This window comes from Nicotiana sylvestris, chromosome 2 (genome assembly GCF_000393655.2).
Source record: "Nicotiana sylvestris chromosome 2, ASM39365v2, whole genome shotgun sequence".
Lineage (NCBI taxonomy): Eukaryota > Viridiplantae > Streptophyta > Magnoliopsida > Solanales > Solanaceae > Nicotiana > Nicotiana sylvestris.
The window spans coordinates 215,344,964-215,400,238 of NC_091058.1; the positions used below are offsets into that span (position 1 = coordinate 215,344,964).

At 37.1% G+C, this 55,275-nt stretch overlaps 3 protein-coding genes and 1 non-coding gene across 11 annotated transcripts; 1 reads left to right on the forward strand and 3 right to left on the reverse strand.

Annotated features, from left to right (window-relative positions):
- Positions 1-17,657: 17,657 nt before the first annotated feature.
- On the reverse strand, positions 17,658-17,728 carry TRNAG-CCC (transfer RNA glycine (anticodon CCC)). Its single transcript has one exon. It is a non-coding gene; the product is annotated as a tRNA-Gly (tRNA).
- Positions 17,729-18,789: 1,061 nt separating this feature from the next.
- Positions 18,790-25,736, reverse strand: LOC104245539 (uncharacterized protein OsI_027940). The gene is made up of 6 exons (XM_009801161.2): positions 25,545-25,736; positions 21,878-22,064; positions 20,392-20,551; positions 20,139-20,179; positions 19,983-20,058; positions 18,790-19,091 (listed from the first exon to the last, which is right to left on the reverse strand). Exons 1-6 carry the CDS (start codon positions 25,547-25,549, stop codon positions 18,976-18,978), a joined length of 585 nt encoding a protein of 194 aa, XP_009799463.1. The 5' UTR covers positions 25,550-25,736; the 3' UTR covers positions 18,790-18,975.
- Positions 25,737-28,786: 3,050 nt separating this feature from the next.
- LOC104245538 (universal stress protein A-like protein) lies at positions 28,787-31,963 on the forward strand. Its single transcript, XM_009801159.2, has 4 exons — positions 28,787-29,060; positions 30,268-30,362; positions 30,497-30,618; positions 31,643-31,963. Exons 1-4 carry the CDS (start codon positions 28,883-28,885, stop codon positions 31,728-31,730), a joined length of 483 nt encoding a protein of 160 aa, XP_009799461.1. The 5' UTR covers positions 28,787-28,882; the 3' UTR covers positions 31,731-31,963.
- A 3,282-nt stretch (positions 31,964-35,245) lies between these two features.
- Positions 35,246-45,776, reverse strand: LOC104245536 (serine/arginine-rich-splicing factor SR34-like). Of its 8 annotated transcripts, none has more exons than XM_009801156.2 (14): positions 45,683-45,776; positions 44,815-44,903; positions 44,648-44,713; positions 44,474-44,548; positions 43,981-44,092; positions 43,848-43,894; positions 43,677-43,734; positions 38,453-38,502; positions 38,287-38,343; positions 38,095-38,195; positions 37,906-38,004; positions 36,157-36,190; positions 35,804-35,988; positions 35,246-35,583 (listed from the first exon to the last, which is right to left on the reverse strand). In XM_009801156.2, the coding sequence occupies exons 2-14, from the start codon at positions 44,896-44,898 to the stop codon at positions 35,580-35,582; spliced, it is 972 nt and encodes a 323-aa protein (XP_009799458.1). In that variant the 5' UTR covers positions 44,899-44,903; positions 45,683-45,776; the 3' UTR covers positions 35,246-35,579. The 8 variants fall into 8 exon arrangements, 7 of the variants coding, with proteins under 7 accessions (XP_009799458.1, XP_070024594.1, XP_070024598.1 ...); XM_070168493.1 differs by having other exon boundaries at positions 45,657-45,742; XR_011405604.1 differs by lacking the exons at positions 35,246-35,583; positions 35,804-35,988 and adding exons at positions 36,449-36,726; positions 37,198-37,349 and having other exon boundaries at positions 36,157-36,372.
- Positions 45,777-55,275: the final 9,499 nt, after the last annotated feature.

Genomic DNA, 55,275 nt, shown 5'->3' on the forward strand with positions numbered 1-55,275 from the left:
TTAGCGAATTTTTCGGCCTTACCCAAAACAACAATACGCTAGTTGCTTTAGGCACGTCTTAATAATTTATTCTCCTTAATTCGGGTGCACATTTATGTGACCCAAATCCAAATCTCAACCGAGTCGAAATATGTCAACAACCACGGGTGCATTGATGTAACGTGGTTCGAGATATGTTTTCACGACGTTGCAAGTCCTATAAAAATAACGGTGAATGATAAAAGCGGTTAAAAGATAAAATTGGCACATAAGTTCTCACTTGTATAAAATTAGATAATCAAGCCGAATATAACAGTTGAGCGACCGTACTAGAACCACGGAACTCGGGAATGCCTAACACCTTCTCCCGGGTTAACAGAATTCCTTATCCGGATTTCTGGTACGCAGACCATAATATAGAGTCATTCTTTTCCGCGATTCGGGATTAAAATTGGTGACTTGGGACACCCTAAATCTCCCAAGTGGCGACTCTGAAATAATTAAACCAATCCCGTTTCGATTGTCCTTTAATTGGAGAAAACTCACTTGCGCCCACTCGGGTGCGGAAAAAGGAGGTGTGACAATTCCAGGAAAATTTCGGTATAGAAGATAATTATGATGACCCAAAGGGTCATCACCGGCCTCTAATTGAATTTTGTGTCTCTGAGGATTTGAAAACCTCATTTAGGGTTGTCTCGATCTGCGTGCGCAGTCCGGGCGCGTAGCTGGAAAGCTTAAACATGAAATTCTGTGAAAAATGTTAGGTTTCTATATTACAATGAATAAATGTGACTTCGGTCAACATTTTGGGTAAACGAACCCGGAACCGTGATTTGACGGTCTCGCAAGGTTCGTAGGAAAATATGGGACTTGGTCATATGCCCGGAATCGGATTCCGAGGTCCCAAGCCCGAGAAATGAATTTTTGAGTGAAATTGTTTTCTTGAAATAATTAAGGAAATTGGAAATGAAATTTTATTAGAAGACTATGGTATCGGGCCCGTATTTTGGTTTCGGCGCCCGATACAAGTCTTAGATATGTTTTGAATCACTCTTGTAAAGTTTGGTTAAAAACGGACATCGTTTGACGTGATCCGGACCCTAATCGGGAAATTAATGTTTAAAAGGAAATCTGAGAAAACTTCATTGATCTTGAGGCTTAATTCGATGTTCATGATGTTATATTGATGATTTGATCACACGAATATGTTCGTAGAGTGTTTTTGAGGTAGTGTGCATACTTGGGTTAGAGCTTCGAGGGCTCGGATGAGTTCCGAGTATGTTCCGGGACGCTGTAGGCTTAAAAGACCAGATGTTGCAGGTTTAGGAAAATATTGCAGGCCTATGAACCCTCTAGCGCAGCCCGCGAGAAATCGCGTGCGGCTGCGGAGGAGACAGCGCGGCCGCGGTCGCCTTTGCGCGGTCCGCGGTGGGTGCTGTGCGACCGCGGTCAGCTTTGCGTGGTCCGCGCGGGGCAAAGATCCGTAGGTCTTCAGGAGGGGCCAGCGCGTTCGCGATCAGCTTAGCGCGGTCCGCAGTGGGGGCTTCACAGGGGTATAAGTTCACGTGAATTTCAGTTATTTTTACACCTTTCAATACCCCAAAACATAAGAGGCGATTTTCTAAGTAACTTTTCTTCTCCAAAACGATTGGTAAGTGATTTCTAACTCATTTTCTTCACTCCTTAACATCTTTTAACATGATTTCAACTTAAAATCAAAGATTTTCATGGGGGGAAACGGGTGTTTAGGGAAGAACCTAGGTTTTTCTAAAAATTGGGGATTTAGACCTCAATTTGGGGTCCGATTTCAAAATAAATTATACATTTGGATTCGTGGAGGATGAGTAAACGGGTTTTGGTCTGAACCTCGGGTTTCGACCACGTGGGCCCGGGGGTGATTTTGACTTTTTGAGAAAAACTTTGGGAAAACTCATTTTCATGCATTGGGATTGATTCATTTAGTACTTATTGATGTAATTAAGTAACTTGTGACTAGATTCGAGCGGATTGGTGGTGGAATCAAGGGGTAAGGCTATAATTGAGGCTTGAGTGGTGTTCATAGCTTCGAGGTAAGTGTTTGGTCTAACCTTAGCTTGAGGGATTAGGAGTTGAGTCTTATTTGCTACGTGTTAATTGTCGAGTACGACGTATAGGCATGGTGACGAGTATCTATACGTTGGTATCTAGTATGACCGTGAGTCCTTATATTACGGATATTCTGATTTTGTTGTATCTTCCATGCCTTAATGATGATTTTCTATATAGCGTAACAAGCATTTGAAAGAAATTTTGATCCCTACACTTCGAGAAGTGTTGGCTCGAGTCATAATATGAATTGTGAAAGTGTACGAGATGATTGAACCCCTATGGAGCGTTGGCTCAGGTGGTAAAGTGAGATGAGAAGTGAAAGTGAAAGAAAGAGAAAGAATTATTAAATTGTTCCCTTGCCGGGATTTAACTGCTTAATTGTGTTCCCTTGCCGGGATTCCTACCATTATTTGTCTACTCCCTTGCCCCTTTGTTTGTGATTATTGTTTGGGTGAGGAAGAGTGTTAAAGTACGAAGGGTGATGACGTTCATTGTTTGCTATTATGAGGAAAGAGTGTAAAGCACGAAGGGTGATGCCGTGCCGCACGATGTACCATTCCGTGCTGATTTTATTGATTATATGGTGAGGAAAGAGAGTAAAAGCACGAAGGGTGATGTCGTGCATATTTTTATTACATGATTGTTTTGGTGAGGACGAGAGTAAAAGCACGAAGGGTGATGTCGTGCATTTGTTGATTCCTGATTCCTTGTTGATATACGAGTTATGTTGTTTCTTTCATTACTTGTTGTTGTTTGATTTACTTCGAGGTTATAGATTCCCTTACCCTATTTGCCTTGTGATTGTGTTTGGGTGAGGAAGAGCGTAAGGCACGAAGGGTGATGTCGTGTATTGATTTGGTGAGGATGAGAGTAAAAGCACGAAGGGTGATGCCGTGCAAATTGTTGACTTCTGATTCTTGTTGATATTCTGGCTTTGTTGTTTCTTTCTTTTATTGAGGTTTTCTATTTGGGACTGTTACCTCCTCACAGCATGTTTCCCTTCCCACATTGACTGATTATTTCATGTATTTCTTTTCCGTTGTACATATAGATATTTGAACTGCACAGGTTATTTGGAGTCTGGTCCTAGCCTCGTCACTACTTCGTCGAGGTTAGGCTGGACACTCACCAGCACATGTGGTCGGTTTTGCTGATACTACCCTCTGTGCTCTTTTGCACAGATCCAGGTCTTGGACAACAGCAGTAGCGCGGGGGCCAGCCTTCAGTCTAATGAGACACTGAGGTAGCCTTGCAGGCGTCCGCAGGCTCGACATCTTCTCTATCTTTTATTCCAGTCTGTTATCTCCTGTATTTCGAGACAAACAGCTTATATTTTTTTTTCTTTCAAACGGTTGTATTTAGTACTCTTAGAAATTCGTGAGTAAGGTGACACCAATTCTTGGCTAAAGGCATATGTTGATTCTCGCATTATTGTTTCGTGTTCTTTAATTCAAGTCTTCCGCATAATTAATTAAATTCTGTTGCTTTCATATAGTCACTGATAATTGTTAAAAGAAGAAACTGTTAATGAAGTAAGTAGTTAAGGATTGGCTTGCCTAGCTAGCATTAGTAGGCGTCATCACGACTCCCGAGGGTGGGAAATCCGGGTCGTGACAAGTTGGTATCAAAGCCCTAGGTTGCATAGGTCTCACAACTCACAAACAAGCTTAGTAGAGTCTGAGGGATCGATATGGAGACGTCTGTATTTATCCGCCAGAGGCTACAGAGTTAGGAAAATCTCACATTTGTTCTTTCTTGTCGTGCGGATTTGTTCCCCAAATGCTAATTGAACTTCTACTTTGTTCTTCGCAGATGGCGAGAACACGCGTTTCCTCATCTACCGCTTAGCAGCCCAAGCCCCCTGTAGCAGCTCCTACTAGGGGCAAAGGGCGAGGCCGAGGCCGTGCTGGAGGCCGAGGTAGGGGCAGAGCTCAGCCCCGAGTAGCAGCACCAGTGGCGGAGCCTCAGGTTGATTTTAAGGAGGAGGTTCCGGCCCCAGCAGTTCCAGTGGCCCAACTCAGGTCCTAGAGGGGTTCATTGCCACCCCAGTTCTTCAGGATGCTCTAGTCCGATTGGTGGGCCTCATGGAGAGTGTCACCCGAGCAGGTTTGATTCTAGTAGCACCAGCCACTTCTCAGGCTAGAGGAGGGGCTCAGACTCCTTCTACGTGCACTCCAGAGCAGGTAGCTCCCCAGGTTCAGATTCCAGCGGTTCAACCAGCTGTGGCGGTCCAGCCGGGTGTAGTAGCTAAGACGAGTAATGGAGCGGCTATGTCCGCCGATATTTTGTGGAGGCTGGATAGGTTCACCAAGCTCTTCACGTCTACATTTAGCGGTGCATCTACTGAGGATCCCCATGATTTTTTAGATAGTTGTCACGAGGTTCTTCGGAACATGGGGATCGTTGAGATCAATGGAGTTGATTTTGCTACCTTTCGTCTGTCTGGATACGCCAAGACTTGGTAGAGGGATTATTGCTTAGCTAGACCAGCCGGTTCGCCATCTTTCACTTGGGAGCAGTTCACAGCATTGTTTTTGGAGAAGTTTCTCCCCGTGACTCAGAGAGAGGACTTTCGAAGGCAGTTTGAGCGCCTCCAGCAGGGTTCCATGACGGTCACCCAGTATGAGACCAGGTTCATCGATCTAGCTCGTCATGCTCTTGTCATACTTCCCACCGAGAGAGAGAGAGAGGGTGAGGAGGTTTATTGATGGTCTTATTCAGCCAATTCGTCTTCAGATGGCCAAGGAGGCCGGGAGTGAGATCACTTTCCAAGAAGCAACCAATGTGGACCGCAAGGTTGAGATGGTTATGTCATAGGGAGGTGGTCATGGGTCGGATAAGAGGCCCCGTCATTTAGGCAGATTCAGTGGTACCTCGTCTGGAGGTAGAGATTCATATGGTAGAGGCCATCCTCCTAGGCCCTTTCAGTCAGATCTCCAGGCCTCTCATGGTACTTCAGGTGGTCGTGGTTCTCAGACGCATTATTCTGATTAGCAGTCTTACAGTGCACCACCAGCTCCCATCAGTGCACCACTGCTTCAGAGTTTCCGAGGTGGTCATTCAGGTCGACAAGGCCAATAGTTTCAGTAGCCGAGGGCTTGTTACACTTGTGGTGATCTGGGTCACATTGCCAAGTTTTGCCCTCGAGCACCGGGTAGCTCTCAGCATCAAGGTTCTCGTGCGATGGTACAGGCACCAGGTGTTCCACAGCCCGCTCAGCCAGTTAGGGGTGGGGGTAGAGGTGCTAGAGGTGGAGGTAGAGGTCCTAGAGGTGGAGCTCAGGCCGCCATAGATGGAGGCCAGCCAACAGCAGGCCTTCCCAGAGAGGTAGTTTAGGGTGGTGGGGCCTAGCCCCGATGCTACGCCCTTCAGCTAGGCCCGAGGCTGAGGCTTCGGATGCAGTTATTACAGGTACTATTCTGGTTTGTGATAGAGATGCTTCAGTGTTGTTTGATACAGGGTCTACGTATTCGTATGTATCCTCTTATTTTGCACTGTACCTGGTCGTGCCTAGTGATTCATTGAGTGTCCCTGTTTACATATCTACACCGGTGGGTGATTTTATCGTGGTCGATCGAGTCCATCGCTCTTGTATTGTGGTGATTGGGGGTCTTGAGACCCGTGTTGATTTATTGCTTTTAGACATGGTCGACTTCGACGTTATTTTGGGAATGGATTGGTTATCACCTTACCATGCTATTTTAGACTTTCATGCCAAGATTGTGACCTTAGCTTTACCGGGTATGCCTCGTTTAGAGTGGAGAGGGACTCCTGGTCATTCTACCCGAAGTGTTATTTCGTATGTGAAGGCTCGACGTATGGTCGAGAAGGGGTGCTTGGCCTATTTGGCTTATGTTCAGGATTCTAGTACGGAGGTCCTTTCTATTGATTTTGTGCCCATTGTTCGGGAGTTTCCTGAGGTTTTTCCCTCAGACCTGTCGGGTATGCCACCCTACAGGGATATCGACTTTTGCATTGATTTGGCTCCGGGCACCCAGCCCATTTCTATCCCACCATACCGTATGGCCCCACCTGAGTTGAAAGAATTGAAGGAGCAGTTATAGGACTTGCTTGAGAAGGGTTTCATTAGACCCAGTGTTTCGCCTTGGGGTGCGCCAGTGTTGTTTGTTAAGAAAAAGGATGGTTCGATGAGGATGTGCATTGATTACCGGCAGTTGAACAAGGTCACGATCAAGAATAAGTATCCACTTCCGAGGATTGATAATTTGTTCGATCAGCTTCAGGGTGCCAAGGTATTTTCAAAGATTGACTTGAGATATGGCTACCATCAGTTGAGGATTAGGGCATCCGATGTCCCTAAGATAGCATTCCGCACTCAGTACGGTCATTATGAGTTCTTGGTCATGTCATTCGGGTTGACAAATGCCCCAGCAGCTTTTATGGATTTGATGAACCGAGTGTTCAGGCCTTATTTGGATTGGTTCGTGATCGTCTTCATTGATGATATTTTGATATATTCCCGCAGCCGAGAGGAGCACGAGTAGCAGCTCAGAGTGGTTCTTCAGACTCTGAAGGATAGTCAATTATATGCTAAGTTTTCAAAGTGTGAGCTCTGGTTGAGTTTGGTTGCATTTCTGGGTCATATTGTATCCGCAAAGGGTATTCAGGTTGATCCAAACAAGATTGAGGCGGTCAAGGACTGGCCTAGACCAGTATCAGCTACAGAGATTCGGAGTTTCTTGGGATTGGCAGGCTATTATCGTCGGTTCGTTGAGAGGTTTTCATCCATTGCAGCCCTGATGACCAGGTTGACTCAGAAGAGTGCCCAGTTCAGATGGTCAGACGAGTGTGAGGCGAGCTTTCAGAGGCTTAAGACAGCTCTGACTACGGTACCGGTGTTAGTCCTGCCCACAGGTTCAGGGCCTTACACTGTTTATTGTGATGCATCTCGCATTGGGCTTGGTGCAGTATTGATGCAGGAGGGCAAGGTCATTGTCTATGCTTCGAGGCAGTTGAAGATTTATAAGAAGAACTACCTAGTGCATGATTTAGAGTTGGCGGCCATTGTTCCCGCATTGAAGATTTGGAGGCATTATCTGTATGGCGTGGTATGTGAGGTGTTCATCAATTACAAAAGTCTTCAGTATTTGTTCAAACAAAAGGAATTAAATTTGAGGCAGAGGAGGTGGTTGAAGTTATTGAAGGATTATGATATCACTATCTTATATCACCCGGGAAAGGCCAACGTGGTGGCCGATGCTTTGAGTAGAAAGTCAGCCGGTATGGGCAGTCTTGCTTATATTCCAGTAGGTGAGAGGCCGCTTGCTTTGGATGTTCAGGATTTGGCCAATCGATTTGTGAGTTTGGATATTTCTGAGCCTAGCCGAGTATTAGCTTGCACGGTTGCTTATTCTTCGTTATTGGAGCGTATCCGTGATCGGCAGTTTGATGATCCCCATTTGTGTGTCCTTAGAGATACGGTGTAGCGTGGAGGTGCCAAGCAGGTTACCTTAGGTGATGATGGAGTTCTGAGATTGCAGGATCGAGTTTGTGTGCCTAATGTGGATGGGCTTCGAGAGTTGATTTTAGAGGAGGCCCATAGTTCCCGATACTCTATCCATCCGGACGCCGCGAAGATGTATCAAGATTTGCGGGAGCATTATTGGTGGCGTAGAATGAAGAAAGATATTGTGGCATATGTGGCACGGTGTTTGAATTGTCAGCAAGTTAAGTACGAGCATCAGAGGCCTGGTGGTTTATTTCAGAGGATTGAGCTTCCCGAGTGGAAATGGGAGCGGATCACTATGGATTTCGTTGTTGGGTTCCCGCTGACTCGGAGGAAGTTCGACGCAGTTTGGGTCATTGTTGATAGGCTGACCAAGTCAGCGCATTTCATTCCTGTGGCAGTCTCTTATTCGTCCGAGAGGTTAGCTGAGATCTATATCCAGGAGATTGTTCGCCTTCATGGTGTGCCGGTATCTATCATTTCGGACTGAGGTATGCAGTTCACCTCGCACTTCTGGAGAGTAGTTCAGCGAGAGTTAGGCACCCAGGTTGAGTTGAGTACAGCATTTCATCCTCAAACAGATGGACAGTCCGAGCGGACTATTCAGATATTGGAGGATATGCTCTGGGCTTGTGTTATTGACTTCGGAGGTTCGTGGGATCAGTTTTTGCCTTTAGCAGAGTTTGCCTACAACAACAGCTACCAGTCGAGTATCCAGATGGCTCCTTACGTGGCTTTATATGGTAGGCGGTGTCGATCTCCGGTTGGATGGTTTGAGCTGGGAGAGGCTCGGTTGTTAGGTACGGATCTGGTGCAGGAGGCCTTGGACAAGGTCAGGATCATTCAGGATAGGCTTCGTACAGCTCAGTCCAGGCAAAAGAGCTATGCAGATTGCAAGGTTCGAGATGTGGCTTTCATGGTTGGTGAGCGGGTATTGCTCCGAGTATCGCCTATGAAAGGCATGATGAGATTTGGGAATAAAGGCAAGCTTAGCCCTAGGTTTATCGGTCCTTTTGAGATTCTTGACAGAATGGGAGAGGTGGCTTATAGACTTGCATTGCCGCCTAGCTTATCAGCCGTGCATCTAGTTTTTCATGTATCTATGCTCCGGAAATATCACGGCGATCCATCCCACATGTTAGATTTCAGTACTGTCCAGTTGGACAAGGACTTGTCCTATGAGGAGGAGCCGATATCTATTCTAGACCAGCAGATTCGTTAGTTGAGATCCAAGAATCTCCCTTCTATTCGTGTGCATTGGAAAGGTCAGCCCCCTAAGGCTTCGACCTGGGAGTCCGAGTCCGACATGCGGAGCCGTTATCCTCATCTATTTTCCGACTCAGGCACTTCCTTCTTATGTCCGTTCAAGGACGAACGATTGTTTTAGAGGTGGAGAATGTGACGACCCAAAGGGTCATCACCGGCCTCTAATTGAATTTTGTGTCTCTGAGGCCTTGAAAACCTCATTAGGGTTGCCTCGATTTGCATGCGCAGTCCGGGCGTGAAGCCGGAAAGCTTAAACATGAAATTCTATGAAAATGCTAAGTTTTGATATTAAAATGAATAAATCTGTCTTCGGTCAATATTTTGGATAAACGGACCCGGACCCGTGATTTGATGGTCTCGGAAGGTCCATAGGAAAATATGGGACTTGGGCGTATGCCCGGAATCGGAATCCGAAGTCCCAATCCCGAGAAATGAATTTTTGAGTGAAATTGTTTTCTTGAAATAATTAAGGAAATTGGAAATAAAATTTGATTAGAAGACTATGGTATCAGGCCCGTATTTTGGTTTCGGCGCCAGATGTAAGTCTTAGATATGTTTTGAATCACTCCTGTAAAGTTTGGTTAAAAATGGACGTCGTTTGACGTGATCCAGACCCTAATCGGGAAATTGATGTTTAAAAGGAAATCTGAGAAAAATTCATTGATCTTGAGGCTTAATTCGATGTTCATGATGTTATATTGATGATTTGATCACACGAATATGTTTGTAGAGTGTTTTTGAGGTAGTGTGCATACTTGGGTTAGAGCTTCGAGGGTTCGGATGAGTTCTGAGCAGGTTCCGGGACGCTGTAGGGTTAAAAGAACAGATGTTGCAGGTTCAAGAAAATATTGCAGGCCTCTGAACCCTTTAGCGCGGCCCGCGAGGAATCGCGTGCGGCTGCGGAGGGAACAGCGCGGCCGCGGTCGCCTTTGCGTGGTCTGCGGTGGGTGCTGTGCTACCGCGGTCAGCTTTGCGCGGTCTGTGCGAGGCAATTATCCGCAGGTCTTCAGGAGGGGTCGGCGCGGCCGCGATCGGCTTAGCGCAGTCCGCGGTGGGGGCTTCAGAGGGGTATAAGTTCACATGAATTTCAGTTATTTTTACATCTTTCAAAACCCCAAAACATAAGAGGCAATTTTCTAAATAACTTTTCTTCTCCAAAACGATTGGTAAGTGATTTCTAACTCATTTTCTTCACTCCTTAACATCTTTTAACATGATTTCAACTTAAAATTAAAGATTTTCATGGGGGAAAACGGGTTTTTAGGGAAGAACCTAGGTTTTTCTAAAAAATGGGGATTTAGACCTCAATTTAGGGTCCGATTTCAAAATAAATTATACATTTGGATTCGTGGGGGAATGGGTAACCGGGTTTTGGTCCGAACCTAGGGTTTCGACCATGTGGGCCCGGGGGTGATTTTGACTTTTTGAGTAAAACTTTGGGAAAACTTATTTTCATGCATTGGGATGTATTCATTTAGCACTTATTGATGTAATTAAGTAACTTGTGACTAGATTCGAGCGGATTGGTGGTGGAATCAAGGGGTAAGGCTATAATTAAGGCTTGAGTGGTGTTCAAAGCTTTGAGGTAAGTGTTTGGTCTAACCTTAGCTTGAGGGATTAGGAGTTGAGTTTTATTTGCTACGTGTTAATTGTCGAGTACGACGTATAGGCATGGTGACGAGTATCTATACGTTGGTATCTAGTATTACCGTGAGTCCTTATATTACGGATATTCTGATTTTGTTGTATCTTCCATGCCTTAATGATGATTTTCTATATAGTGTAACAAGCATGTGAAAGAAATTTTGATCCGAACACTTCGAGGAGTGTTGGCTCGAGTTATAATACGAATTATGAAAGTGTACGAGATGATTGAAACCCTATGGAGCGTTGGCTCAGGTGGTAAAGTGAGATGAGAAGTGAAAGTGAAAGAAAGAGAAAGAATTATTAAATTGTTCCCTTGCCGGGATTTAACTGCTTAATTGTGTTCCCTTGTCGGGATTCCTACCATTATTTATCTACTCCCTTGCCCCTTTGTTTGTGATTGTTGTTTGGGTGAGGAAGACTGTTAAAGCACGAAGGGTGATGTCGTGCATTGTTTGCTATTGTGAGGAAAGAGTGTAAAGCACGAAGGGTGATGTCGTGCCGCACGATGTACCATTCTGTGCCGATTTTATTAATTATATGGTGAGGAAAGAGAGTAAAAGCACGAAGGGTGATGTCGTGCATATTTTTATTACATGATTGTTTTGGTGAGGACGAGAGTAAAAGCACGAAGGGTGATGTCGTGCATTTGTTGATTCCTGATTCCTTGTTGATATCCGAGTTATGTTGTTTCTTTCATTACTTGTTGTTGTTTGATTTACTTCGAGGTTATAGATTCCCTTACCCTATTTGCCTTGTGATTGTTGTTTGGGTGGGAAGAGCGTAAAGCACGAAGGGTGATGTCGTGTATTGATTTGGTGAGGATGAGAGTAAAAGCACGAAGGGTGATGTCGTGCAAATTGTGGACTTCTGATTCTTGTTGATATTCTGGCTTTGTTGTTTCTTTCTTTTATTGAGGTTTTCTATTTGGAATTGTTACCTCCCCACAACATGTTTCCCCTTCCCACATTGACTAATTATTTCCTGTATTTCTTTTCCGTTGTACATATAGATATTTGAACTGCACAGGTTATTTGGAGTCTGGTCCTAGCCTCGACACTACTTCGCCGAGGTTAGGCTGGACACTCACCAGCACATGGGGTCGGTTGTGCTGATACTACACTCTGTGCTCTTTTGCATAGATCCAGGTCTTGGACAGTAGCAGTAGCGCGGGGGCCAACCTTCAGTCAAGTGAGACACTGAGGTAGCCTTGTAGGTGTCCGCAGGCTCGGCGTCTTCTCTATCTTTTATTCCAGTCTGTTAGCTCCTCTATTTCGAGACAAATAGCTTATTTTTTTTTTCTTTCAAACGGTTGTATTTAATACTCTTAGAAGTTCATGAGTAAGGTTACACCAGTTCTTGGGTAAATGCATATGTTGATTCTCGCATTATTGTTTCGTGTTCTTTAATTCAAGTCTTCCGCATAATTAATTAAATTATGGTGCTTTCATGTTGTCACCGATAATTGTTAAAAGGAGAAACTGTTAATGAAGTAAGCAGTTAAGGATTGACTTGCCTAGCTAGCATTAGTAGGCGCCATCACGACTCCCGAGGGTGGAAAATCCGGGTCGTGACAATAATAAATTAGAAATGGAAGATGAGATACCACTTGCACCTAGTAGTGTTGGAGCTGGTAGTAGGGGTGGTGGTCGTGGTGCTAGTAGTATACCACATGTGGCCCCGACTAGTAATCGGAGAAAAAGAAGTAAGGTTTGGAAATTTTATAACGAAATAGAAGGTATTGATAGAGTTAAATGCAATCTTTATAATGATACTTTTAAACATAAGACTGGAGGACAATTAGGGGGGACTGGAACACTTAGCAAACATATGAGAATTGAGCATCCTATAGAATGGGGCTCTGATGGATATGGAAATCAAGCAACTCTAAACCCTACTACTGGAGGTCTTATGAAATATGATAAAATGAAGGATCGTAAGGAGTTAGCAAAAATGATTGCTTTGGGTTGTCTACCTTTTTCTTTTGCTTCTTCATCATATCTTATTATGTATATTCAAAGGATTTACAATCCTTTATTTAAAGGTATCCTTAGAAGTACTTGTAGATCTGATATCTTTAGACTTCATGGACAATATCAAACATACATACGTTATTTGTTTAGCCACCTTCCTTGTAGAGTTTCTCTAACTTCTTATATTGGCCATGTTGTTAATGAAAATAATTATTTGACAATTACATGTCATTAGATAGATGATAATTATTATATGCAAAAACGTATTATCACTTTTAAATATGATAAAGATCAGAGTCATACTGATGTGTTTATAAGTACTACTATTTGCGAAGTTGTTGAATTTTATAATCTCAAACAAAAGGTATTGTGTATGTCTTTTGATAATGCCTCTAACAACAATGCCGCAATTTTAATATTAAAACTGCATTTGCAACCACCACTTGACGAAATTTTTCATGTTATGTGTGCATGTCATGTTTATAATTTAATTGTTAAAAGTGGCCTTGATTTATTTAACTGACATTACTCATGTTAGAAGAGCAATTGGTGTTATTCAAGGAAATAATAGACAATGTAGAATTAAGGAATTTAAGAATAAGTATAACGAGCATAACCTTAAGCCCAGATTCATGCTATACGAAATTGTAACTAGATGGAATTATACATATATATTTTTAAAATGTTGATAGCAAATATAGATTCCCAATAACTGAAGTTGCTAATGCGCATTGTACTGATCCAAACCGTATGTTAACAACTACTACTTGGGAGGCCATTAATGATGTTGTTAAATTTCTACATAAATTTTATACAACTACTATTGAGTTTTCTGGAGCATATTGCCCTACTGTTACTATGGTTTTAGTACATATAGTTGAAATTTCTATTCTACCCTTTGAATTTAAGAAGAAAGAAAAATATAGGGATGTTGTTGAAAAATTGCAAGCAAAATTCAAAAAATATTTCTTTCCAATTCCTCCGATTTACTTAATTGGTGCTTGTTTAAATCTTTTCTAATTGTCACCAATTAATCAATGCTTTATATACTTATATGGAGATTGGACCAACTGAAACTCCAGTATATATATATATATATATATATATATATATATATATATATATATATATATATATATATATATATATATATGTTTGTATGAACAAGCTAAATGATTCTTTACGACTAGGAGTGGCAAACGGGCGGGTCGGGTCGGATATAGTTCGAGTCAAAAACGGGTAATGAAAAAATTGATAAATTATCCGACGCGACCCATATTTAATACGAATAAAAAATAGGTTAACCAACGGATAATATGGGTAACCATATTATCCATGAGTTCTTGCATATGATCACTTTTGGGAGCATTCTTGGTCTCTCTAATCTGAGGAACCCCCAATTTAAGGCTTTACAAACGTAAAAATTAGACTCATTGGTTATCCATTTTATAAATGGATAATATGATTTTTATCCATATTTGACCCATTTTTAAAAAGTTCATTATCCAGCCTATTTTTTAGTGAATAATATGGGTGGTTAACTATTTTCTTTGAACCATTTTTCCACCCCTATTTACAACAATTATATAACTATTATGCAAATATAATTGATGATGTTGCTCTTAATGTAGCCAATGTTAATCCCACTATGCATTGTACCACTTCTACTATTGTGGATGATGATGAAGGCCTTGATAGTTTTAATATTTTTTTACATTTTCTAACACTCAAACCAATAGCAGGAACATTAATGAACTTCAATTCTACTTGCAGAAGTAAAAAGAGCCTCGCACAAAGGAATTTTCACCGTTGGGATGGTGACATGAGAATGGAAAGTAATTTTCTGTTCTTTTCGCTATGGCTCGAGATGTGCTGAATGTGCCAATTTCAACTGTTGCATCAGAGAGTGCATTTAACCAAGCAAGACAATAACTTGGAGACACTTGTCACTCATTGGGAAGCAATGCTTTGGAAGTTTTAATATGTTTCAGAGATTGTATTAGATCGGAACGAAGAAATCAAGGATGTGAATATGTTGATAGCCTAGAAGACGAGGAACTTGGAGATATATTAATACATGGTAATCCATCCGAATTTAATACTCCAACAGAAGGCCACTCAGTTCATATTGATTATGACGAACTTACTAAGGCAATGAAAAACCTTTGAATTTACTCTTTTTTGGTTAATTTACTTGTTGTTAAATGTAAACCTTTCAATTTGTAAGTTTGAATTTTGAAATAAATGTAGCACTTGCAATTTATAAGTGTAATTTTTTCTCATTTTCATGTATTCTTTATATTTACTCTTTATATTAATATAACTTACAATAGTTATACAAAATACAAAAAAAAAATTAAAAATTACACTAACTCGGCCCGGCCCTTTGTACCCGTAACCCTTACAGTTCATTTTTTACCTGGATGAACCCAAACTCGTTAAACCCGATAAGCCCCAACCCGTAACCGGACCGTACCCCAACCCGTACGGTTACTAATTTTTCCTATCCAGCTCGGCCTGGCCCATCCGTTAGACACCCTTAGTGTACGCAGACTTTACCCCTAACCCGATGAAGAAAGAGGTTATTTTCGAAAGACCCTCGGCTCAAGAAAACAAAAAGACAAAAGGAGACAATATTAGTATCACCACAAAAATCATAGGAAAAATATAGACAACATGAAATCCAAAAGAAAGATGCAAAGCTAAAGCGATAGCTAGTAAATAGGTCCTGCACTGAAAGGGAAATAGTAAGATACAATATTGTCACTAGCTATCTTAGACAAAAACCCTACCAGATTAGTCTCGCAAAGGTACGAAGTAAGGCAAGGTTTAACTACCTCCTAACCAACAACTTTAATATTCGACCTCCGCATCTTCCTATCAAGTGTCATGTCCTCGGAAATCTGAAGCATCGCCATATCTTGTCTGATCACCTCTCCCCAATACTTCTTAGGTCGCCCTCTACCTCTTCTCGTGCCCTCCACAACCAGCCGTTCGCACCTCTTTACCGGAGCATCTGGGCTTCTCCTCTGAATATGACCAAACCATCTGAGCCTCGCTTCCCGCATCTTGTCATCAATGGGGGCCATGTGCACCTTCTCCCCAATATCATCATTCCTAATCTTATCGATCCTAGTGTGCTCGCACATCCACCTCAACATCCTCATTTATGTTACCTTCATTTTCTGGATATGTGAGTTCTTAACAGGCCAACACTCCGCCCCATACATCATGGCCGACCACCGCTTTACAGAACTTACCTTTGAGTATCGGTGGCACTCTCTTGCCACACAAGACTCCAGATGCTAACCTCCACTTTATCCATCCTACCACAATACGGTATGTGACATTTTCGTCGATCTCCCCTCCCCCATGGATAACCGACCCAAGGTGCTTGAAGCTGCCTCTACTTGGGATGACCTGTGATTCAAGCCTCACATACACGCCCACTTTTCCCGGTTCAGCGCTGAACTTATACTCTAGGTATTCCGTCTTCGTCCTGCTCAGCTTGAAACTCTTAGACTCAAGAGCATGTATCCAAACTTCCAATCTCTTGTTAACACCGGCTTGCGACTCATCAATCAGAACTATGTCATCGGCGAATAGCATGCACCATAGCGCCTCCCCTTGAATATGGTATGGTAACGCGTCCATCACTAGGGCGAATAAGAACGAACTAAGCGCAGAGCTTTGGTGTAACCCTATTACAACCGGAAAATGCTCAGAGGCACCTCCTACTATCCTAACCTGAGTCACTTTAATTTGTTCATTGAAAATATAACAAATACGCCGAGACTCTTACTCCAATGGAAACTTTAGTAAAAAAAAATTGCTTTCTTATTAATATCTTGAAAAAAAAATATTGTGGACCGCACAAAAAAATTAAAAAAACAATTAAAATGGACCAAAAAGAGTATAAAATCCTAGCTGTGACTTGTTTATTCCAGAGTAAAGTGGTCTGAAATTTTGATAGAACTTGTTGTTGAAGTCTATTACCAACCTCATATATAAAATTTAGCAAATGAAGGTAGTTGTCGCAACCTTATTGAGGAAGTTAGAGATTAACATCATGTCATGTTCATTCAATTATTTTGACAAAATAAACAATCCTTAAAGAAAGAATCAATACATTATGTTGGCCCCAATCAACATTTGCACCACTCAATAACATGACATAAGCCTTTCTTAGCTTACTTTATCCCTTCGTAATTAATTTTTATAATACACGTACTATACTCCAATAAAATAGCCAAACAATTTCTCAATGTTCGATGTTAATAATAGCAATGAGAAGCTCCGGTAACGTTAACTAAGAGGATATTTGGGTTGGCTTTTAAGCGGGGAAAATTAGCTTTTAAGTTTATTTTATTTTTTCAGTATTATATAAAATTAAAAAGTGCTTAAAATAAGTTAAAAACTACTTAATACAAGTCAAAAGCAATAAGTTGGGCAACCCCAACTTATTGTTCTTTGGCTTAAAGTTATTTCTGCTGAAAAATTACTTTTTTAAGTCAATCCAAACGGGCTCTAAAACACTAAATAATGCTTAACTGAAGAGTAAACTAGCAGCTTACAACAACCATAACAAACCCGGTAAAATTTCATATGTGGAGTTTGAGGAAGATAGTGTATACACAGTCCTTACACCTGCCTAGAGAAAGTAGAGAGATTGTTTTCAGTAGACCTCGGCTCACAAAAGAGTAAACTAGCAGCCTAAATGGCAGGGGCGGATTTATTCCTGCCGAAGCGGTGTCACGCGACACCGCTTCGTCCGAAAATTTTACTAAATATATATATTAATACTGTACGAAAACGGATAAGTAGGAAAAATGACACCACTTGACATAAATTGTGTCTTGTTGTGTTGGTAATGTGCTTGTTTTTTCTCTAAGAGGTCAAAGGTTCAAATCTCAACTAGGACATTTTTCTTTTCCAAAAATTTGAGAGGGCCTTTGTAGTAAATATTGTGATGAAGTAGAATTGAACACCTTTTCTAACTTAAACTCAACAAAATCAATAGACTAAGATTATTTTTTGTCTAAAAGTATGATAATCAAAGTTATACTGTCCATCTTTTATAAATGTCGACACCGCTTACAAAATTTCCTGCGTACGACCCTGCTAAATGGATAAATCGATTTGTAGCCAAAAAAATATTAACCATCTATTTAACCCTCAACAAGATCAGAAATGTACGTTTCACCACAAAGAATAGTTTTGAGCTGCCAAAAAATACACAATGCGCATCCGGGGAATCGAACCCCGGTCAGTACCGTGGGAGGGTACTATGATACCACTACACCAGATGCGCTACTTGATAGCCACTGCAACGTCATTTTTATAAGAAAGTATGTATTCCAAACGTCCTATTTTTTAAATTTTTTTTTGCTACAGAAATTAATAATAATTACTTATTCGACTTATTGGCTCCCCACTTTTGGAATTTTCATTATCAGTAACATCAAAATGGAAATGTAAAGAATAAGCCAAAATCAAGAGAGATTTTAAGCCTCAAAGTCCTAGATTCTACAAAGCAAAGTAGGCATCTTTTCGTCTGAAAATCAGAGACTATTTTCTTGATAAATGAACATCTTATTCACAAAAGTAATGGCACCATGAAAAGAGTTTCCCAAGATGAGCATAAAATATCGTTGTCATAAAATGTTGTGACCTTTCGACTCTGAATGCGTGACTCTATCGGCTACTTCCAATATCGAACCCATATGCGAGTGTTTTTTTTTACCTTTGATTGACTAATACAACCTCTCAAGGAACGACGCTTTGATTGACTAATACAACCTCTCAAGGAACCCTTCGTCGTTCCTTGGATCGAACCTGGATTAAACCGATAAACTTGGGTCGTCGGGACCCTTACTTCGAGTTGAATAAAAGTAACACTTCGAGCCTAGAACCGTGATAAGGACTACCTACATTTGGCATCAAAGTGCCTGCATTATGATTTGTATACCTCTTGCTATCTGTACAAGAAGTTCTCTTTTTCCCACTACCACAAAATGTGAAGAAGAAAAAGTTTTATTTGCCTAGATTATTCTCTATACGAGTTAATTACATCTATGGCAATATACTGTTCTCTATTCTTCCAATTCCACATTTTAAACAGAGCATCAAGTAGGGAAACCAGGCCAGAGTTGATGCAAGCATTTGATCCAAGTCATTCAAATAGCATTTCAGTAACTTCATTAACTAGTACAAGCACCCACATCTTGAGCACAGAAACATAGTTCCTGACTCAACAACAACAATAACAAACCCGGTAGTTTCCTACAAGTGGGGTCTGGGGAGGGTAAGATGTACGCAGTCTTACCCCTACTCTTGAAAGGTCAGAGAGGCTGTTTCCGATAGACCCTTGGCTAGAGAATGAATAGTTCCTGACTCAAGTGGATAAAAATAATATATGTCCGCTCACGTGAAACTTTAATGCTCAATAACCCTATCTACTTTCAGAAAAATGAAAGTACAAACTTATAATAGTGCAAATATTTAGCGCGTTGACAAAAGCAAGCTAACAGATAATTGCAATTAGCACTACTTATGCACTCATGAGCTAGGCGCTGCTTCTGCTTTTCCCTCTGCAGCTTCACCTCCTACCTTACTGTTGTTTTGTTCTTTAGGTTCTCCCTCCGCCGTCTCTGAAGGTTTTGTGACTTCTTCCTCTGATAAAAGAGAAAAGAGATCACATTATAAGCACAGTGAAGAAGGAAATCTCAAAACTAGGATGAGCAATCCTTTTCTCTATCCCAGGACAAGGCAGGGAAAAGCAGGGCAGAGTCTTCTGGTTCTCACAATTCAACAACTTCAGGAAAAACAAATATTGCCTTTTCGTTACTGAATAATATACTTAATCGATGACTGTAACTCTAATATCATTAAAAAAAATCGGTGGGGTTGGAAGAGTGGTGTGGCATTACCTAAACAGGTGAACAAACAATTTGGTTCAACGACTCTAAGCCTAGTGGAAAATAATAAGTGGTCGCATATCATTATGGCATTGTAAGATCAACCAAGTATTCCCCATTGAACTAAAGCATATCCACAAGCAAGAGGAGGAAAATCATCATTATTTTCGCATAATAAAATATAAAAGTATAGAAATTCTTATAAAATCATATCAAAGGTGGTAAAAAGATTTCTTAAAAGTTATATCTATGTGACAAATCCAATAACTTCAAGCAAGGCAGTGGCGCACTACCATCCAAAGCAAAATTGCAAGTGTAAGCATTGGCTGTCATTCTTGGTACGAGGATTATTCATGCAAAACATGAACAGTCCTATAAGTGTTTCTACATTTTTAAACATTGATAAACTTAAAGCTACATGCTTGAATAGGTATACAATCTACTTCCACCCACCCCACATTCTAAAAGGGGCAAGGAACAAAAATTGGAAGAAACGGGAATAGAGAAGGAAAAAAGAAAACGGAGCAAATAATCTATACTTTGAGAAGAGTTATCAGCAATTCAATGAAAAAAGCCTATAATTTAATCACTGTGCATGAAAACATACAGAGTCTATCCATGCCAAAGAGATGCCATGAAATTCATTACCTTCATCGTCACTGTCATCGAGATCATCCCCCATTGCATCATCTCCAAGTCCCATGCCACCCATGTCCCCGAATTTCTACAAATTATCAAAGTGGAATCCTCAGAAGACATCAAATTAAATGCAGAACAGCAGATTATAACCGAGCAGATTCTTACCGAGAAATCCATCGAATTCATGTCAAAATCACCAGGAGCAGCTTAAAAAGTATGAGGCAACAACAAAGTTAGATTTCTGCTTTAGTGTATGTTGCTCAGACTCTTCAATAATGTTGCCCGTGTGTGTCTTATCCTCCAAAAATAGTGCAGTTTTGGAGGACCCGACATGGGCGGTGGCATTTTTGGAGAGTTCGAGCAACACAAATAAATATGGTTGAGGAGAGATTTAGAAAAAACATGAGATAAGTTGTACCAGTTTCATTGTCATCATCTTCGTCCACCCACTTATCCCAATCTACTTTCACGTAATGTGGTGCTTTCTCATCTCCACGCAACAATTTATTCCACCATTTCTTCTCTGATTTTTCCAAAACGCAGAAGATATTTCTCACGCCAATATTTATTTTGCTCTCCTTCAATATAAAATTGCAAATTACAGAGCAGTGCTAAATAATACGGGAGAATAGCATAGCAATTATACTAAGAAAACGCGTAAAACTAGCAAGTAAATCCTCCCACTTCCTACATGTTACTCTCTTAATAACAGCTAAATTGTCGAAACTGTTGTTTTGGTTGGTTATATTTTTTCTTTTCATTCGACTTCTATGAGTAAAAATCAAATATCACTTTCCATGAGTTATCCTTTTAATCCAACTTCACCATCAAGATTACTCGAGAAAGTGCCTTATCCAAAAGAAACCATTTTTCTTGAAAGTACGAGGACCCTCAGTCCTTTGATCAATAAAGAGGGACATCATGAAAACTTTACAGGCAACACATCTCACAAATAAATCAGTCCATGAAATTGTTTTGACAAAGGAGCTGTTCAAACAGGCAAGATGTAAAGGTTGCTCTTTGGTAAGAGAGCTCAACCAAGACGTTAGGACTCAAGTCGCGCCAAGGGAGCAAAGTGGAAAAGGGCTACTGTTAACCCCTGGGGTAAGGAAATTCAGGGGGTAGCATTCGCCATATTAAAAAAAAGGTACTCAATCCAGCTTTGACTATCTACAAATTACAGAACTCAAACCACGCAAATACACTTCTCTTTTTACCTCTGTTATATTGATGTGTAGGCAGGCACAGGTTTCAAGATATTTTGGATATGCGGAATACCTTTTTAACATTGCAACTAATGATCACATTTTTTTATGGGTGGAATATTGCTTTGTAAAGCATCAACAGCAGGCTCTCACTTTATCTCAGATTTCAATCTACCAATCTCTTTAACCAAGAAAATAATAACAGAATGAACATCATTATGCAGTTCAGCTTATCAAGCCTCCAGACTAACTTTGATTTGCCTAATAAGTAAGCTATTAACTCATTAGCCGTTGAAATTTCTTCTGCTTCTTTGAGCTAATTTTTGCAGTTAATACTTACTTCGTCTATCGATTTTGGTACTTTCATAGTTTCATGGGTTGAGCACTGAAGAATGGCTGACACCCAAGAAAGGCCACTCCCAACTATCTAATAGAATAGATGCAACTACGGAACTAATGGAACCTAAGTTATAAATCCTCTTTGTTGGAAATTTAGGTTCAAGAAGAAATTAATCTACACCAGTTTTACTAGATAAACTCACACTAAACATGATTTGCTACATTTCTGTCATAAGATTATCTAAACATGCCTCATTTTTAAAAAGAAAATATCATGCCTAAGAATAGATTAGGTACCCATAAAATTCAAACCACATTAATATACAATATCCAGCAGCCATACCGGAAAAAATCTCTTACCTCAACGTTAACTTTATCAAAAAGCTCAAGTTTCAACTCGTATGCATAGCTTTCCGGTCCAGCTGTAGCAGAGAAGGTAAAAATTCCTTCAGGGTCCAGATTTACCTTTGGATTTTTAGCATCAGGTAATTGCACAGTGAGATACACCACATCTGGCCTCTGGGCCCACTTCACTTGTGGATGGCGGCTATGAATTCATAAAGAAGGGGAAAAGAAGAAGCAATTTTTAGCCAATAGCTCATCCCAGAAGTGAAAAATAAAGTGAAACAAAAATGTCTGTTGTGTCAATGAATGTCCCTTGCAAGAGGTAGTGTTAGATGCACTCAACAATCCTATTGAGTGAACAATGATATAAATGAGCAGATACAAAAATGCAAAGGCATTTGTGCACATTATACAATTAACAAAATATTTCCGATCATGCAGAGGTTACAAGGAAAATAAAGATGCAGAAAAGTGGCATTACCGAAGTCATGCGAGTATTACGAGGGAACCCTTATGGGATTTTTGCATTCGTCAAAGGGATTTTATGATTCTTTATATTGAGGAGATAGAAAACATAGTTATAATTCCAGAGCAGTTTAAAATTCACTGTAACAGGTCAATTTCCTGTCAACTTCAATGTACATCTTTGGAAGTTACAAGGGAAGAGACACCTGACCCAAGTGCCTTGAGTTATGTTACTCAGAATTACCTGCTAAACAAGAACCGATCACTAAAACCACATAAAAGCATCTCTACTAAAAAAAAAATCAGAGGTAGCTGCTTAGACTAATCCCTCAGTGTATTATCACGCCTTGCTGGAAGCAAGAATAGAGAATCTTCATTCAGCTAGGGTTGGAGTGCTAGAATACACCAGCCTCATTAGTGCTACTCCCTCCATCTAAATTTATGTGGCAGTGTTTGACTGGGCATGGAGTTTAAGAAAGAAAGCAAGAGTTTTGAAACTTGTAGTTTAGCAATCCATAAGCATATGTGTGGCAAATCATATCATCTCATTAAGGGTAAAATAAGAAGTTTAAAGTTAATTTATTTCTAAATAAGAAAGTGTAACATTCTCTTTGGGATAGACAAAAGGAAAGTATGACACATAAACTAGGACAGAAGGAGTAATAGTTAATGACTTGCAAAAACAGCAACCACCAATAGAGGTAAATCCAGAACTCTAAGTTCAGTGGGAGCAGAATACTGGTGCACACACTATTAATTATAAGCATGCAGATATACATCTAGTGTTCAAGTACTAGCAGCAAAAAAAGCTAAGGTGATTTCTTCCTACCTTCCTAAGCATTGGTAAGTAAACTTACCAAATACATGTACTAGTGGGATGATGTAGGTAATCCACTAAAATAGGCGAGACGCACAAATTGATGCGCACACAAAATTATTCTGTATATTTAGTTTAAGCAAATGTCAGCGGGTGCATTTCTGCCCCTGACTACCAAAAACACTCAATTTCATTCATTTCGTCCTGCTTCCCCTAGGGAAGGGGGTGCTCAGAGGAATAGCTCATAGACAAGCACATGGTTAAGTACAAATGGGATGATAAATAAGGAAACTCACATCTGCAGTCAAAACTCCTTTTAAGCAAAGACAAGAAAAGTTAAGTGATTTCTTTCTAACTAATCCTCAGTAAGCAAAATTATCCGTAATCGAAGATTTAAATTTGAAAGGTTTAGCATTTAGGTTTTTATTACTAAACCCATTACACTTTTAAAAGTATGGGCTCTGTAATGTCTTTTGAAAATTTTAGTGATTTTTCACGTATGAACCCATACTCCGCGTAGAAAATGCTTAGTTCGGTTGAACCTATTAATACATGCTTCATCAACCACTTATTACCCGATATTGGTACTAGTGGGTGAATGCAAGTATCCATTAGAATAGTCAAGGCACGCACAAACTAACCCGGACACCAACATGTTATCATAACAACAACAACAACAACCCAGTATAATCCCACAAGTGGGGTCTAGGTAGGATAGTGTGTATGCAGACATTACCCCTTATAGTCGACCTTATACATAAACATACACACATACACACAAAATTATTCAACTATATATATTGTTTAAGCCAAGGTCAGCTGGTGCATTTCCACCCCTACTACCAAAAGCACTCCTTAACTTCATTTATCTCTTCTAGCTTCTCTCAGGCGAGGCGACCACAGGAACAACAATAATAACAATAATTACGCCTCCATACCAAATAAGTTAGGATTGACTATATAAATCCTCATTGATCATTTTCTCAAGCCAATATAAAGGAACAACTTATACTACAAGCAAATTGTTAAAAGTACAAGCGGGATCGTAAATAAGGAAATGTTGACATATGTGGTCAAAATTCCATATTTTTGTAATTGTACAAGTAACTTTGTCGACCATAGGCTTAAGCAACTGAGGAGAAACAGTCAAACACCTAATTTTTTGTTATAACAATACAAGATAACTCTACGGAGAAGCAGAAATAATTCTAAATTTTCTTCCTAATATTGTATATACCAAAATAACCTTAGTTTAAACTATTAAGTAATATATAATGACTTTCAAGGTGAACTTTCATATTTGTTGAATGTTTTTTTTTTTTATATATTTAAATCATCTTGAAAGAATAAAGTACTTTCGAATTTTATCTTTATATTTTACTAAAATAAAATGATAAAATTCGAAAGTACTTTATTCTTTCAAGATGATTTATTGGAAACAACCACTCTACCCTAAGGTAGGGGTAAGGTCTGCGTACACACTACCCTCCCCAAACCCCAGTTGTGGTATTATACTGGGTTGTTTTTGTTGTTGTATTTTACTAAAATAAAATAAAAATCTTGATTTTGTCCTTCATAATAAATATTGGTAAATATTTATCTACTTATATAATATTAACTATTAAGTAAATCTCTTTATGTCCTTACTCATATTTTGATACTTGAAAACACTTTTTAAAAAGCTTGGCCAAACACAAATCACTACTCAAAAGTACTTTTCAAATCGAGTCAAACATAAACTGCTTTTTCTTCAAAAGTGCTTTTTTGAAAAGCACTTTTGAAAAAAATACTTCTCAAAATATGCTAATTTTTTCAGCTTGGCCGGATACAAGGCAGATGGAAATAAACTTGACAAACGCTTAATTTAATTTTTTATTATGAACGGACAAGGCAGCTCTACTGACCAAGACTTAGGCATAAAGCAACAACAACAACAACAACAACAACCCAGTATAATCCCACTTAGTGGGGTCTGGGGAGGGTAGTGTGTACGCAGACCTTACCCCTACCCTAGGGTAGAGAGACTGTTTCCAAATAGACCCCGGCATCCTTCCCTCCAAGAACTTCCCACCTTGCTCTTGGGGAGACTCGAACTCACAACCTCTCGGTTGGAAGTGAGGGTTGCTTACCATCATAGCAACCCCACCTTGCTATTAGGCATAAAGCATATTGAAAAAACAGTCCAAACTCCTAATATTTCATATGTAACAGATCATTTTTTAGAATTATTCAAATAAATATTTACAGTTTAACAAAATTCTCATCAAAGAAACAAAAACACCTAAATGGATAAACACATTAATGAATTAACAGTCAGACCTAAAAAAAAATACGAACACTCTGTATTAAATCAAATACGCAATTTGAAATTATAATAAAATGCAGTAAAGTATATATTACCTCATCGTTGTAGTTTAAGCGCTGAAGAAGGACAAGTGAAAAACCTAGAAAGGCAGAAACTGTAGAGGCACAACTGGTAGTGATACACTTGTAATTTGCAAAAGTGATGAGTATCTACCAACTGTACCAAAGTCTTCTAGATTTTTCTTAAACCTTCTAAGGTTTTGCTTGCGTGAGAGACTTTAACAGTGTAATGGGCTTAGAAGTCGGCCCAGTAGTCTTTAGGCCCTTAGCCAGTTTTTCGTTAAAATAGCACAGGCTAGTCAGTTTTCGGACAGTTAATTGAAAATAGCCAGCGTTGGCAAAATTATTAAAAAATAGCCACTATTTTGTAGAAACACGAAAATTTCCACATAATATACTGGAGATCAGAGGACCTGTGTATGAACTTCCAGCATATTATGTTGGAACTCCACAACATGGAAAGTTTCAGGATAATATACTGGATATTGGAGAACTTGTGTATGAACTTCCAGCATATTATGTTGGAACTCCAGCACATAAAAAGTTCCAGTATAGTATACTGGAGATTGGAGTACCTGTGCATGAATTTCCGTTATATTATGTTGGAATTCCAGCGCATTATAAAATTCCAGCATGTTATGCTGGAAGTTTACATGTAAAAAATTCGAACTCCAACATATTATGCTGGAATATCTTCAGATCTTCGATTTAAACTTCAAACTATCAGGTCTGAATTTAAGCTCTGCCAAAGTCATAAATAGGGCAAGAATTTGAAGTTATGGGTTGTAGATTCTAGTTTGTTTAAGTTACTCGTTCTAAATTAATAATTTATATATATTCAATAAATTTCTTACGACAAATATAGAATTTGATTAAAGCTATTGGGTCAGGCCGAACTCATATAATGTGTTCTAGCTCTCCCCTGGCCAAAGCTTACTCTTGTATTGATTAGAATTATGCTTACTTAGGACCGTAGGTCTTCTTGATTTTGAGACGGCTAAAATTTAAAAGCTTTGTAAAAAAAATTGACTATTCTTTAAATAGGAGTCTTAAAAGAGGCTAGTAATGCACTTTTCCCATGTTTAAACTTGGAAACTTGTTTAAATATAGTTATTTTTAATTTAAGCGGTTGAATTGAGAGAAATTCAAAAATTCAGATTTACAAGTGGTCATTCAAAAATAGCCACAGTTTTAAAAGTAATTGAAATTTAGTCATTTTTCATGTAAAGATAAATTTGAACGAAAACATTGTTCAAAATCCGAAAAATTATTCCAGTATATTATATTGGAGATCCAGTATGATATACCGATCGAGCATAATATACTGGAGCTTGGAGTGCTCCAATCTCCAGTACATTATACTGGATCTTTCTGCGTGTTGGAGTTCCAGCATAATATGCTGAAAGTTCATACACATGGGCACCGATCTCCAGTATATTATGCTGGAACTTTCTATGTTGCAGCAAAATAGTGGCTATTTTTCAATAACTTTGCAAACGCTGGCTATTTTTGAATGATCAGTCCGAAAATTCGCTAGCCCGTGCTATTTTTACCGGCTATTTGGATTAAGAGATTTTTTCATTCTTATACACTATTTGAAACTTTATTACCATTAATGTCCATGTTTAGTTCATTACCCGGCATAAATAAGTTTTGTTTACAAAATATATACCATTCACCTTAAAAGGCTCTCAATCCATTATTTGTGCCTTCAATCAAGGGACGTAGTTACACCCTTTCCTTTTTTCTTTCTCCTTCTCTCTTTTCTTATGTTTATAAGCTAGAGCAAAAGTAAAAATATCATCAGAGCCTGGTCACCAGAAGTATTTGGTTGCTACAGTGTTGCGGAATTGTGCATCCAATAGCCAGGCAAATTACAACTATAAAGTAGTAATATTCTGGCTATATGAGCAATTTTTTCTAGCCAAGGAATTTCGTCGTTGATGTTAATGCCAATGTTGTTAAGTCAGTGAATTTTCATTTCAGTAGGCTGTTGTTTACCGTGAAAATGGTAATAACAATTAAATTTGATTTAATAGTTCTAAAAATACGTGATCTATTTTTATGCTAGTTGTTAGGCAGTTGATGTTACGTGAAAAACTTATAAACGAGATAAGAGCTTAAAGACGAGAGGTTGATCAAACCGAATTGCTGTCAATCGGGACCTCGAGCTTGCCTATATGAGGGCCTCGGGGTCGAGTCCGAAGCTCGGCTGGGAACTATCAAGGGTAGTCGATGGAGAGTAACAGTTATAAATAAATCAAAGACGACTCTTAATAATAAGCAATAAATGAAGAACAACGAATAGAACACAATAAATACTAGCAATAAATGAAGTAATAAGATCAAAAGAATGTCTACACTGAAGTTCATCAATATCTGTTTAATAAAGGAAAAATCATGAAATTAAAATATCATAAACATTGCAAACATACACCTTGACATGTCAATGGGTAGTAATGGAATATTCAGTTGTCAGTTTGTTAACATATTATGAATTCGTGTATATATATATATATATATATGCACACAATTTATTCATGGGAATTTTTTCGTACACTATCCAGTTAAATACAACTACAATAACATACGACTTAAATATAAATTTTATACAAAATTTATACAATATGTCTTTTGTATATTTTGTATCTGATTTATACATAGTAAAAATAAATTTCATACAACTAATTATATATTATACAATTTATCTACAACATATCTACAACTTTCACACATTATTTCTACCTAGTTAAATACAGCTACAGTAACAAACATAATGGAGTATGCATGTTGTTGATATGCATACATCAAACTACCAACAGCATTTGCGTATGATACCTTTGACATATACTTTTGTTCAGCTTCATCTTTTGGCGACATAGTAGTACTTAGCTTAAAATGAGGAGCAAGTACAGTACTAAAAGTATGTGAGTCTCTGTCCATTTGGTTTTATATCATGAGAATGTGTTTCCTTATATGACTTTAGCATTGGTCATTTGATTATTTCAGTTACATCTGGTCTGATTCCTGTAAAACCAGGGATATATAGGCAGCTCAAAAACCAGAGTGCGGCCTATATTTTTCAAACATCCTATTCGATCAAAATCGGTCATCAAAGTGACAGTACTTTCTGTCATTTTCTGGCATCTTATTCCAGCGAATTCTATTCTCTATAATCTTTAGTAAAGTAACCAAACATTGAATTGGATTCTATTACGATAAGATCCCCAACTTTTCTTTCGTGTTCAAATAGCCATTTGCTTTGCCTTTTTTCAATATATATCTTTTGAGTTTATTCAGAAGGGAAGAAAATATTATTTTTATCAACAACCAAATAAAAAAGAGAGGTTTTTTTTATTTCATTTAATTCAAGAATGGCAACAACAGAAGAGAAATCAATTATGGTTGTGGGAATAGAAGACAATCAACATAGTTTTTATGCATTGGAATGGACTTTGGATCATTTTTTTGGAACTTCACCTTCTCTTTTCAAACTTGTCATTGTTCATGCCAAGCCTTCTCCTGCTTCTGTTATTGGCCTCACTGGTCTAGGTATGTATCGTTAAATCTACCGTTATATTTTATATGATAATGTTTAACTAGACACAAAACTTAAAAAAGTAAGCGCGAACGATTCTCTGACACGTATCAAAACTATTCTTAGAACTAGTGGTTTAAAGATGTCATGACACCTTTATGGTTATAAGAGTATGTCAAACTTGACTCCTTTTATGTTAAGTGCAAAGTAAAATGATTTTTAATTGAAGAGTTTTTTGACGATATAGAAAGATGTCATATTTTACATGATGAAGTTTGATTGGATCGTTTGAGGCATTAATTTGACTGCTGATCAATTTTATGGTTGAATTATAATTAGCTAGATAAACACATATATTCTCTCTAACATTTTAACCTTTTAAAATATAAAAGTTTTACGTGCTTGATTTATGAGCCCGCGTGTGAGGAACATTTGAGACATGATGATGAGATTATCATATAATTCAATTTCACGGCTAATAGAAGAAAACATTATGATGATGGTTGAAAAGTTAATTATTTAGACTGAATTCATACTTTCGACACGAAATATAAATGTAAAAATAGCACGGTATAGCTAGTTTTCGGATTGGTCATTCAAAAATAGTCAGCGTTTACCAAGTCAATAAAAATAGCCACTATTTTGCTGCAACAGTGACCGATCTAGCATAATATACTGGAGTTCGGTGCACCTGTGTATGAACTACAGCATATTATGCTGGACCGGTATACTTGCTGGAACTCCAGTATATTATGTTGGTGTTCTAGTGTACTTATGCTGGAACTCCATCATATTATGTTGGAGTTCCAACATACTTATCCTGGAACTCCGGTATAATATGATGGATTCAAGTATACTTATGTTGGAACTCCAGCATAATATACTAGCTTATTTTCCGGGTTTTGAACAGTATTTTTGCTTAGATTTATCTTTACATGAAAAGTGATTAAATTTCGATTACTTTTGAAACTGAGCTATTTTTGAACGACAAGTTGTAAATTTGGCTATTTTTTAATTTCTCCCAATATAAATTTATATGTATATATTCGCTAAAATTGCAACAAGTAATAGATTTGAACCCATAATTTTCAAAATATAATGGTTCAACGTTAAAAACTTTAAAAGTTGAACTCATTAAGATCTGCCTATGGCGAGGAGTTATTAACTATAGATAAATTGGTCGTCTCGCGATGTCTTGATTTCCTTTTTGATGAATTGTAGGCAGTGTGGAAATTTTGCCATCGATAGAAACAGATTTGAAGAAGATTGCTGCAAGGGTTGTGGAGAAAGCTAAGGAAATCTGTACTGCAAAATCCGTAATTAGACTCTTTTTTCCTTTTATTTAAAGAGTTTAAGTTCTATGCATTGTCATCTATCTGTTGAAAAATATATTTTTACGCGTCATTTATAATAATCCACTAATAGTGGTTGTATTATTAATATTTTGTAGGTGAATGATGTTATAGTTGAGGCAGAGGAAGGTGATGCCAGGAATGTCCTATGTGATGCTGTAGAAAAGCATCATGCCTCTATTTTAGTTGTTGGTAGTCATGGTTATGGAGTTTTAAGGAGGTAAATATTCTTCAGGATCTTTGCACAAATAGCCGCTCGAATTCACTATTTATTTCTTTTTGCCGGTATACATAAATTATATACTAATTATACACGATTATATATGTATATATATTTGCGCGCTATTTCAGTAAAGTAGTTGGGTGGGCTGCTATTTAGGTTAATTTTTCCTGTTTTCTTTCTTTAATAAAATGAAACGATTACTTGTCGTTGCTTTCATTTCGGTTTTCTGATTACAATACTCAATTTTAGTTTTGTATCTTTGTATTTTTTTTTCTTCGGTTTTAGAATCGGTGTGATTGTTGTTGCCCTTCCTTTTATCTTTCCTAAACCGAGGGTCTTTCGAAAACAGTCTATCTGCCTTCTTGAAGGTAGGGGTAAAATATGCGCATATACTACCCTCCCTAGACCCCATTTGTGCGATTATACTTGATTTTTGTTGTTGCTATTGTTGTAATAAAATGAAACGAAGAACGATTTTCTCTGTTTCCTTAGGATGGATAACAATTGAACAAGGACTTAAGTTAATATACAATAATAGCATAAAAATATTTTACCGACCAATGTTTATGTCAGGCAAAGCACGAAAAGTGATTGATCAAATTCGCGGACGTTACTACGACGAAAAGCTTAGAGCTCATGCCTTTTCAAGCATGTCATCCCATTTTGAAATTGGTTTATATTGGGGTCTGGGGAGGGTAGTGTGTACGCAGACCTTACCTCTACCCTAGGGTAGAGAGACTGTTTCCAAATAGACCCCCGGCATCCTTCCCTCCAAGAACTTCTCACCTTGCTCCTGGAGAGACTCGAACTCACAACCTCTCGGTTGAAAGTGGGGGTTGCTTACCATCAGAGCAACCCCTCTTGTCAGTAAAGGTCATGTAGATTTACATATATTTACCTTATAAGTGATCCGACTATATATATATATATATATAATCAATACATAAAACTTAAACTCATTCAACAATTGTCTCTACTCAATTTTTCTTGATATTAACTCCTTGTGCAATTGATTGTGCAGGACTGTTTTGGGTAGTGTGAGTGACTATTGTGCTCATCATGCCCACTGCAGTGTTATGATTGTGAAGAAGCCAAAGCATAAATCCTAAGGTATTTTTTCTTGGTATTTGATTCTATTTGAGTGAACAAGTTTTAGATGTTATAAATATGTCATCATTTTCTCCAATTTGTGGAGGAGAACTCAGTTGACTTTGTGTATTTATCCAATTAACAGTTTGTTTGGATGGTTGTTACATATCGTTTCATAATGTATCGTATCGTATTATATTGTACTATATTGTATCGTTTGATGAATACAATGTTTGGATGGATTGTGTCGTTTTGCCGTCGTTTCATGGCATCATGCACCAGTAATATGATGAATAAATTTGTAATATTACAAAGAAAAATTATGATACGGTATATAAAAAGGTAGGGTAAATGATAAAATAAAATTATTTAATAATAATGAAGCGTGAGATTGAGAGAAAAACACAAGGAAACGACGTGACCACATCAAATCGGTCGTTACGTAAAGTGACACATTTCATCGTTACGTAATGACGGATTTAACGATATGATACAATAAAATTTAAATAACAATCAAAAGAAACATTGTATTTAAAGTAACAATACAATACGATATAATAAGTAACAACCATCCAAACAAGCTGTTACTTGACTCTCAATAATTTTCATATTTAGCTGTTTTAAGGTTGTAATTGTTGTGTAACATATTAGTGGCAAAAATTCATACTATGTGTAATAATTCACAATGTTATGTATGAAATAAGAGACAGTATAGGAAGCCAACTTTAATAGTGTGTGTCATGCAGGGGCGGCTCAATAAATTTTGTGGCCTAAAGCCAAACTTTAACAAGAGGCCTTAAATTTTTAAAAAAAATATATTTTATTTAAAGTCTATTTTTTAATATTTTGATATGTAAAATCATACATAATTTCTTAAAATCTACCCGTTTTCTATTTAGGAAAATTAAAGAGAGAAAACAGTAATATTCATGTCAAACCTATTTCACAATTTATTCACGCGTATAGAATTTAGGGAAAGATCTACATTGCCAAGTTTTTAACTGAAACAATAAATCAATCATAAATTAAAATATTATTATTTTTATTTATAAAGAACCTTTCTACATAAAATAATTAATACAAATTTAACTAAGTACTCATTGTGGGTAAAATTTGCGGCCCCTAAAAGAGTGAGGCCTAAAGCAAATGCTATAGTTGCTTCACCCATGAGCCGGCCCTGGTGTCATGTAACATTTAAACTCATCTAAATTTGATATTTTATAAAATAAAATAAAATAAAAATAAAAAATACTAAACATTCTATATATTCTATCAGTATATAAATTTCCAATATGATTAAAACACTCTTTAAGAACGTTGGATTAAATTGTTAGATATGAGACAATTAAGATTAAGGAAAAAATGATTTACTGTTAAATTTAAATAAAATAGAAGATTGCATATAAATTGAATAGAAGATTACATATAAAAAAAATGCATTACACTTGAATAATAATATCTCACAACTCTCTTTCTGCTATTTCTAAAGGTCTATTTTACCCCTACATATATGTCGTTATTACTCCACTTATCCTCTTATATTCAAGAAAATAACGATATTCTAAAGCACTTAGTTCAAATGCATTAGATCCTTCTAAATATTGTGTGCTTGCCACTTTTTGCAAGTATATTTCGTAAAAATAGCACGGTATAGTCAGTTTTCGGACTGGTCATTCAAAAATAGTCAGCGTTTACGAAGTCAATGAAAAATAGCCATTATTTTGCTACAACAGAAACCGGTCCAGCACAATATATTGGAGTTCGGTGCACCTGTGTATGAACTCCAGCATATTATGTTGGACCGGTATACTTTGCTGACTCCAGTATAATATACTGGAGACTGGAGCATCGGTGCTCCAAACTCCAGTATATTATACTGGACAATTATACTTGCTGGAACTCTAGTATATTATGCTGGAGTTCTAGTGTACTTATAGTGGAATTCCATCATATTATGTTAGACATCAAATTATTATTAATACTAGATTTCAAAGTTTGTACAACCATGGTTCATTTTTTGTTTATGTTTGTCACATATCAAATTCAGCTAAATTTTGTGTAATTTTGATTTAATAAAAAGTGAAGATCTTATTTGTGGAAATGGCATGATGAGAAAAAGAGTATATTTGAAGTTATGCTTTGGTACGATGGAAAACATTTTTCAATTTTTCATATTTGGTTGGCTTAAATGTTTTGGAAAACATTTTTCTTATGAACTCATTTTCCTACAATTGAAGGAAAATGTTTTCCTTATCAAGAGAAGGGAAAACATTTTCCAAAACTCATTTTCAACCTTCCTCACCCTCACCAACCTACCCCCTCTCCAAAAAAGTTTTTTTTTTTTTAAATTTCAGTTTTTCCGTTACCACCCATCCTACTACCCCTTCACCCCCTGCCCCACCCCCTCTTCCACCTCCACCCGCGCAAAAAAAAATTATTTTTTTACCTTAATTTTTTTTTTCTGCAATTTCAAATTTCTGTTTTTTCATTTTTCCGCATCACCCGCCCACCTGCGAAAAAAATACTTTTTAAATATATTTTTCAATTTAATTTTATTATTTATCGGTTTAAAGGCTCAAAATTTTACAAGTTCCAAAATTATAAGTTCGGAGGTTTATGTGTTTAGAAGTTTACGGGTTTAGAAATTATAAAGTTTATGGGTTCGAAATTTCGCGATTTTGAAAGTTTAGCGGTTCGAAAGTTTATGAACTTTGTAGGTTCGGAAGGTTGTTGGTTTGAAAGTTTATGGATTCATGTTTATTATATCTAAATTATTTATGAATACTCTTGAGATGTCATTTTCCTTAATTTGCGTACCAAACACTGGAAAATGAAAAAGATTACTACTTGTTTTCCAAGAAAATATTTTCTTGGAAAACATTTTCCGTTATACCAAACACACCCCTAATTTGAAAACATTATTCTTTCTAAATTGCAGAGAATTTTTATGGTAGTCGCATGTGTCATACGCGACCTGCTTAAAAATCATTCTGCAGGTCACACCTTTTAGAGTCGCCTATTCAATGCATTTCCTTTTCCTTTTTTCAATTGCAGAAACTGACTATTTGTTTCAGTTTTTGGCAAGATTTGTTTCTGCACTATGATTTGCAGAAACAAAGTTTTTGGGCTTTTAAGTCAATTCACATATGCTCCTTGTAACCGACAAGGGACGCGTATTGTCAACTTTGCTCAGTAATTCCCTTACTAACAACACACATATAAATCCCACCTTATATCACCGCATGCACATTAACCCCTATCCTTATACCGCCGCACGTGCATCAATATCACAGCACAATAAAAATTCGCACCATAAGTGTAAATATGCCACAACTTGCCGAAATCAACAATACCAAAGTTACCACAATATATAGACCACGGCTCAACCACAATGGACTACTCTCCCTTCAAGATAAAGAGCACTCATTGTTCCTAAATCAATTGATTTTGAAGATATGCTTTCACGCATTGGAACATTATTTTTTTAAAACTACATACTGTTTTCCAGAAATATATTGTTGCAGAATCAAGGTCATAAAGTGCTAAATAACAATGTCATTACATAAAATATCCATTCATCACCAGGCAAATAACAAAATCTGCAAAAATTCCAAGACATAATTTTCACATCTTACCACCATACATGCTGCAAAGGTTTTTAAATACTAAAATACTGCAATCTTCCCAAGTCAGAGAAGCAAAAGTTTACAATTTAGTTCTAGTTTCTCATGGACCAAGATATTCAGAAGCCATTTCATGTTGACTTCTTGCAGGAAAAAATGACCCCCAACACCTCATGCTGATCTTTTCAGGCACAACAGCACTCTCAATCACAGCAACTGGAGATCAGTTTATTCCACGATGCAAACTTACCTGTAAAATTGTAACCCAAATTCAACAAAATTGTTATGGTGGTTACAAAGACAAGCCGACAGGAGATGACTTCGATATGAAAAGAAAGAGTCAACAAACATTTATAGTGGTTATGCATCAAGCGACCTAATGACTAACCACAAAGCCATTTTCTAACCAATTGAAAAATGACCAGCAATTGATATGATCTACAAAAAACAGACACATGAGGAAAGAGGACCTTGACAAACTCCCACTGCGGCTACGGCTACGGCTCCTGCTCTGACTTCTCCTGGAACTGCGTGGTTTTGGGCTTTTACTCATGCTCTGGCTTCTCCTGGAATTGCGTGGTTTTGGGCTTTTACTCACACTCCGGCTTCTCCTGGAATCGCGGGGGGGTGGGCTTTTACTCGCGTGTTTTGGACGCTGTTGCCAATCGAGTCAAATATAAAATGCCAACAAACAGAAGATTCCAAGTAAAAAAAGAGAATGTAATTAACTAACTTAATACAAACATAATAGATAAAATGGTTCGTCTGCCAGATTCAATACTTCCAGGTTTCCATTTTATTTTAGAAGAGAGATTTGACTTACAGATGGTACTGGAGATCTGGATCTTGATGGAGATCTGCAAAATGTCCACAAACAACTCAATTTAATATCCAACCTTCCGCTTAACAACTTTCATCCAACTGCCTTGATCCACTTCCACGTCAGAGTGACCATAAGCAAAGTAGATATGCAGAAACCCGTAATCATTTCACCATCCCAAAGAGAAAACAATGACATGTATGAAGCCATGCAAGTTACCTAGTTAAGGAAGAGTTCTAGTCAATAATTTAAGTTAGTGCTGTTTGAAAGACCAATTAACAGGAAGTGAAAGAACCAATTAGTGTCTTTATTAGCTTGGCAGATGGCGATCCCAAATTCAAATTGAAGTTAGTACGCCAATCCAGCTTGACCATCAAAATCCATGATCTTCTTGTTCCCAATCTAGCACCGACTGACATTTCATGATGCTCATTAGAAGAGAGACACCATAAAAAGATTCCGAAGTTGCCATCTAGAAAACATCATACCTCCACAACAAAAATTGTTGAAGGCAAGATCCTATCCACTCAAGATCCTAATATGCAATCCAAGATCCTCGCATATATCCAATATCTAGAAAAACCAACAATGTGACTTCTCATATTTACAAAGGAAACAATAAATGATTATACCTTGACAACACAGTATATTTTCCCAATACGACATTTCTGAAAAGCAAAAGTAACAAGAAGCATAGGAACAACCAACTTCTAAATCTAACACCCCACAACAGTTATCTTTCTAATGGATTCAACTGGAAAGCAGTATACATCCATTCTTAACTGAATGGCCACGTTTAATAGCAGAACTTGCAATGAATGTTAGAAATTCTGGACAGCAGGGTTTAAAAAATAAACAACAATCCCATGCACAAATAGGTTAAAAGATGTACAGGAATCTTATAAAAGAGCAGAGCACTATAATGTTCCTTGTTTGGTCTATCAAATGGTTTGACATTACTGTCAAGTTCAAACCTTTCAGCAAAATGAAGATAACATCTAGATATCTCTCTACCTCCCAAAAAAGCAGGCGCAGTTTTTTTACCTTACCATAACATATGGCCTCTTGAAAATCCAGTATGAGCAGGATATTTGCTAATGATAGCTTCCCATTCACCCGCTAAGCCACCACATATTGGTCTAGGATCTTGACAAATTTCCAAAAACGTTTTACAATTTTGATATCGGTCCCTCAACCTGATCGAGGGATTAAAAGCTTTATGTTCATATGCAATACACATGCTTCATTGCTCTATCCGGAAAAAGAAGGCAGCTGAGGGGCCAAAACATTCCAGATCTATTGCAGATAATATACAACTAAAATAAAGCATAATAATGCATCACGAACAAATCACGAAGTAAGGGGGAACAATTAGAATCATTTTTAGATGAGCTTTGCAATGTAAACTTGTCAATTATACATGCAGAGATATGTGGAAGCGAAATGAGTCACATAGCAAGAGAACTTTTGCTTCAAGGCCATCTTACGTCATCAACAATACAAGGTTTAGTCAAGGGTTCAGGGTGTTAGAAACAAGGTCCTCAGCTGCTTGCCCATTAGATGAATGAAGAAAAGTTGGGATGCAACAACTAATTCACAGGTACCTCTCACAATGAAAAGATTAAAATGATTCAAATCGATAAGTACAAGGACACAGATAAAAACATATATAAGTGTTATACTAGATGCATCTTTTACACACCCAGCCCTAACAACAGAAATGGGTAGCATATAACCAGTAAGGAAGATTACCTTGACACAGAGCGTCCTTTTAAACCAGAATGGGGCTGAGACGACACAGATCGAGAACGAGATCTTGTACGCTTTGAAGATTTAGCTTTAGGAGATTTGCTGCTAGGAAAGAGAATATCAATAAGATCCATCATAGCATTAAAAGGTGAAGTCACTAGCTATAATATCTGCAAACTACATTATCCAAACCTTCTGCTCCGGCTACGACTTGCACTGCGGCTACGACTACCACTCTTTCTTCCCGAGTAAGAACGGCTGCGGCTGCGGCTTCTAGAATTATGTTCCTTCACCTACATATGATGGAGAGTTATGGAATAGAATAACAAAAAAAGGCATTAACCATGCTATAACCGAAGTATTTGAAACATGTCCCCATCATACTCGAATCGTCGAACGAGAAAAAGCATTCCGGAACTCAGATTCATCGAGTTTTTTGATCTATATACAAAGAACATTAATTGCATTTGTTAGTCAAGCAAAGAAGTATTTTCAATATATTGAGCCAAAATTCAGGCTAATATGCGGAATAAGAAAAGAAATAACTTACAGCATATTTCATGTCCTCGCGGTTAGTATAATCCACAATCCCAGTGGTTCCTGAAGAGCAAAACTAATTGTTACCACACCATCCGCAATCATAAACTAGTTAAGGAGACCAGATGCTTCACAGGATGAAAATGGGGTAGAAGCACAAGAAAATTAAGTCAAAGATAAGGCGTCACACATTTGAAACACACAAATAACAAAAATCTGAAGCACAATACTCCGGACAGGCCCTTATAATGCTTGGTTAGACCTTTGCACCATTTTTAGTCACAACCACTACCTTGAACCATCCAACAAGTCTCAGCTGACGAGTGACGTAAACCCCTAAGACAAAACATATCTTGCAGAAGGCAATACAGTGATGCAGCAGATGCTTTATCGGTCAAAACAGTTGTAGAACTGGAAGTCACTTATTCCTACATTGCTATCATATGTGGCAGATCTGAACTTTATTCTTGAATCCTTTTGGAGTACAATGGGTATGGGTAGTGCCTGTCCCACTGAAGGACACGACCAGCTGGCAACTCTGGAGAACAACTCCTTTGTGCAGACAGTTTGCAAAGTGTTAAGTGTCCCACATTGGTAAAAGGAATGGATGGTTTAACTCCTTGCATTGGACAATCCTCACCTCATGAGCTAACTTTTGGGGTTGAGTTAAGCCCGACGTCCATTTTTAAACATCGTATCAGAGCCACGCACATCCCTATTCTTGGTTTATACAATGCTGAATCTCATGTTATACTATCCACACACCAGCTGTCCCGTCTTGGGCAGTGGAGATGCTAAGTGTTCCAAAGTGGTAGAAAATGAGTTGTTGTTTACTTATGATCTTGGACAATGCTTAATGAGCTAACTTTTGAATTGAGTTAATCCATTGTCTCTTTTAAAGGTGCTTCAGAGATGCTTTGAAGTAACAATAGAGGCATATATGACATAAAATAAAGATGTTTATGAAATTTAGGTTTTTGGGGTGAAGTGCATGATATAGATGATTTTAATCCTCTTATGGACTTTATAGAATCTTTTGCGTAGTTGTAAAGAAAAATTAGAAAAAAAAGGCGGGCTTGTTACAAACAATTAAGAACATTATAAGTACCCCATTGAGTTTTCATAGATAGTTTAAGGGCCTTTAGTATCATTTTCCCCAGTAATGCAATATAACACAAGTATAATAAAAATAGTTAAGAAAGAAAAGAACCACGGCAGACCATATTCATTTTTGAGAAACTACCAATACAGTAATATAATATAAGAATAAGAAAATATCAATCTCCCAACAACACCACATTGACTTCAACCATTAGACGTATTTACAACAAATGATGTTAGTTTCTTTTGAGTGCATCCATGAGGTACCGGCTTGTATTGGGTGACTTATAGAGAACCATGTATTGATGTAGGTTTCTCTACTCTGCGGTATACCGCTTATATACCCAAACATCAATAAAATTACTTACCTAGTAAAAAAGACAAACAAGGTCAATTTTATGGCTAGAAAAAGAATACTTAAATACCTAATGGTGAGACAAAGCTAGCTCCTGTTAAATTGCTCAAACTCATCAAAACGACCTACCAGGGCTATTTTCCCGACGAACTGTTGGAAATGATAGCATTACATAGACTTTTTTAGCTAAAATTGTCCCTTATATGTAGGAGTAGGTCTGTTTTTGTCCTTTAAATATACTCTTGAGCATCTTTAATCCGTTAAGTTTGCTAAAGTGGAGCACTTTTGGTCTAAATAACAGAAAGGGGTTAAAACTAACGATGACATTGTTAAAACACCAAAACCCTAGCTGTAAAAAGCTAAAGCTAACGCTTTCCTCCAATTCCTCCATCGCCATTCATGAACTCTAGCTCTATGAAGAAAAGACTTTAAGACACACAAGCTTCTAAATCCCTTTGCTCTGAGATTTCTACTCTCTATGTCAGAAGGGATATAAAGCATAGCTTTTTCAAATATCTCAGCACTGGTCAGGAAATCTTTTGATTGGAAGTGCTCTTCTGCACTGTGGAAGAATCAATAATAGATGTTAAATGATTCATAGAAAGCTTTTCCACTTTTATATACATTACCAACAACGTGAAAAAAACAGAAACAAGGTTTTGCTCATGCTTCCTTTTTCATATGTCCATACTCTGTTAACCTTTGGAATTTATGGCCAAAACAGTCAAGATTGAAATCTTTCATAAAGGATATCCATTTCACATAATCCCAATAACAACAACAAACCCACTAGTTTCCCACATGTGGGGTCTGGAGAGAGTAAGATGTACGTAGTCTTAACCCTACCCTAGAAGAGCAGAGAGGTTGTTTCCGACAGACACTCAGCTAGAGAACGGCTGAAAAAGAAAAAGTAATTGCAACAAGTAGGAATAACAACAAGATAAAATAAGATTGAATCCAACAATGCAGTTAAACTCTAGGTAGTAATAGCAATCTATGGATAAAAGGATATCATACTAACACTAATGCTAGCGAACTGAGAAAGACATAGAGAAACACTCGACTATCCAATAACCTTCTACCCTAATCTTCGACCTCCACACCCTCCTGTCAAGGGCAATGTCCCAGTTAGCTCCAGTTGCGCTATGTCCCGACTAATAACCTCCCCTCAAGACTTCTTAGGCCTACCTCTACCTCTCCTGCTACTCACCGAGGCTAACCTTTCGCACCTTCTAACTGGGGCTTCTATACTTCTCCCCTTAACATGCCCTAACCATCTCAACCTCGCCTCCGCATCTTATCCTCCACAGGGGCCACTCCCACCTTTTCCCAAATAACTTCATTCCTAAGCTTATTCAATGGGTATGCCCACATATCCACCTTAACATCCCCATCTCAGCTACTTTTAGCTTCTGGGTATGAGAGTTCTTGACAGGCCAACACTCTGCTCCATACAGCATAGTCGGTCTAACTACAACCTTGTAGAACTTACCTTTAAGTCTCAGCCGCACATTCTATCACACAAGACAACGGAAGCGAGCCTCCACTTCATCCATCCTGCTCCGATACGATGCATGACATCTTCATCAATCTCCCTGTTACCTTGTATTATAGATCCAAGGTACTTGAAACTACCTTTCTTAGGGATGACTTGCGTATCAAGCCACACCTCTATATCCTCTTCCTGGGTACCGTTGCTGAACTTGCACTCCAAGAATTATGTCTTGGTCCTGCTCAACTTGAAACCCTTAGACACTAGGGTCTGCCTCCAAACCTTCAGTCTCTCATTAACACCACCCCATGTCTCGTCAATTAAGACTATATCATCAGCAAATAACATACACCATAGCACCTCACCTAGAATGTGTCTCGTCAATGCGCCCTGCCAAGGAAAATAGAAATGGACTAAGAGTTGATCACTGGTGCACCCCATCACAACCAGAAAGTGTTACGAGCCTCCTCCCGTTGTCCTAACCTAAGTCTTAGCTCCATTAGGTGGTTGTGAAATTTTAAAAAAAAAACACTTAATGATTAAGATCTGAATAATTAAGATTCAGACTTTAAAAAGAAACACACTTAATATCTGAGATCTGAATGATTAAGATTCAGACCTCCATTAAGTGCAAACAAATGAGGCCTAAATCTTACTTCACCTCTAATTAATCATACTTCCAATGAAAATGTAAACCCCCTATCAAACAGCAGGTTATATTACATGACTAACAATAATTCACTTCAAAAGATTCTAAAAGTTCTGGTCAATAAAGCAATGAAATAAACAAAAAACAAACATACCAAAAAAGAAGATAAAATGCTTATCTAGTTAAAAACGAAAGATTTCAGAGGTCATTTACTAAATTGGATTAGCCTCTACAGAACATTTATCATGCTTATTCAAGATCGGTGGCAAGCAACAAATTAGATAGCAGTATTATCTGGTTTTGACATCAATCTTATCACCAAGGGAAAGAGTCCAGGCACCTCTTCAAGATAGGTACCAACATCTATTCAAAGCATAAAGGAGACAAAAGCACAAGCAAGCACAAAATGTCCTTCAACACGAAAACGGGAAAAAATAACCTCTCTTTTTTCCTTATATCTTCTCCTTTCAGTCACACGGAGCTCCCACGTACCTATCCAATGATGCCTCCAAAACGACTAATCTCCTCCATCAGACCCCTTGGGTTGAATCATATTGCATGTCCTCAACCCTACCAAGGGGCATTTCTTTTAAACTTTCCTCCTATCTCCCTTTTACTATTGTCTTGCCTGCTATTTATTGTACTTTATGCCTCCTTCCTCCAATCTTTTTTGTACCTTTTTTTTAATCTATTTTCATTTACTTCTCTTGTAATATTCTTTTAACTTTCTGTTAATTCTTTCTTGTGTTATTATATAATACTATGGCACCAAAAGAAACTTTTATAATTGCTCGTCTTGAGTGGATGGAGTTATGTTTTGAATGACCATGTACAACTATATAGTTCAGCCAAATGGTATTTTAGGACTAAATATTTTAAACCAACCCTAAGCTAGAGACTCAAATATATGATGTAGTTGACTGAATATATCAACTCTGACCAGGATAGAAATCTCACCCATAATCCTATCCAAACTGAGGGATGATATCACTTGTTCCAGGCAAGCGGGCTAAACTTCATAGTACAAACTAAGCCACAAAACACTAAATCTATACTTAATTCAAATTACTGCAGCATTCAGCAATTCTGTACGCTCAATAAACCCAAAAATGTCTACTACTCATGTGTTGCTATCAGCAGCTATTCTCAGGCCATAGAACACAGTTTGGTTTTGATCCAGTCTAAACAGACAATATTAGATGCTATAATGGGGAAAAAGACACTTGAAGACCCAATGATTAACCTACAGCTACATTCTACACAAGGTCTTAAGAAAGGATTCTACTTTGAGAAAGTGCTTCCACTTTATTACAAAAGATGATCAGCTAACCCAAGAGCATAAGTTCTACAACAACCAAAACAGTTGAGATTCAAGATGTCCAGCAAATAAATTTCTATTTTCTAAACAACAGATTACAAATCCTTCTTCTCCAACCCCTTCTCAAAAGAAGAAAATCCAAAATAAAAACAGAGAAAAGAAAAGGAGAAAGGGGAGCTTCAGAGACTTAACTCTTTATTTATCAAAATATAGGTACCTGATGTAGACAAACTTTTTGTGGTATAGTATAAAACGAACCTTTATATAACCCAAAAGATAAAAGATATGAGCATAAACTAGTTTCTATTGTCTGTCATCTTACCACCACCCTCACGGAAAACTTGTGAGAAACAAACATCCCCAGCTCGACGCATGTGATCCTATATATAAGAAACACAGGATACAAATATTCAGCGGCTAGAAGATAAATATTGGAAAAAGAGGATAACTTTTTTCCCTTGTCCTTATGATTTACCACTAAGACACCACTAACCTTAAGATCCTGCCAGGATGCTGAATGGGGCAATCCGGTAACTAATACTGAAAATAAACAAGTGAATAATATGATCAAAAAGTATAAAATGCAATAAAACATACTATGCAAAGCACATTTACAATAAACATGCCTCGATACTCAGTACGTTTGGGCGCTCCAAATTTGTGATTACGACCGCTACTATTGCCACTATAACGATCATTTGCTGATGAGTTACCACGCCCACCATGTGCAAGCTCAACCTGTGTAAATATAAACAATATGCACAATTAAACAGGGTTAAAAATCTACAAAGGAAAGCAATTGATAATTTAAGTGTCATGTGTATACAATATGTTAATTTGCCTTAAAGACTGACTAGAAGCAAGATGAAACAGACCTGAATAAAGTGGAATGGGTAATATAACTGGTCCCAACTAATATGGGACAAGCATTTAAAAGAAAACCTAATGGTTTAGGTATTAGGTTTAGGTGAAACCTTAAGGGTCATCTGAAATGCAATCAAGACATACGAATTGAAAACCCTGATTCAGTAAAATGCAATTGACACTTCTTAAAGCAAAGCAAGGATATAGTTGATTGATATATGTGTGTATCCAATATGCTGTTAAGATTTTACTAACCCTCAAGCGATGCCCATCAAAATCATAGCCATCACGCCCACGAATAGCATCATCAGCATCACGAGCCTCTTCAAACTGTTAATTTTTTCAACAAAACGATGTCAAAATAGCTTAAAATTCCAGAGGGGTATATATCCAATGAAATTCATTTTAGCCAGTGCACCCAAAACTCACCTCAACAAAAGCATAACCCGGGGGTCTTGGTGGAACTTTCAGATCAATATGAGCTATCGGGCCATACTACAATTATACACCACACAAATTTAAGCTTCGGACTCAAATAATTGGACATTAGTAAAAGACATCCAACTGTAGTATGAAGCAAAGTGTACTACAAGTACCTTGTAAAACAGATCCTCCACTTCTCGCTCACGAATATCACCAGGAAGATTACCAACATAAATTGTCCTACTTGAACGACTCATTATTCCTATAAAAAATCAAAAGAACTTACAATTAAACACCGCCTGGGAAACAAAATTTAGATAAAAACCATGAAGTCACACACACACACACAAAGATGGAGCCATGATTTCAAACAAGGGGATTCAAAAAATACATAAATGTCACACTTGGAAATTCAACTTGTAACCTAAAGCAACTTTTGAAACCCCTTTTACAATTGCACCATAATGTTATTATGCAATGGGAGTTCAACAATTTATATATAAGCAAAAAACAAAAACCATTTTTGCCCTAGTTACCAAGTATAATTTTCGGACAAAAGGAATTCAATTGAACCCCCTTTCACTCCCTAGCTCCGTCCCTGCATACATACAGACATACACGCATACAATGGTGGAACCACCTTAGGTTTAGCCCTTTCACCGGAAAATTACACTGTGTAGTTACGTCTATTTTATTTTAGGTATATATATATATATACTATATATTGAATATCCTTAGCTTTAGCTTCTTGTATCTCTATTTTTATATTTTGACATTCCTTATTGAAATTGCTCGCTCCGCCACCGCATATACACATACATATATGGCTGCACAATTACACATATACATCCATAGATTTTGTACATATACTTTGATAAATTATTTTGCCCGTGTATAGACTGCTTCTACGCTGGATCTATCTCTGACGGAAGTTTTAACTCAATTGAAAAACGAATTTTACCGGACAAAAAATGTAAGAAAAAAATTGAAAACAGATCTTTATAAAGGGAACTACCATGAATGGAGACTGGAGAATCGTACCTCAGAAGATTTGATGACGGATGAAAACAGAGAGCTGAGAAATGAGAAAATTTTGGAAGGTTAGGGTTTTAAAGAATAAAGGGTTGAGGATGCTGCTATAAATATCCTATTGGACACGTCTTTACTAATTTTTCTTTAGTTAATTGTGAAAATTATGTTTTTTAACAAAATTTACTCTTTACTAAATGAAAAAAAAAATTGATAAAATCTTTTTTTTCAAACTAGTCAATAGGTACTGTATCTCAATGAGTATAACTTTTTTTAACAAATTACATAAATATTATATGAAATTTTATGTTTGAATAATAAAAGAAAAATATATATTAAAAGAATAAATTTTTATTTTATATAGCTAACTCAATAGAGAAAATTATCATATAGAAGTCTCTAATCATAGATGTTCAGCTTAGAATTTGTTTCGATTTTATAATAACGCTTTAATTTCACAAGCTATTATGCTTCCTTTTCAATTTCAACAGAAATATATAATCATTGAAGATTTAAAATGGAATAAATTTAAAGTATTTTAAAAGTATTAATTTAGAAGAAACTTGCATGAGAATCCGATTACCAAAAGAAAGGAAAAAACTAATTATTAGTCTAAAACAAATATTTACTATTCAAGAGACTTATTTACCATCACGATTTAGGATAACAATAAGGGATTAAAAGAATTGCTTAAAGTGAAATAAAATAAATATGTTGCTTTTTCTATCTTAATAATTTCCTTGAATATAGATTAGTTCCTAGTAAGCTTGGTTTAATAAAATTAAAGATAATACTTTATTATACATTTTAATAAAAAATTGTGCTATCAAAAGAAAAGAGTGTGTCCATTGTATCACTATCATATTGAGTTTAAGTTCTACGCATTGGTATAGAAAGTATTTAAACAATCATATAACTTATAAGATAGTTACAGTGTCACGGTCCAAAATCCAACTAGTTGTGATGGCACATAACTCAACCCGCTAGGTAAGCCAATTAATAATTAACCAAATAAATGAGATTTATCAAGAAAAGAAATGATAGTACAGTTGCTTTTATACAAGAATTTCCCGAGGACTTCTCGTACAAATCATAATCTTCTAAGATTTAGAGTTTACAAAGCTAGTGTAAAATAAATACATCATCTGCCCGAATTATACATAACAGATTTTTCATAAGTCAAGAGCTGCCATGAACAAGAGGCAGTTATAACCAGGACGCAGGTACATCTTCAAATCCAGCTCATGTCGTACACAGTAACATCAGCATCCAACATCTGCACTCAAGGTGCAGAAGTATAGTATGAGTACAACTGATCTCATGTACTCAGTAAGTAACAAACCCAACCTTAGGTTGAAAGTAGCGACGAGCTGAAACAAGGTCGGAGTCCAACACCAATAGCCAATAATAGTTCATAATATAATAACAGTGCTAAAAGAAGTAACTCAGAGATAAAATCCTCAACTTTTTCACAGTTCCAAAAAATAGGCATGATTTTCATGTATATCAGTGAAAACCCAAATCTTTTATCGAAATCACCAAAATATGAGTAAGTTTGTAAAACTGTAATTTTTCCCAAAGCTTTCAACAGTAAATAAGATGTTTCATTTTTCAGATAGCAAGAGGAAAGTACGTCTCTATGCCTACATGTCAATATGCAGGTGAAATCATTAATGTCACCAAAACCGGGTAGCGTGAGAAAATGCATCTCTACGTTGTATCTCAAATACACATGCCAAACATAATGCATATCAGTGATGAACTCATGTACTCACACTCTCAGAGTACTCATTCTCATGGTCTCGCTCTCTCACTAATTACACTCGATATTCAACACTGTACAAGGCAGATCCAGGCCAACCAAACATAAATAAAACCTTACGCTCAGTACTGTATATGGACAATTCAGGCCAGGGAAGATACATCCCAAATATATATATCAACTGACATTCTTATAAGGCCGATCAGGCCCAGGAAAAATCCATCCCCAAACATAAATGATTTGGGCAAGATCCATGCCAATGAAGATCCAACCCTCAATATAAATGTCAATTGCGCTCACTGGGGTATACAGACTCCGAGAGAGGGGGAACTCCTTCAGCCCAAGCGCTATAATAAGCCAGATCCAGGCATAAATCAATATAACATGTTGCGGCGTGCAGCGCTATCCCATAAATATCACTCACAATCAGACCCTCGGTCTCACTCAGTCATCAATCTCTCCAGCCTCTCGGGGCTCACAATGTCATGAAATTAGCCCAAAATTAATGATATGATGTATCAATAAATAGCAATAGAGAATGAGATATGATATGCAATGAAAAAGTATGACTGAGTACGAAATTCCAATTTAAACATATAATTCAATAGCATAAATAACCTTAGTGGGCCCCAATAATACCAACATATGCCTAAGCATGATTTTTAGCATGGGTCACATCTCAATTTCTCTAACACGTGAAAAATACAAGTTAATTGACTATATAGATCTACGGAATCGATTGAGTTATAATTACTACGGTGCACGCATACACGACAGTCACCTAACATGTGTGTGACCTCCAAACAAATCACATAACACATATAATCAGGGTTTATATCCTCAACTCTTACTTTAGAAGTGTTACCGAGAAAGCTAAATGATTATCCAAAAATGTCATCTCGCGCGTACCGTCCTCCGAACGGCTCGAAACTAGCCAAAAGTAACTCAAATACATCAAATAAAGCCTAAGGAACAATTCCAATTGTAAAGGTCAAATCTTTAATCAAACCCCAAAAGTCAAACCCGGACCCGCACCTCAAAACCCGACAAAACTCACAAAATCCAACAACCCATTCAATTACGAGTCAAACCATACTAGTTCTACTCCAATCCGACTCCAAATCGATGTTCAAATCTCGAAAATTCACTTTATGAAGTTTTAGACAAAAAAACCTTAATTTCCTCTTTCGAAATCATCAACCAAATGTAAAAAACGAGGATAGATTCATGAAATATAATCAAACCCGAATTAAGAATGCTTACTCAATTCATGTGGTGAAGTTCCTCTTCAAAATCGCCCAAAACCGAGCTCCAAGTCTCAAACTTAGAGACAATTGTATATTTCTAACTTAGAGACAATTGTGTAGGTTGTTAAGCTCTGTGCATATTTTCCAACTAAATATTTAAGTTTCTACATACCATATTCTCTACGAGAATCATCAAAATGACTCTCTAAATATCTTATCATATCTTGAAAGCCTGAATCTTTTTAGCATGTGAATCTGTATATGCTATTGGATAACACAAGTCATCAATTCTTTTAATTGTTCTCGAACTTTTGAAATCTTTTACATGGCATATAGGTATCGATGCTAATAATATGGTTTAAAAAAATGTGAAAGCTATAGGAAAAAAGGATATATGAACTTATACAGGATACTAGTTATAACTATACAAATCATGGATATGAACTTATACAGGATACTAGTTATAACTATAAAAATCATTACTAATGTGCAAGATTTTTATTGCGCCGAATACCTTTCTTATATTAGACTTCATTTTCGTTATGATAAAGTTAGTTCTTCCGAAAATAATTTAATATACGTAATTTATGTAAAAAGCTAATTGTAGGCATGCAAAATTTATTGAATTTAAATTCAATGAATTAATTTGGGATGTATTTTAAATTCAAGATATATTAGTCCAAATAAATACTACGGGCTAATATAATTGAATTAATTATATAGGTCCAAATACATATAGATTAAATAAATAAGTCTTAATCCATTGGGCTAGCCCATTTAACTAGGCTAAAGTGATGAGCCCACTTCACTAAGCCCAAGATGACATCTTCCTAGAGGCCCAGTTTGGTGCCACATGTCAAATGACATGGCGCGTCAAGTTAAACGAAAGAGCCAATAGGATCATGCCACGTGTCAAAATGACAAGGCATGCTAAGTCACATTAAAAGGCCAATGAAATCGCGCACGTGTGCAAGTGACATGTTCTAGCCAATCAAATGCGACTTTGTCACACTTTAATTTGATTGGTCGGAAAGAGTTTGTTCTTATCATAACTCTTCCTTTCCACAACTATAAATAGGGGTCTTCATAACCCAGAAAAGACACCAGAAGTTATAACAAGAAGCAAGAGAGAACTCGAGGATCAAATACCGCAAATTTCTCTACAAGTTTCTGGCTTCAAGAAATCAAGTTCAAGTTCAAGAACGAAGAACAATTCAAGTATTCAAGATCAAGAACGAAGTCAAATCAAATACAAGGCGTTCAAGGTCAAGGCTACTTATTTGTGATACAATTCGTGGCAACAATCAAAGTGTTCGCGACAAAAAAATCAAATTCAAATTCAAGATCAAGCTCAAAAGCCCTTGAATTTATACTGAAAAAGTAGAATTAGAGGAATCATAGAGATTGTACACTCAAATATTTGAAATAAAATATTACGATTGTTGCAATATTTTTCGGTCTTGATTTTATGTTCCCGATGCAAATTTATTGTCTACAAATTCTGGCACGCCCAGTGGGACAATCTCTACCTCTCATCTCAACTTTTCAATCACCAAAGTTCAAGAACATTGAAATGTTTCAAAGAAAATCAACTTCGGTTCAACTTCCACCAAGGCTGCTAATTCTAGGTTCTATGCTGATGTGGAAAGCATCTTCGATGTTACCTTTGGAAGCATCAGACCAGTTACGAGGAGCAAAGTGAGCTCTTTAGGACAACAAGCACCCCAAGTGTCGTCCGTATCAACACATGTTTTCGGATCTTCATCTTCAAAAGGAGAAAGATCTTCCTCAAACGCACCTGAAGGAGGAAACGATGTTACTAAAAAGATCAAGAAAACTCTTGCTTTGCTTGACCTCTCCGGATCCAAGCACTCTACTTTGAAGAAAGATGATGATGCTTCAAGTGATTGATCCTCCCCACTTACACCACATAGTGTGAGCCAATCAAGGATTAATCTGTGTGAAAATCCATGTTACTCTCCATCATCCACGATAATCATGCAAGCCATGGTGACAAACACTTCATCTGTGGAGGAGCAGTTGACAAACTTGACGGAAGCAATCGCTGACTTGACCAAATGCATGCAAAATCAAGAAGCTAGAATTGACAATCTAACAGACATGGTGGGAATCTTGATGGAAGAAGAATCCACCCATGCACCCGGCAAGCTCCCAGAAGTTTTAGAGAGTAAATCTCCCCCAAGACAAGTAGCATCCACTAAGGCTATCCCTGTCTCATCTGAAGAGATGATTCCAATCGATCAACTGAAGAAGTTCATTGAAGGAACCATTAAGAACAAATATGAAGTTGCTGCCAAATCCTCCTTTACATATGCAAAGCTGTACACTACAAGGGTCGATATGTTGAAGATGTCGGTTGGCTATCAACCTCCAAAGTTTCAACAGTTTGATGGTAAAGGTAACCTAAAGCAACATGTGGCGCACTTCGTGGAGACGTGCAACAATGGGACTTATGGAGATTACCTCATCAAGCAGTTTGTCCGCTTGCTAAAGGAAATGCTTTTGACTGATACACAGACCTCGAGACTAGATCTATCGATAACTGGGATCAACTAGAGCAAGAATTCCTCAATAGCTTTTACAACACGATGCGTACTATGAGTATGATAGAACTTACAAACACTCGTCAATGAAAGGGCAAACCAGTTATCGACTTTATCAATCGTTGGAGGAATGCAAGCCTCAACTGCAAATACAGGCTTAGTAAAGCTTTGGGCATAGAGATGTGCATCCAAGGCATGCATTGGGGACTACGCTACATCTTGCAAGGTATCAAGCCTGGCACATTTGAAGAACTTGTGACTCGTGCCCATGACATGAAGTTGAGCATGGCCTCCGTTGGAAATGAAAGGTTGTCTATCTATAAGCCTCGCAAAGGTAACGACAAGCAAGAAGTTAAGAAATGGGGAAAGTTCGTACCTAAATCTGAAAACAAAGAAGCTATGAATGTCAACACATCACTTGTGAAGTTCGCAACAAAGGTGAGCAAGAAGCAGAGTATGAAATCCACTTCTTTTCAAGACAAGCCAAGTGAAAAGTTGACTTTAAAAGAAATGTAAGAGAAAGAGTACCCATTCCTAGATTTTGATGTGCCAACTATTTTTGAAGAACTCCTGGAGTTAAATCTCATTAAGCTTCCAGAGATGAAGCGACCAAATGAAGCTGGGAAAGCGAATGACCCAAATTACTGCAGATATCACTGACTTGTAAGCCACCCTCTAGAGAAGTGATTTCAAGGATAAAGTTATGGACTTGGCCCGTGAAAAGAAGATCGTGCTTGAAGATGAGGAAGCAAGCGCGAACCAAGTCTATCACTTTTGGCTCATTCAGTCTATATGAGTTATGTAATTTAAAAGGAATCAAAAAATGAGGAATTACTGGAGAACAACAAAGTTGAAGACGATCAACCTGATGATGATGAAGGTTGGACGTTGGTGACTCGTCGTAGGCGCCACAAAAGGAGATCACGAAAAGAATCAATAGAACAACCAACAAAAAAGATGATGGTAAAAAGACAACGAAAAAGAATCCAATTAGGCGTTTGAAGAAAGCAAAAGTGGAGACGCACCACCCTCAACAGCCATGACATACAATGACCTTGGAGGATTTCTTGCCATCTTGGTTCCGCATGAAGATTTCCTGTGATAATATTGAGGCCTCTTGTTGCAATGCTGATAAAGGGGAAGAAAAGAGTGATGACCTACCATTGGCATCATCTTCTGAAAAGCTCATCGAGTCCACTCCTCAAGAAATTAATACTTGTGAGGAAAAATTCACGTTCACAAATGACGATCTTCTGCTAGGTGACACTCTTCATAACCGCCCATTGTACCTGATTGGCTATATGCGCGATGAAAAGGTAAATCAAATTTTGGTTGATGGAGGATCCTCAATGAACATTTTGCCAATTCGCATTGTGAAAGAACTTGGTATTCCCATGAACGAACTCTCAGAAAATCGTGCGATGATCCAAGGATTCAACTAAGGGGGGCAAAGAGCCATAGGCGCGATCAGGCTGGAATTTACCATTGAAGATATGCGATCAAGTGCGTGGCTACATGTGATCGATGCAAAGACTTCATACAACGCCTCACTTGGAAGGCCTTTGATACATGAGAACAAAGTGGTTCCATCTACCTACCATCAATGTTTGAAATACTATGAAGGTGGAGTCGAGAAGAAGATAGTTACTTAGTAATTTAATTACCTTATTTGAACAACGTAACGTAGTTGTAATTTCTTTTATATTACAGTTAAATATTTAAAATTCAAATGAGTTAATATTAAAAATTTGAATCAACAAAATTAGTTCCTTTAATTTAATATTGAGAAAAAATTAAAAGTTGATATAGTATGGATAATTAATATGCTTTTTATTTTTGATGAAAATCATTTACGTCCCCTAAGTTGTTTTAAAGATCAAACTCATCCTCCAACTTTGAACAATTATCATTCTACTCCTCATATCAAAGGTTACTTCTTAAAACACTTATTTTAACCTCTACAATTTTATCTCTTGTTTTTATTTTTTAGTATAATAATTTTTTTATTTTAATTGATAGACAAATTAAAAATATTTTTTCGAAACTAAAAAAATTAGAAGTAGTAGTCAAGAATATAAGTTAATAATGTTTAATAGTGAAATAAATGAGAAAATAAAAGATTACAATAAATAATTTACTCGTATTACTAATTTTATTAATAACAATTAAAATTCAATCTATTTACTAAACTGAGAACAAAAGAGAATGAAATTTTTATAAATTATACAATGTGGATATTAAAAAAAATAATATGCATAAAATAGAGGTAAATGTTATAATAACTTTACAAAAATTATTTATTTATACTTTACATGAACTTTAATTATAATTTAGAAAAAAATCTAGCAATAACAATCAAAATTCAAAAATTTTAAAAAACATATAGAATGATAAAATAATGGAACTTAAGATCTCTCTCACACACACCGACATACATTATATGCATTTTAATATAAATATTAAAAAAATAATAATAAAAAAGTAGCAATACATTTTTTAATAAATTCACAATATAGTTATTTTATTTATAATGTTAGTTAACTTAGATTAAATTATATAATAAGATAAAATATTTTTAACTTATGAATAAATACCTGCATTAAAAAAATCTAAATAACATTAAAAAATATATTACGTATGTGGAGCGTTGAAAATATCAAGGATAAAATAGACATTGTGTATGATAAAAGGATGAACATGACAATTGTTCAAAATTGGAGGATGAATTTTATTTTTAATGTAAAATCAGGGGATGCAAATAATTTTTACCCTTTTGTTTTCGATGAGGACAACTTGAGAATATCTGTGCTTTTCCAACGACAATATGGATTCTTATTTGTTTTTTCGTAGGAATTGAAAATATGGGCGACAAATACATGATTTATTTTAAAATCTTAAATAATAATTCATTAAATATTTATATTATAATTTTAACCATTACAAATCGTAGCTTAATTTAGTTGTTGGGCACTATGTTGGCCTATGAATCACACTTAATTTTTATACAAAAATAATAAATTTTAAATACGTGTAATTTATTACGTCGTATTTATATGAAATAAAAAATACATCATAAAAAATCTTTATAGAATAATGAAGGTGACAAACATCTCCAAGATTAAAATTGCAGTCGGTTGTTCCATAAATAAAGTCAAACTGGTGAAAAAAATATATATTACTAACTTTTTCTTACACCCAAAGTAATCATAGGCTGCTTTCTTTCTTTCTTTAATTTTTATTTTAAGATATATTCATTAAATTAGGATTCACGCGACAAAGTGCGTACCCAAAGACTAATAATCTATAATTGCACCCTGTTCCAATAAAAATGTTGAAATTTGGGGAAATGTTTATGCATTGAATTGGTGCCTACTTTAATATAGTTGGTCTGTTGCCATCATTTTTTGCTTGCGTCTAGAGTTGTTAATATGGGCTGGCTGACCCAACTTAACGTAGCTCATGCAGGCCTTGGTATTTGACAAATTTCGGGGGAGTCAAACCATTATTTTGATTGGTCGTAAAATAATTAGTCTAACACAATCCTACACGTGGTACCATTTACCATTGGACGACCTATCTTTTAAAAATATTGTTCATATTTTTAAAAATTTAACTTCTACGTAAAATATAAAAAGATAAGTATTTACATGCTAGATAATATTGTGTGGGGCAGAAAACTTATGCAAAACTATTAACCTCGTTCAATTTATATGGCCCATGGGCTAGCCCAACTCAGCATAACCTCGTTCAAGTTCATAGTCTGCAGGCTTATTGGTTGGGCTTAAAAAGTTTCGTTCATAGACGGGCTCCAAAAATCTAAACCATAGCCCTATCAAATCACAGGCTAAGTTGGGCTCGTGTAGTGAGCTAAACCAAGATTTATGGCTCTACTTGCGTCGCTCTAATTTTTGGCATGCGTTAATGTGAAAACATGTGTCATTGTACCAAAAAAAAAGTTATGTTCGTGTTAGATTTTTTAAGAAAAAAATATGCTAATGATATACTCAACTTCTTTTCATGTTTACACTTATA

What these genes read in the sequence shown, in the direction of transcription:
- LOC104245536 (XM_009801156.2), bottom strand. Translation starts at nt 44,898, where the DNA reads ATGAGTCGTTCAAGTAGGACAATTTATGTTGGTAATCTTCCTGGTGAT. An exon ending in AGTTTTCCGTGAGGGTGGTG is followed by an intron (nt 38,503 to 43,676) that starts GTAAGATGACAG and finishes TTTGCTCTTCAG; the next exon opens with GAACCACTGGGATTGTGGAT. An exon ending in CCAGATCTCCAGTACCATCT is followed by an intron (nt 35,989 to 36,156) that starts GTAAGTCAAATC and finishes GATTGGCAACAG; the next exon opens with CGTCCAAAACACGCGAGTAA.
- LOC104245539 (XM_009801161.2), bottom strand. An exon ending in TTGATAAAGTTAACGTTGAG is followed by an intron (nt 20,552 to 21,877) that starts GTAAGAGATTTT and finishes TTTATATTGAAG; the next exon opens with GAGAGCAAAATAAATATTGG. An exon ending in CGATGACAGTGACGATGAAG is followed by an intron (nt 19,092 to 19,982) that starts GTAATGAATTTC and finishes CTCTTTTATCAG; the next exon opens with AGGAAGAAGTCACAAAACCT.
- LOC104245538 (XM_009801159.2), top strand. Translation starts at nt 28,883, where the DNA reads ATGGCAACAACAGAAGAGAAATCAATTATGGTTGTGGGAATAGAAGAC. An exon ending in TATTGGCCTCACTGGTCTAG is followed by an intron (nt 29,061 to 30,267) that starts GTATGTATCGTT and finishes GATGAATTGTAG; the next exon opens with GCAGTGTGGAAATTTTGCCA. An exon ending in AAATCTGTACTGCAAAATCC is followed by an intron (nt 30,363 to 30,496) that starts GTAATTAGACTC and finishes AATATTTTGTAG; the next exon opens with GTGAATGATGTTATAGTTGA.